This window comes from Triplophysa rosa, unplaced genomic scaffold, assembly GCF_024868665.1.
Source record: "Triplophysa rosa unplaced genomic scaffold, Trosa_1v2 scaffold122_ERROPOS1645957, whole genome shotgun sequence".
NCBI classification, from domain to species: Eukaryota; Metazoa; Chordata; class Actinopteri; order Cypriniformes; family Nemacheilidae; genus Triplophysa; species Triplophysa rosa.
Window position 1 is genome coordinate 131,906 of NW_026634121.1, and position 51,110 is coordinate 183,015.

Below are 51,110 nucleotides of genomic sequence, written 5' to 3' on the forward strand. Positions count from 1 at the left end.
TAAACATTTGACTATGGTGGCTGGTGCCTCTATGTTAACGTTCCGAACAATAGAATCACCGATAACTAGGGCACTTTCAGCAGGTTTCTCAGTCGGTGCGTCACTGAGCGGGGCAAACCTGTTCGAGACTGTAATCGGAACGGTCGAGTGATGTTTTGTCCTGCGACTACGCCGTCTCACAGTCACGAAGTTTCCCAGCTGCGGAGGATTTTCAACCGGAACCGAGCTGTGTGCGCTAATGTTGCTCGCATCCAAAGTGTTTTCTATCGTCGTTAAACTCTTACTATCCTCAGATAAAGATTGGATGCGAGACTCTAATTCTAAGATCTTCTCTGTCAGCCTAACTATTTCCCTGCATTTATCGCATATAAAACCCTCGCAGCTGACAGAGAAGGCTAAGCTAAACATATGACATGAGGTGCAAGTAACAATAATAGGAATAGAAGCCATAACTCACCGGATTTGAAGTGCAATTCCAACTTACCAAGGTTGCTCGATGGATCGTAGTATACTCGCTTAAAAAGAGAAACAGTTAGCACACAAGACAAACCAGAGGCAAGATGATATTCCACAGTGTGAACAGAAAGCAAGCTAACACGCTATTGCTATGCTAACGGCGTTAAGTTAACTATCACTTTTGGTTTAGACTCTTCCAAGTAAATAACAGGAACAGGGTTATTGAGATATCAGGATAAGTTAGCAACGACAATAATAATTAACGATAATAAAATACACTAATATTAGAGCGAAGTGGTAAGCGCACTGATACAAACAAGCCCGGCAGCGAAGCATACACTCTCACACACCCACACACTAACTACACTCTCACACACACACCTAACTACACTCACACACCCACACACTACACTACACTCTCACACACCCACACACTACATACATCTCACACACCCACACACTACACTACACTCTCACACACACACACACACTACACTCACACACCCACACACTACACTACATCTCACACACCCACACACTACACTACACTCTACACACCCACACACTACACTACACCTACACACCCACACACTACCACACACCCACACACTACACTCACTCTCAACACCCACACACTACACTACACTCTCACACACCCACACACACTACACTAGTAGTTGAAGTGTTCCTACATGGAAGTTCCATCTCCCATTATTCGCATAAACCTTTTTCGCAAAAATGAAAAACCACCTCAAGCGAGCATAAAAACTTTTTTTGCGAATTAAGCGTTTTTAATTCGAAATTTGGCGTTTCCATCACTTTTGTGAATTATTTTATATTGATATAATGTTGATCAGTAACTGCCTTAAATTACCAATATTTAGCCTTCATTATTAGATAATCCACAGTGCTTTTACATACATTGCAAAATGTTTAAAAAATATATATGATGATGTCATAATATATATGCTAAAGAAGTATACTTATAATACTTGTTAATGTCGTTTACTGTAACACATTACACGCTTACATAATAACGCGAGTCGCGAGGTGCTTGTTACACAAATAAAGTTTAACAAATGGACAAATTACTCTTGTAGTATAATCATTGACAAAGACTGCCCTGCCCGTTTAGTCTTTGAAAAAATGAAGATGGAAATATTTTAGAATTGCATTTAAGAATATTTTTAAGAACTTTCTGTAATTTATCTGAAGAAAGTTCTTATATTTTCTCTTAAGAACAGTTTTGTGAATCTGGCATGTTTGTGTTGAATTATGGAAGAATCTGATAGAACTGAATTAAAAGGCTGAGGTGTGGTAGTGTGTGCTTGAATATGCCAGTGAGTTACAGTATTCAGGGAAAGGTCTTAATATTGTTGTTGCTGGTCCAGGAAGGCCTTGTTGCAATCATGTGGTGTAAATCCTGTATGATGGAGGATGTGTACAGGTGTTGATATTGTCCTTCAGGTTGTGATCATAGTTTGTAACTTGTCAATGTAATCCTGTAATCCTGAAACATAGAGGTGTTTTATACACATAGTACCCTAGGCTAATTTAAAACTTAATTGTGCGCATGTGTGTGTATGGGGGCTCCATAAGACACTTGTGCCCAGGGGCCTCTGAGTTCTTAAGCCGGGCCTGACTGTGATAATAGTTGCGTAGGCCGTAAACAATACAGAGATAAGCTGATGGGCCGCGTTGGCCATGGAGAGTGAAATAAAATGGGTTAGAAAGTATGATGAAAGATTATTATGCAATGAGGCATAAACACCAGTGAATGAAAACTACTGTAAATAGAGAAGCGGATTCCCCCCCAAAAAACAAACAGAGTGTACCACCACGGTGAATAATCCTATAATACACAATGCACATAATGTTCGATAAGATGAAATAAAAGAACTAATTAAGTTAACTACAGTAAAGTTGAAAGTTAGTCAAAGAAACATACATGAATAATAAGAAATAATAAGGGGGCATGAATAGACACCACCACCACCAGTAGATGCATAAAGGCGTACCTTAAAGACATATAGAATAGCCTGCTGAGCATTCCGGATGGTTTGTAAATCGGGTCTTATGTATGATTCAAATGGTGAAGAAGACCATCTGCCCAGTACCATGAAGTCAGGATCCCACATTCCACTGCAGTTGTAGATGCACCAATTCTAAAAGAATGTCCAGTGTATGGTGTGGGATGATAAACCGCAATTCTCTAGGACTGCAGCTAGATGAGTTCTGAACCACTCTTTAGATATCGGAGAACCAGGAAGTATGAATAAAGGAGAGTATTTATGAGTACAAGGTCGTGCTTTACCATAATTTACCATAGAACTGAAAGGGCTGTAGTTATTATTAAACCTTGATAGCGTGATCAAAACACCTGAGCCTAAAGAGTCCGTCTTAGAATTTTTGAGGGAAATAGTAAAAAAAATGCGGTGAGAATCTAAGATCAGAAAGAGTTAAATCTCTAGAGGGGTTGAAACTTTGAGAGTCCATAGTTAATTCTCCTGGCCGTAGAAAGCGATTAAAAACACTGCTTCCAATATAAATTGTAACAGGGAGGCGTTTATCTGAGTTTTTTCCTGAGGTTTTGGAAATACAGTACCTTTAAGCAACACACGTATCAATGGAACAGAAAGTAAATTGGGATAATAGTACAGATTTTAAGATTACCGGATTCATAATTGTAAGATAAGAAAGCACAAACGGTCGTAACTAAGATCAGAAATAAAGTAATTTGATATGAAAAGCAAAACATAAACAACGACCAAGCCGAATTATAAGCTTTAAGGGTGAAAGATGTTACGCCTCTAGATACAATATGTAGTATCTGGCAGAATTTAGCAGATCATTATAAGAGGTATTTTATCTAGAAAGATTTCTGATGGGTTCGGGGAGAGAGTGCATCAGCAATTGCTTTAAAGTTTCTGGGAATGTGTTCAGCTTTATATAAGAAAACTGTGAATAACCAATTGCCAGATAATCCTTCTCAATAAAGACATGATAGCCTTACAGCGAGATCTACCTTTGTTAATTATAGCTACGACTGCTTTGTTGTCACATAATATAGTAATGCTTTTGCGAGACCAAGAGCACACTGAACCCCAGAGAACACTAGCTAACGCTATGGGGTAGAGCTCGTAGAGAGCGGAAGAGGCTGAATCAGAAGTTAACATAGGGAATTGCACTGGCCATTTATCTGCGAACCACTTTCCTTGAAAAACCGCCCCAAAACCTTTAGAAGGAGCGGCATCGGTGAAAAGTTCTAAAGCTGCAGACGATTCTGGAACATCACTGTAGAGCAGAGAAAGCATTTCTCGCTTAGTAACCAAGCGCAAAGAGATAAAAGCATCCATAAAGGAACGAATTCTCGCAAGTTTCTTGTTGGGGAGAGAAGCTTGCATTTTTTCTGTATCGAGTAGAATACCAAGAAACTCCAGGGAATTTTATGGGCCTACAGTTTTCTCTGTTGAGAGGAACTCCTACATCACTGAAAATTTGTTTAAGCGAATCTAGGATAGGGGTTTGATGAGACGGAGAGTCGATGAACAAAAAATCGTCCCGCAAATGCAAAACGTATATAAGCTTTCAGACGTTCAGCAGGATCCAACACAACGTTTCAGATAAACTGTTAAATATATGCGGACTACTCCTGCACCCGAATGTACAGTAAGTCTAACGGCGAAGTAAAACTTGGAGTGCCATTTAACGCCGAACAGAGCACAATCAGCGGGATGAATCGGAATAATTTTGAAAGCGTCTGTAATGTCTGCTTTGGTTAGCCAGGTACCTTGACCAGCCAATTTGATTAACTGAATAGCGTTATCCAGTGTGACGTAATACAGGGAAAAGGGTTCCAAAGAGATGCATTCGTTAACACTAGCTGTTAGATTGAGGCGAAGACATGTAAAAAATCTGACGCTTTTTGCTAGAAGATTTTCGAGTAGCTACCCTGAGAGAGTTAACGCGAAAATGAAAAAGGAGGAGAACTAAAGAGGCCAATAACGTAGCCTTTATTAATTTCCTTTTCAAGGAGGGCAGAGACTGCTTCTGGTTCGGCTAGAGCAGACTGGAGATTTTAGCTACATAAGAGGAAGATAAAGGCTCAAAAACACAGACCCGAAACCTTTGAGAAAGCCCAGTAATTAGATCATCTACAAAAGAAGAATCCGGGTGGGATGACAGAAAACTCGAGAGCTTTGGAACATTAATATGGGTTGGTGGATGGGTGGTTTTTTAGAACTTTTTGTGTAGCCAACATGTGAAAATTTACATTTAGAGAACGTATAGACAGATTCATTGAAATTTTTACAGAGAGGAATGCCATTAAAAGCAATAATAGGACGGCATTTAACGTCAACATTTGTTCTTACTGGTTCAGCACCAAGGACAGCGGTGAATCATGGCTCACGAGAGAATCAGTATTGGTAACTGACCAATCCAACCAAGAGTTACACAGTGTAATAAATAAAGCAGATTTAGCTGAGAATGATTTGTGATATTTGTAGAAAAGGGTTCCCCCGTATCTTTGGTTAAAGTCAGCCATCATTGTGAAATATAAGTCTACTACTTCCCGGCGATCAGGAAAGACCTGGCAGAGTATGTCTCGATAAATTCCAAAGGCAATAACAAACTTGCTTTGCAGTTTGGAATCGGATGTTTTAAGAAAAATTTGATTATTAATGATAATCTTAAAACTATAATTTACCTTATTAGTAAGTTTATTTATTTTTATTTAGCCTTGTTGTGCAAGCACTGTCGAGCTTGTGCAGAGGCAGCAGCTTTTGCCAGAGGGGAACTGGAATCCCCTGGTTGGGCCTGGGTTCTCCTGAGTTTTTTTTTTCTCGATTAGTTTTGGGTTCCTCGCCACCGTTTGCATACTGTTTTTTGCACTATTTCCCTTTCCAGGGGGGTGATTTAGAAATAGAATTTTAAAGTTTTACTTAATATTGCATATAGGAATTAATAGTCTGTTATATTTGATCTGTGCTTCTCTCTCCTTTATCTTAAATGTGTGCTCTCACTGTGCATGCATGCGTGCGTGTCTGTGTGTGTGCGTACTTGTCTGTGTAAGTGTGTGCGTGCGCGTCTGTGTGTGTGTCTATGTCTATGTCTATGTGTGTTAGTACGTGTGCATATTGTGTGTGTGGAGTGTTTTGTAAGTGGGTATGTCTGTCTTCTGTTTTCACCTTTTTCTTGTTTTTACAGGTACAACTTTAATTGTTTTGCTTATAGTCCATATGTCTCATGTACAGCTGCTTTGTAACAATGAAAACTGTAAAAAAGCGCTATACAGTGTAAAAAATTATTTGTTGATCCAACTTGACTTTAGGTGTTAAGTTCTCTTGACTTATATGTAGTAGTTGAAATTTTTGTTAGGTCAACTGAAAAACATATTATTTGAACTTAATTTTTCATGTTCACACAACCACGAACCAAGTCTAATTGACATAAAATAGTAATTTGTCTTCAACACCATAACTTAACTATTTGAGTTTACTGGACTTTATTGCTTTGACAAGAAGTTCAGGATATTTATCTGGAACCAGATTTTTTAAAGAAATCAACACAACAGCAAAATTGAAACTCTCCGCATTTATTTTTTAAACAAGATACATTTTATCCAAAGATATAAAAACAAGAGACACATGCAATCTTCTCTATGCACAGATCCCTCTTAGAGCCAAAACAGCTCAAACAAACACATGTAAACTTCTCCATGCATGCACAAAGCCATCTTAATGACAATGAGTCTTAATGCCTTTATCAGACATTTTTAGTACATGAAGAACTCACAATAAGCTGTTAAAATTGGACATTAAACTGTGTCTTCAATTCCGAGTCGTTGAAACATGACAATGAAAGATGAAGCAGGAAAGAAAAATAATCAGTAGTTCACCTTTAAAATGAAAAACATTTTTCTGTCATCATTTACTCTTGTCATTTCAAACCTGTATGACTTGCTTTCTTCTGCAGAACACAAAATATATTTTGAAAAATGTAGTGGACAGCCCCCCATTCTCTTGCATTGGTTACATTAGAAGTGACCCCCAATAGAAGGGACAGCTCTCCATTCACTTCTATTGTAACCAATGCAAGAGAATGGGGGGCTGTAAACAACATTCTTTAAAATATCTTCTTTTGTGTTCTGCGGAAGAAGTCATACAGGTTTAAAATGACAAGAGGGTGAGTAAATGATGACAAATTTAATTTTAAAGGTGAACTATTCCTTTAAAACAACAATGATCTTAAAACTTTAAAACAGTACAACCGAAGATTTTGTTTTCTGCCTTATTGCAGCAACTTGCTCTTCAAAGAGTGAACTCTTGCTGTGCATGAGTCTGACCCAAGTCCAATAAACAGGTGCTGTATCACTTCACAAGTGAATTTTAGTTCCTTTGGGTAGTCAAGGTTTAATGCATACACCAGGCCCATCAGGTTCAGAAAAGCATTGGGTATATCACTCAGGTGACGCATTACCACTTCTTCCTCAATCACCAGGGCAACGTCATTGTAGAACGATGGGAGAGGTTCCATCACATTTTCCACAACTACTAGGATTTCAATCACCACGCCCTTGATCACATCCTCTTCACGGTCACTGAGCTTTATAGAATGTAAACAAAACAAGGTACAATTACTTACAAGCAATTACACAAATATGGTTCTCAGACCCCTGCAAATTAAGAGATCTAATGTCCAATTTTCCCTTATATATTTCAGCTTACCTCGCAAATCTTCATGAATTTTGAAGGAGTTTCTCGCACGTACCATGGCAGGCCCAGCAATGCTGCTGTCCTCATCCTTTGGTTTGTTTTCTGTCAAATATAGAATGGTTGAAGTACCAGCTTTATTCCTTCAATCAGATTTTTATTTGTTTTTATTTTTTCCAAAAGGCATAAATTTCAAATTTGCACATTTACACTTATATACTTTTGTTGTAAATAAATAACCAGTGATGTGATGCAACAACAGTTGTTTGTTACCTTTTTTGTTCAGCACCAAAATAAGATTTAATAGTGGATCTAACATGATTATACCACCTAAATAAAAGATGTCTAATCCTGCTTCTGGAGGGCCAATAACGTATTGCAGAGTTTAACTCCAACCTGGTTCAACACATTGCCTGGAAGTTTATAGTGATCCTGAACACCTTGATTAGCTGGTTTAGGTGTGTTTAACTGGGGTTAAAGCAAATCTCTGCAGGATCTTGGATCTGTTATTGTATGAAAATATGTCACTATCACTAGTTTTATGATCCATAGAATAAAAAGGGTCATAGAGGTTTGGACAAACATGAAAGTGAGTAAATGATCACAGAATTGTCATTTTGAGGGGAGAAAGACTGCTTTAAAATAAATTGACTCACATCCTTATCAAGGCTCTCCAGTATTGAAGTCATTTCTGGAATGTCCTCATAACGCTTTGACCTGAATAACTGTTATCAGCTTTGAGAGATCTCAAAGACCCCATCTAGGCCAGGGGTCACTAACTAGCGGACTCCGGTCCGGATGCGGACCGCGAGATGCGTCCGTCCGGACCTCAAAGCCTTTTGACATAATAAATAAATGAACGCCTAACATTATTTTATAATGCAATCAAATTTATACCAGGCACATCAAGGTCTGCTCAGTAGCAGTTTGGGTCCTACGGCGCCACGGACAGTTAACATATGCGCACTGTTGCCACGTTCAGACGTCGACGTCTCGACGAGAGCCGGGACAGACTCGCTGCACAGCGCGCAGACAGATGTAACTGTCAGTGACTGAAAAACAATGTCCTTTTCAAAAGTTAGAAAAGTTGACGCTGAAAACCATGTTTTCCGAGATGAATGGGTCGAGAGATTTGCATTTATTCTTCCTGCATCGAGATGCACGAGACCGGTTTGTCTCATTTGCTCGGAGTCTGTCGCGGTTGTCAAAAGTGGAAACTTAAACGGCATTATGAAATTAGACAGAGACACTTTGAAGAAACTTACAAGCAGCAGTCCGAGGTAAGGACACGGAAAATATATTAGCTCAAAGCCCAGTAGTAGCGATCTACAGGGTCCTCCCTCACTCACTTACCCCCAACAACGAGCGAATGTTCGGCTAAGAATACAGTGGATCTTAGGAAAACATAACAAGCCCTTTACTGATGGAATAGTAAAAGAGTGAATGGAGCTGCGTGTGAAACACTTTTAGAAGGAAAATAAAGACATGAACTAAAAGAAAATATTAAACAAACCCCCTTTCAGCTGCAACAGCCACAAGAAGAGCTGAAATGTTATCAGATGATGATCAGTCGCAACTTGATGTTGCTATTTGTTCATCTCAGTTCAGCAGAAAACAACACTTTAGTTTTCTTTTAAAGTTGATATGTTGAAATGAATGTATGTTCAATGCAGGTTTAGAGATTATGGCATTTTGCACATTTTCCTTATTATATTGTTGTCAGACATTGTTATGCCGTTGATAGATATGAAAAGACATGTTTATTTCTTTGGTCTGCCAAAAACCATCAATTCATGATTTTAGGTATTTAATTGTCCGGACCTCGACTGGCAAGAGGGTTTGTTTACTGGACCTCAAGCAATTTTAGTTGAAGACTCCTGATCTAGGCCTTCAAAAAAGGACTTGCTCAGGTCCTTTGACACAAGCCTGGTGAATTCTTTGCTGATCTATAAAAACATTTATAAATTTAACAAAGACGCCAGGGTTTCAATGACAGTCTTCAACAGTACTAAATTAAAACATCGTGCAGGAAGTTAAAACATTTTCATTTCAATCAACATGACAGAACTGGTGATATAATCTAAGGATATTAAGTTTTCCCATATCTTGTAATAGAACAGCACAACTTTCATAGCCCAACACTTTCTGATAAATTCAAAGCACAATGAAACAAATCAACACAATTTACCTCTCTCTCTGTGAAAAGTGCTGGCCATCGGACTTTCATTTGTGACACTGGTGGCTCCTCCTCAATGACTTCTTGTCTTCTCAAAAAATACGTGCTGCTCATAGCAGCATCAACAAAGATGATGTCTGGAGTCCTCTTCGTCATTTCCACAGCTATTTGGTCTCTTTCCTTGTCTAGACCTTCCCGGTCTTTGCCCTGAGGTAGATCTGGAAGAAAATTGGTTTCACACCGTCTAGGTTTCTTAACTTTGTTTCGCTTTCCTCTTGTCTCCCCAAGACCTCTCTTTTCAGAATTTACTTTCAGTTCCTGACAACCTGCATCTCTCAGCTTTTGTCTGTAGTTGCCCATTTTGAACTTGATACTTATTTTCCACCCATACCATCCAGATGTGGAGCTTGGCTCTTTGAGACAGGGGTGTTTTTCAATTAAGGCAGATGCTACACTTTCAATCTCTTCATTCCCAGGATAGGCTTTGTATGAGTATATAGTTTCTGCAAGTTTCTCAAGAATTTCAATCTTCATGTCTCTGGGAATTGACAGAAGTGTTCCATCCTTTTGAAATGCCTCATTACCTTGTCTTAGCCTCAGCTCTGCATCATATGCAAAAAGTGGAATGGGAAAGGCTGTTGGCCATGGCTGCGAACGGGCGGCATATGTCTCTGAATGGATGCTGGCTTAAGAAGTTGATGGAGATGACGATTCACTTAAAATTGCAGTGTCTAAACTGGAGTCTGACTATGTATCTGTACAGGGGGTGGAAAGAACCTTCAGTGTCTCCTTGTCTTTAGGCAGATCAGCTTAACATGTAAGATTACAGAAATCATGGAAGTCTTCATCTTCATATTGTAGGTCAAAAGGGTCTTTCAGCTGGAGCCTGCTTTTAAGTTCAAACTTGAGGCCATCAACAGAATCTGGAACAGGATCAAGTCTAACTTTTTTAATGTTCTGTGGGGAGATGATTACACGAAACAGCATTTTGTTGTGGGAATACAAAATTCAAGGGTTTCTCTGCAACTGGGGAAAAAGTAAAAAGAGTACATTGATTGACGATTACATACATCATACATCATAATGTGAACACCTAAAAAAATCATGTGCATTTCAACAAATGTACCTTAGTGAAGCAAGAAGGTTTTTGGTGTGACGTATAGCTTGCCAGCGCTTACATATGGATAAAGTGGATGGTATCCATTGAGTTCCCGGGGTTCCACAACCTGCAGTTCAGAAGTGCAATTACTCGTCAGCTCAAAACTTCGCAAATGCTCTATGTACCAGGCTTTGAAAGGTTTAAAGATGAATGACAATTTATTGTTCACAATTATCATTTTAACAATCTCGCCAAAGTCAGGCAGTCCACCGGTGTGCCCTACAGACAAAAACATTCCCACAGAGTACTTTGTACCATAGATGCATGCATGGGTTGAAAGAAAAACTGTGTTTATGTTTCCATATTTATGCTCAATGGCCTGCCTCACTGAACATGCAAGTGTGTCAGGTGAAACGACAGCAGCGCCTCCTACTTCTAGATCAGGTTTAAAAACACTTGGCAAGTCAAGGAAGTAAGCCAAAGCAAGCTGATGCTTTTTGGCCTGAGTGAGCAAGACATTCTTGAAGTTTTTACCATCATGTACAACTCTCTTAAAGAAGTTGTGCTTCGCCTCAAAGCGAATAGTCCAAAAATCAGTCAGAGGTCCAAATCGACGAATCATTTCAGGATAGTGTTCCAAGAAGTGATGCTTGGGGAGAATGTGGAAATCTGGGAAACACTCTTTCATCAAGCACCTGTGTTCTGAGATTTTGGACTCCAAGTATCACAATGTCACATCAGAAAATTGTCCAGTAGCTAGGAGCTCAATAATATCTTTTATATCTAGTAAGATTTGCCAAGTTTTGTCTCCTTCTGGTACTCTGTGACCCATCATCAATGGCAATAGCCTTATCAGAGTCCAGTTTTCATGGCAGTTTCTACCAATGGAATTTTTTGACACAAATGTCTTTGAAATTTGTTGTGGTTTGTTAGTTTTATCAGTAAACTTGAAAGGAAAAGACTTGATGTCAGCATTAAGGTCATCTAATGTGAAGTACCTTTTGGAAATAAGGGACTTTAGGCAAAGACTTAACTCTCTTGTTACTATACCTTCAAACAGGTCATGCATAAAATCTGTAGGAAACCCTTGAACTGTGTGGAAATATTTAAGTTTTTCAAGAACACAGTCTCTCTTTACTCCATCCAGGGAAACCAGTGAATTCGTCTTCAATTCCTCAAGGGTCTGTTTGTGAGTTTCAATCGTCCTGAGTGGAAACACACCCTCTCTGACCTCATGCAAGTCAATATCCTTGCGACTAGCTAGGCAAAATCTGCAGAATTTATCAACATTGAAACTTTCTTGGAAGCCAGCTAGCGAGTGGGCCCCCAAGTTGTCCGCTGACACATACAACACAGATCCTTGACACTTGTTCCCAATTTTTGAACATATAATCCTTCCTCTTCAAGGACTTGAATGTCCCTAATCAGTGGTTGAAAAATGGCATCATATCCAAAATTCTTTACATCATTGCTATTGCCCAGACAAGCCAGATAAATTGATTGTACCGAAGACCTATACTGTGCTGGCAAGTTTGATATTATTACCCAGTACACTGCACAGACCTTATGCTTTTTTTCTTGATGTTCCCAGTGGGTTACATACCTCATAGTCATCAATATACATCCCAAGTGCAATGCTTAAACTCTCTGAGGAAAGCAAAGGATTCTCTTTGCAGTAAAGTCCATCTCTGTATGTTTTAATCTGACCAGACTGGTTAGCAGTTCCTTGCAAGATTTTATCCAAAATGTCATCTCGGTTCAACAACTCTGTCAAAACTTTCAAAATCGGAATATAAACAAATTTGTTTGGGGAGCACGATTCCAAAAAATATTCAACTGGCTCAATTACTTTGAAGTTGTCCTTGTAATAAGTTGATCTTTTGTATTCGGTTGCAAAAGGGCCACTCTTTGAAAGGGACGTTAGGGGATTTGTTTTTTCAACTCAGCTAAGGCAGCAGTCAATTCGTTGGTTAACACACAATTGTGCTTAACCAATACACTTTCTATTATTCTTGGAGTGAACTCTTGCACAACGGAATAAACACTGCAAAGCTCATTTACAATTTCCTGTGTGGTGTCCTTTGAGACATGTAGAGTTGTTTGCATGCGAAGTAACAGTGATGCTACTTTGTGTTTAATCAAATCCTGTAAGTCTTGAACATCTATGTCACTTTCTACTGTTGAGCAATCCAGGCTGAATGAATCTGCTTCAGAGTCTGCACTTTCAGGGTTTGAATCACCAGGATTGCAAGTTTTATACAAGTCTGTTCGAAGATCTTCTAAAGTGCTGTGGCGATGACTCCTACTTTTATGAGCACGGAAAGTGCTGGACACACTGGTCTGGAAACTACAGTCTTGAAAGGGGCACCTCACTAACTCTTTCTTTTTGAATGTGTGTTTTCAGATGTGCATAATACTGTGAAACACTGCAAGCCTCTGAAAAATTACACAGGTCACAGTTCACATTTGATGTTGCTTTAAGCAATTTTGAGGAGGCTTGAACATGACTATGGTCACGAGTTAAATGCTTCTTCAGAGACAGTTCACTCCTAAATGTGCATACACAATCTTTATAGATGCATGGGAGTGGACAGTGACTTGCCTGATGGCAGTGTTTCAGCTTGTAGTGTGTGATTAGGGCACGCTGGTTGGGAGAGGAAAATCTGCAAATCTTGCAACACCACCTCATTGCCATGGAGTTGTGCTTCCACTCTGCTTGCACTGTACTGATCCTGCAACTAAAAAACAAAAAAGTCAACCTCCAGCCAAGTACACATGCACATGTTACATACAGAAATATTCACTTAACATCTTATCTCCCAAATACAATGAGGAAAAAATATCAACATTACTTTTATGGCTGGGTGATACATTGATTATTATAGTGATGATGTTGCTGGCAATATAAAATTGAGCAACGCTGTAAATATAGGTTTTATTAAGGGCTTCACAGTTTACACAAATGCCAAAAAAGTGTAATCATGTGATTATTAAACTACAGAATGTTCTGGCATTACATTACAAGATCAGCGCGCAAGTTAGCAATACAAGACACACCATTTGCACGTGCTCAAAACATCCCTAATGTTAGCATACATCTGGTAGCTTTATGTGTTCATTTAAAAGACTAACAACTGAGCGTTTAAGACACACAAGTCACTCAAACATTTGTATAATATAACAAATTAGAACTAAATGTTATTGCAATCACGTATAAATAAAAGTGCATATTTCTCATATTAAACACAAATATGGACTGGCGGCGGTGCTTCGGATATTACTGGTAATTCTGTGTTTCTATGATAAAAACTAACGATAAGATCCGATTAAGAACATGCTAAAAAGTCACTTAACGTTACATGAACACTGTTTTATATATCCACATTACGTTAACTTAGTTGCAAACTTACAAAGACGACTTCGCTTTCTGCTCACGACTCGACAGCCGCTCGGTGTCTAGCAAGCAATATTTTAGTGATCCACAATTTTAGGTGATTATTCACATTCACACGTTCCTGACAGTCCCCGAGACTCGAAATAATTCGATATTTCGGAGTATATGGTACGCAAGTAACATTAACTTAAAAAGTTCACTGAATTGAGACGTGCTGAGAGAACTGATGAATACGAACAGCTGATACTGAGCATGAATGTAAATTAACATTAAAGAAAGCACAAATACTTACTTATTTTGTTATTTGCAGTCCACAAAGTCCACATCTAACCGTTCAATTGCGGGCTCTTCATCTTTTCTTGCATTTTTGGAAACTTCTCGACTCGTGTGCAGAAAATGGCGGATGGCGCGTCTGTCTCAACGTCTTCGTTACAATAGTACGTCATCATGACGGAGTTTGTGGCACATGCGCATTACACAGAAAATTAATAGAACTTTTGTTGTTATATGAACACGTAATTTTAAGTTTTCCATTTCCCTTCAAGTTGAGGTTGTTACGACTCATCGTGTTGTGTAGTGACACTGCAATTTGACAGGACATGATTTTACTTGTCCACCAGACTAAAACTCAGATTCATTTTTACAGTGTATAAATAAAGTTGTGTTGAGTGAGTTGAGTTGAGAAAAACTGCCACATCACCACAGTCAACCATTTTGTGATCGGTCGCTGGTGAAAAGTCAAAGTCTGCTTTATTGTCAATTCTGCCACATGCACATGTAGCCGAGTCAGTAGGGGGTGCTGTTGGACTGTCACTGTATGCGATAGCAGTTGTAGAAGGAGCGTTGGACCTGTTATATACGCTGCCTCTGTGGCCGTAAGTCATACCATAGTTAAATTGGTTGGCGTGCTGGTGGTGGTTGGTCTCTGGAAGAAGTTGGCGGCGTTATCGAGCCGATCTGGGTGTGTGTATGCTACAAGTGGTGGACTGCTTATACAGCCATTGGAAAAGCAGTGGACATTAAATCCACGATTTCGTCTGCTTAGACTATCGGATCGACGAGTGATATTGAGAGTGGCGCAGCGTGTGGCGAGGAACGCCAGACCGCTGTACTTTCCCTCTTCAGAATGGCGCATGCCCTTAAGAGCATGAAGAGTTATGTGTGCTTTTGAAGTGTTGATCACTGTTTTCCCTACCTAAGTTTTGGTTATGTTTACTTTTATATATTTGTTTATTGTATTAGTTTGATATTTTGTTTCTTTTGTTTGATTGTCGGCCCATGACCACTTTATTATACTGCTTCTTTATTGGATGTGTCCGTGCACTGACTGAGCCATAATTTATATCTGCCCTGCATATAGTGACTGAGAGAAACACACTTATTCTTATTTTGGGCATGATGTGGCAGTGATATGTATACACTGATTTGTGTTTGGGTATTGGTGTGACGTGAGATATTGTATTTGGTTTCTTTTGCTTTATTATTCTCTGAAGATACTATATTTGCCTAGGCGACTGTGGCTGGAGTTTGTGCAAGGTCAGACCAACCTGATACCAGTGAATAAAGATTTATGTCTGACTATAATACTCTGCTATATCCATTCATTTATTTGAGTGACTGTGTGGGGAACTCCTACCCGAATCTAAATTGGAGTGGCGTAGTCTTGGGTGGTTGTGTATAATAACCCGCTCTGTTACATTTGGCGTAGTCGGCAGGACTTTGTTAATTTTTTTGGCTTTGTTATTATAGTTCTAAGGTAGTCTGGGCCTTATTATTATTATTATTTTTAAATTCTTATAAGGGTGGGAAAACAGTGGTCAAGGACTCCTGTCGACGATCATCGTGGTCAGCCTGAACATCACAATTATTAAAGTTAGTTATAAATTAAGTTTGTTTTTATTTTTTTATTTCTCTTTCTCCCCCCTTTTGGGTCTCGTGTGTGTGTGTGTGTGTGTGTGTGTGTGTGTGTGTGTGTGTGTGTGTGTGTGTGTGTGTGTGTGTGTGTACACAATGGCAGATGAAGATATGGCAGCCCAGCTTAGGGCACTTACTGAGATGGTACAACAACTTCAAGTAGAAAATGCTAAACTTAGGACAGAGATAAGTCAGAGCTTACCCTCTGGATCTACGAGCGTCCCCTTAAGAGAATCTCAGCCTTCTATAGTAGGGGATACTGGTAGGAGTGGTGTTACATCCCATTCCTTGGGAGTAGTAGAGCGTTATGTTTATGTACCGCGTGAGCGTAAGGGTCCTAGATTTTCAGGGAAATTATCCCAAGACTCATTGACGGTAGAGGATTGAGTTGAAGAAGCCCGGCGTCACCTGTCTATGTGTTCAAGGTCGGGTTCTGAGCAGGCTTTGGCCATTTTTGATTTGTTGGATGGGGAGGCCAGGACAGAGGTTAGGTTCTGCCCAATCTCCGAAAGAGATGATCCTGAAAAGATATTTAACATACTTGTCAGCGCTTACGGTTGCTCCCAGTCCTACATTAGTCTCCAGAAGCAGTTCTTCCAGCGACGACAATTATAGGGTGAGTCATTGAGAGAGTATTCTCACGCCCTTATGGTTCTGATGGATGTGATTGAACGTAAGGACCCAACATGTTTCGCTAATTCCGATATTGCTCTGAGAGACCAGTTCATCGAATTTGTGAGAGATAATATGCTTCGCCGTGATTTACGTTGCCAGGTGAGGCTGGACTCGTCCTTGAGTTTTTTGGATGCCCGTCAAGAGGCATTGCGTTGGGTAGAAGAAGGTGAGAATCTTTGCATACAGCGACCCCGAGCCCAGTCCTGCAGTATTTCTAGTGCAGTAGAGGTATCCGTCCCTTCTAATACCATTTCTAGGATGCCCTTGGATGAGTTGATTGGAGTTAAAGAGAGTCTTCGTAAACAGCAGATGCAGCTAGATGCCATTCTGAAGCCTTTAGAGTTGTCTGTTCCGCAAGTTGTTCAGGGACCTCCTTGTCCAACAGCACCCCTGACCTCAAAGGTTTTGCAGCCCATAGCTCCCAGTATCTTTATCACTCAGACTGTAGACCGATATGCTTGCGTTGTGACCAACCTGGTCATATTGCAAGATTTTGTAAAGCGGATCCCGGAACCATACGCAGGTTAGCTACTGGGCCTATGCCTTCCAGACTGCCGTCGGAAAACTAATGCCCCCTGACAGTATTGGCCCTGCGTCGGGTGGGGTATTTTTGGGCAGCTCTTTGTCAAATGAGCCCAAGCTTCTAGGTAGGTGCCCAGTAGTAGAGATTAACATCAGTGGCGTGACGCTGCCATGTTTGTTAGATACAGGATCGATGGTGACTACAGTCACACAGCAATTTTTTGAACAGTACTTACAACCTCAGTTTCAGTTACAACCCTGTCAGTGGCTTAAGCTCAAGGCAGCTAATGGCCTTGATATCCCTTATTTGGGGTATTTGGAGACAACTATAGGGATATTGGGAAAGACATTGCCCCAGATGGGCATTCTAGTGGTGAAAAATTCGGCAGACCCTGCTATTAAAGTAAGGAGAGAACAGGTCCCTGGTCTTTTAGGAATGAATGTCATTAGTAGTTGTTACCATGAACTATTTCTGGAACATGGGATGAGGTTTTTTAGTGCCCCCTCTATCCAGCAGGTAGGAAAAGCATGGCAGAGGGCATTTTCAGAGTGCCAAATGTGGGAAAAGACACTAGACACTGGGCATGTGGGGTTTGCGCGGGTACAGAAAGGTCCATCAGTGTGTGTTCCAGCCGGCTCTATGAAATTAATTCCGGCAACCTGCCATCAGGGGTCAGGGAGGACACACAATACCTGTTTTTTGGAACCAGTATCATTTGTTGAAGGCCGGTTGCCGGGGGACCTTCTCGTTCCCTCGGTTTGTTTATCTGTGACCAATGGGGTGGTGAGAGTACCAGTGGTTAATGTGGGAAGTCAGGATCGTTGGCTCGGGCCAAAGACCATATTGGGAGAATTACACATTGTTCAGTCGCCGGGGCTGTCTTCTCAGGTTCAGATTCGGGTACAGCAGGAACATTCGGAGGTAGTAGCCCTCATTCAGTCGGCTGAGGTAGAGAGTATCCCCGATTGTGATATGTCCCAAGTCACCTGGCCTACATTGTCGGGTCGAGAACAGCAGCAAGCTCAGGCATTATTGGAAAAATATGCCAATGTTTTTAGTCATGACGACGGAGATTTGGGTTGTACTGATTTACTCCAACATACTATCCCATTGTCGGATGATGCACCCGTATGCCAGCGTTATCGTCGTCTCCCTGCTTCGCAGTATGACTTGGTTAAGAGCCATATCCAAGAATTGGTAGAGCGAGATGTTGCTAAACCTAGCTGTAGCCCGTACGCTTCGCCCATCGTTGTGGTCCAAAAGAAAGATGGTTCTATTCGGTTATGTGTAGATTATCGTCAGCTCAATGCGAAAACGCGTAAAGATGCTTTCCCTTTACCTCGGATAGAGGAGACCTTAGACTCGCTTAGTGGGGCTAAGTGGTTTAGTACATTAGACCTGGCTAGTGGGTATAACCAGGTTTCAGTGGCCCCGCAGGATCGGGAAAAAATGGCGTTTTGCACCCCGTTTGGGCTATTTGAGTTCAATCGAATGCCGTTCGGGTTGTGCAACGCGCCAAGCACTTTCCAACGATTAATGGAGCGTATTTTTGGTGATCAGAGCCTTCATGCGCTGTTGCTATACTTGGATGACATAGTCATTTTCTCTAACACTTTTGACCAACACCTGGATAGGCTGGAGATGGTACTAAGTCGCCTTCAGACTCATAATTTGAAGGCGAAGTTGAAGAAGTGCTGTTTCTTTCAAACGGAAGTTGGGTACTTAGGACATGTGATATCAGCAGCTGGAGTGGCCACGGATCCCGAGAAGATTCGGGCTGTGGCTGAATGGGGCAGGCCCAATTCGGTTAGGGAGCTGCGTTCATTTCTAGGATTTGCATCGTACTATCGTCGGTTTGTGCAAGGGTTTGCTAAATTGGCGGCCCCGTTGCACAGGTTGGTGGGTGGTCTGCAAAGTAGTCGGAAAAGAGCTGCAGCTGGTAAGCAGGGCCCATTTGTACAACATTGGGACGATACCTGTGAACGGTCATTTAGGGACCTAAAGGAACGGCTTACCCAGACCCCCGTGTTGGGTTACGCTGATTTCACTTGTCCATTTATCTTGGAGACAGATGCGAGTCATTTAGGATTACGGGCCGTACTGTCACAAGACCAAGAGGGGATGAGAAGGCCTATTGCATTTGCCTAGTCGGGGGCTTAGGCCCAGTGAGAGGAACATGACGAATTATAGTGCAATGAAGTTGGAATTGTTGGCCCTTAAGTGGGCCATGACAGAAAAGTTTAGAGAATATCTTTTGGGTAACAAAGTCACGGTCTATACCGATAACAACCCATTGCGCTATCTTGAGTCTGCAAAGCTGGGGGCTGTGGAGCAGCGCTGGGTTTCCCAGCTCGCGTTGTTCAATTATGAGATTAAGTACTGGCCAGGTGCGGCAAACCGGAATGCAGATGCACTTTCAAGACTCCCTGTACATCCGGGAGATCAGGTAACAACGGTGGTAACAGGGGTTACTGTTCCTGACCCAATTCTAGAGCAGGAAAAAGTGGAGCCCCAAGGGGCGGAGGTGGCAACAGTAGATGCTGTTCCAGTTAGGAGTAGTGTTGTCACGGTACCAAAATTTCAGTAGTCGGTACCAATACCAGTAAAATTCCACGGTTCTCGGTACCAATTTCGGTACCAAAGCAAAACACAAGTACATGCTAATTGAAACACAATTTTATTAATAAAGCTCATTGTTAATATAAATGTATAGAAAGCAATGCCATTTTGTATACATGAAGTATAAGTTAATTGTTGCTGAAACTGTTGTGTGCTCACTGGGGTCTTTCATGCTGATGAACATCCTCCTCAGTCTGCTGCTGTAGAAGACAAATAGAATAAACTTCAGTAAGTCAACTGACTGAACAAACATGCATATGCAATATTAAAACAAACCTCAGTTTTTATACTGCATTTACACAAGATTACTTGCATTAAGGTAGCTGTATATTAAAATAATAAATGCAACAGCAATATTTTTCTTTAGTTTAAATGTTGTTTTTTTAAACCTAATAGAGTTATCTATCCAAGACATACACATTGCTAGTCATGCAGTTAGTATGATAGTTTTCTAGCACATAGATTGCAGATAGGCCTAAATAAAATACTAGGTACTGTAAACCCCACCCTGTCCTCCCATTAATTTTACTCCATTACAGTTATAAAAGCATTAAATGGTTAATAAGGACACTTGACTGAATTAGCATTGGTGCTAACAAATTAACACGCAAACAGGGATGTTTATTTTGACGTAACCTTTAACTTAACATATGCTACAACATTCATAATGCAAACGCGAACATAATTTGAAACTTACCGCTTGAACTTGTTAACTTAAATCCGGATGCTTCCTCGTTTCACCACAAAACTCTGTTCGTTTTCTTCGTGATATGACTTTAATCTGAAGTATTTCTGTTCGCATCTCTTGTGGATCGGAGCCGAGCTTATCCGCTCATCACGTCTTATTGCGTCTATAAAAAGTTTCCTAGAAAAAGTCATAGACAAAGCGAGTAATGGACAGGAAAATGTGTTAGTGGTGACAGATGTTTTCTCTAAGTTTACCCAGGCATATCCTACTCCTGATCAAAGGGCGAGTACAGTGGCGAATATCTTGACGGAGAAGTGGTTTTATGTCTATGGGGTGCCGAAAAGGATTCATTCGGACCAGGGCCGTAGCTTTGAGGGATAGTTGTTGAAGCGGTTGTGTGAGCTGTATGGGATAGCAAAGAGTAGGACGACTCCATACCATCCTGAGGGTAATGGTCAATGCGAAAGATTTAATCGAACGTTGCACGACTTACTTCATACCCTATGGCCCGAACAGAAGCGAAAGTGGCCCCAATTGCTTCCTCAACTCCTTTTTGCGTATAATACCACAGTACATCAGTCAACCCAACACTCTCCTTATGAGTTAATGTTTGGACAGAAGCCCAAATTGCCTGTGGATCAGCTTTTAGGTAATAGCAATGAACTGGAAGGGGATCGCACCCCGGCAGATTGGGTTGCTCAGCATCAGGAGCATTTGACTTCCATTTATGCTAGTGCTCGAAGGCAGCTGGAGGTGGCAGCTGAGCGCCGTAAAGGTGACTGTCCGGAGCTGGTATCATGGTATTGCCCCCTGGTACGTTAGTGTATTGTAAAAATCATTATCAGGGCCGCCATAAGATACAGGATGTGTGGAGCTCTATAGCATATGAAGTGGTGACTTGTTGTGATGAGGTGGGGACATTATATAAGATAAGACCCTGAGAGACTGAGGGCCCTATCAAAGTCATGCATCGCTCAGAGCTTAAGTTAGTTCCGTTGGGTAGAGCTGTGCCCTGTCAACCTAATGGCAGTACACCTGTAGCTTCCCGTTGTTCTGGGGACAAGTCAAGTCCTGAGGTAGACAGCCTCCCACCAGAGGCTGTGATTTTTAGAAGAACAGGGGCCCAAGTTAACTGCAGCCCCCAGCCTGATGGTCAGGATAGTGATTCGTCAGGGATCATAGAAGAAACCCACCCTGGGGGAAATACAGTAGTACCCATGAGGGTACAACCGGAAGTTATACCAGAGCCTGCTGTAGTAGTTACTTTAGATCAGTCAAGTGATGAGGCAGCTGCGTCTGATATTGCACTTAGACGCTCCATACGTAGAACAGCAGGGCAACACCCTAACCCATTGCTGCTGACCAACTTCATGGCGATGCAGATTTCATTTTCCAACAGGACTTGGCACCTGCACACAGTGCCAAAGCTACCAGTACCTGGTTTAAGGACCATGGTATCCCTGTTCTTAATTGGCCAGCAAACTCGCCTGACCTTAACCCCATAGAAAATCTATGGGGTATTATAAAGAGGAAGATGCGACATGCCAGACCCAACAATGCAGAAGAGCTGAAGGCCACTATCAGAGCAACCTGGCCTCTCATAACACCTGAGCAGTGCCACAGACTGATCGACTCCATGCCACGCCGCATTACTGCAGTAATTCAGGCAAAAGGAGCCCCAACTAAGTATTGAGTGCTGTACGTGCTCATACTTTTCATGTTCATACTTTTCAGTTGGCCAAGATTTCTAAAAATCCTTTCTTTGTATTGGTCTTAAGTAATATTCTAATTTTCTGAGATACTGAATTTGGGATTTTCATTAGTTGTCAGTTATAATCATCAAATTAAAAGAAATAAACATTTGAAATATATCAGTCTGTGTGTAATGAATTAATATAATATACAAGTTTCACTTTTTGAATGGAATTAGTGAAATAAATCAACTTTTTGATGATATTCTACTTATATGACCGGCACCTGTATATATGTAAATACAACTTCATAAGCAGGGATATTTAAAAAAAGAAAAAGAAGATAGGTAATGGCAGATAGAGTGCAAACCAGTGAAATATACAACAGTGCAGATGTGAGGTAGTGCAAAGAGCTTATCAGTCTGTTTAAAGTGACAAAGAGAGCAGGCTTTGTTTAACCTGTTTAAAGAGGTAGTTGAAGCCCTAGGGGCATACCAATGCTGAATGAGGTAGTGAGCAGTCCAATGCTGCACAAAGTGACTAGTGTGGATCAGTGTATGTTGTACAGTATGTACCAAAAACTCACACTCGCCATTCTTAAACTGTTTAATATCATCCTTAGTAAAGGTATATTTCCCAGAATCTGGAACCAAGGTCTCATAACTCCAATCCATAAAAGCGGAGACAAATTCGACCCTAATAATTACTGTGGAATATGTGTAAACGGCAACCTAGGTAAACTCTTCTGTAACATTCTTAACAACAGACTTCTCCATTATCTAAACGACCGAAACATCCTGAGAAAATGCCAAATCGGTTTCCAACCAAAATACCGCACATCAGATCATATATACACTCTTCGTACTTTAATTGACAAAGAAACCAACCAAAATCTCTTCTCATGCTTTGTTGACTTCAAAAAAGCTTTTGACTCAATCTGGCATGATGGGCTTTTTCTTCAGCTGATTCAATGCTTGTATACTCCAAGTGTTAAGTGAAGATTGTCTACGTAAAAGGTAAAGTGTGTCAATAATATATGACTCCTAAAAGGTTAAAGTGCATGGTTTCAATGAGCAAATACTGGCAAATGAGCTTAATTATTTCTATTGCAGGTTTGATGTTGATTCTTATGACTGTAGTGATACGTTGGGGGCCATGTGTATTGATGACTCTGTATCTAAACCTCAAATGACTTTGTCTGTTGTGATTAAGATTATTAAAGGTCTTGACACAAAATAGGCAACTGGGCCGGATGGTCTTTCTGCTTTTATTTTGAGAACGTTTACAGAAGAGTTAGCCCCTGCATGGGCGAATATTTTTCAGAGGTGTTTTGATCTACACACTATTCCACATATTTGGGAAAAAATCTATTATTACACCAGTTCCAAAAAGACCCAGTCCTCAAGAGTACGATTATCGCCCAGTTGCCTTAACTTGCATTGTTATGAAGTGTTTGGAGAGGATTATGGTGTAGAGGCTTAGGGAGGAGGTTAAAGAACAAATTGACCCTTATCAGTTCGCCTAACAAAGGAACAGGGGCACTGATTATGTGATTCTTACTGTGGTGCATTATGTCTTAAAACATCTGGAAGATCCAAAAGCGTATGTCAGGCTGCTCTTTCTTGATCTGAGCTCTGCTTTTAATACCGTGAAACCACACCTTATGCTCTCCAAACTAAAGAGTATGACTGTTAACAACCCATATATCATTAAATGGTTCCATGTATTCTTGTTGGTAGGACCCAATAAGTAAGATTCTTTCTTTCTTTCTACAAGCAGACTCTTTCTGAGTGTAGATCCATCAGTATTTGTGTCCCCCATGGGTGTGTTTGTTCACCACTCTTATTTACATTGTATACATTTACATTTAGTCATTTAGCAGACACTTTTATCCAAAGCGACTTACAAAGAGTTCAGGGAGCAATAAGCGATATGTCATACAGTATATGTATACAAATGAATATAGGAGCCACCATCAGGGGAATATTGTGGTTAAATTCTCAGACGATACTGCCATTTTAGGTCACCTGTATAAGGATGAGGATATTCTGCATTATACTATAGAGATTGCTAACTTTGTTACATGGAGTAGAGAACATAGTCTTGTAATTAATGTTAGCAAAACGGAGGAAATGATCTTTAATCAGGAATTATTAGGCAACCATTTACCCATCATGATTAACAATGAGCCTGTTGGACAGGTTGTTTCATATAAATACTTGGGTTTGATATTTGATAATAAACTTTCTTGGGAGGGGCATGTGGATAACTTGTGGAGAAGGGTGCAACAAAAATGTTACTTTCTACAAAGGCTCAGACTGTTTGGAGTTGCTCAGGTCAGAGGGTCATGTTATTGTTCTATCATGCCTGTATTCAATCTATTTTACTGTATTAGATTTAGATTAGATTCAATTTATTGTCATTGCACATGTACAAGTACAAGGCAACGGAATGTGACCTCTGCATTTAACCCATCCAGAGAGTAGTGAACACACGCACAGCAAGTGGTGAACACATGTGCCCCCGGAGCAGTGGGCAGCTATCACTGCAGCGCCCGGGGAGCAAGTAGGGGTAAGATGCCTTGCTCAAGGGCACCTCAGTTGTTACCCGCCGGCCCTGGGAATCGAACCGGCAACTTTCTGGTCATGAGTCCGACTCTCTAACCATTAGGCCACAACTGCCTGGCGTAGTATGGCATATAACTGTATGGCGTAGTGGCCTGGTTTGGACATCTGAAAGTTACTGCTAGATCTCAGCTGCATTGTTTGGTGTGTGGTTGAAAATGAAAGTGGTTGGTCTGGGGTTTTTCCGCAATCATCAGTCTATTTTTAACCAGCATGTGCTGAAACAGGCAAAGAAAATGATTCGGGACCCTTTTCATGTGCTCCATCAAGAATTTGAACTACTTCCGTCTGGTAGAGCTACTCATGGGGATGAGGATTAGAATCACACTCACTGCACTGGAAGAGAACCTGAAACCTTCCTGGCCAGAAGATGAGAATGGACAGTAGATTCTGAATGGATCATAAGGATTTCGAAGGAAAAGGTAAATACTCAACTCAACTCAACTTTATTTATATAGCGCTTTTTACAATTTTCATTGTTACAAAGCAGCTGTACATGCGACATATTGACTATAAGCAAAATAATTAAAGTTGTACCAGCAAAAACAAGAAAAAGTTGAAAACACAGAAGACAGACATACCCACATACAAAACACCCCACACACACAATATGCACACGTACTAACACACATAGACATAGAGACACACACACACACACACACACACACGGATGCGCACACACGTGCACACACACACACACACACACACACAGACACACACACACGTACGTACACAGACAAGTACGCACACACACACACGCTCAGTGAGAGCACACATTTAAGATAAAGGAGAGAGAAGCACAGGTCAAATATAACAGACTATAAATTCCTATATGCAATATTAATTAAGTAAAACTTTAAAATTCTAAAGCAGCCCCCCCGGCCAGGCAAATAGTGCAAAAACAGTATGCAAACGGTGGCGAGGAACCCAAAACTCTAATCGAGAAAAAAAACCTCAGGAGAACCCAGGCCCAACCAGGGGATTCCAGTTCCCCTCTGGCAAAAGCTGCTGCCTCTGCACAAGCTCCAGAGAGCTTGCACAACAAGGCTAAATAAAATAAATAAACTTAATAATAAAATAAATTATAGTTTAAGATTATCATTAATAATCTAATAGCATTTGAAATTTTGTGGTGAAGACATGTCAAGAGACCGCGTCCTTCTTTATCCAGCTCTATCATCTCAGCTCTTGTCAGGTCCCCACTTCCCATTCTCCGCTCTACCATCAGGTCAGGCCATGAACTGCATCCTGCTCGCTGTGGTAACCTTGGAACAATGAGACAAGACTGGCTGAGAGTAGAGTACTGTTCTGTACTCTTTGATGCAACAAGTACATCAGTTGTGTTTTTGGTTCCGGTTGATCTAACTAATGCAGCCTAAGCCCTCCGAGGATTTATATTTTGGAAGAGTAGTGTATGCAAGATTAAAAAGATGCATCTTTAGTCTAGATTTAAACTGACAGAGTGTGTCTGCCTCACAGACAGTGCAGGGGTTTACGCATTATTTTATGTTTGCTAATCCGGAGGACAGACACAGTCTCTATTTTGTGATGTTTGGGAGAACGGATTACTACATGTTGTACATTTTGTGTATTCTGCGACGTGAGACGGCAAGCAGACAGTTGGTTAAGCCATACTGTCTGCTCCCTGACCTGGGCCCCAGCGAGTCAAGTTTTAGCATTAGCATTAAGACTTTTTGCCATATTTCTAGACAGGATGGAAGTCCCAGCCCAGGAGGGATGGAGACCATCTCGTTTCAACAGGTCAGGTCTGCCCTCAAAACTCTTCCAGTTATTTATAAAAACTATATCATTCTGCAGGCACCACTCAGACAACCAGCCATTTAGTGATGATAATCTGCTATAAATCTCATCACCACGATAAGCAGTGAGGGGGCCAGAGAATATTACAGTGTCTGACATCGTGCTTGCGAGCTCACACACCTCTTTAATGTTATCTTTTGTGATCTCCGATTGACGGAGTCGAACATCATTTGTGCCGACGTGAATAACAATCTTACTGAATTTACGATTAGCCTTAGCCAGCACATTTAAATTTGACTTGATGTCAGGCGCTCTGGCTCCCGGTAAACATTGGAATATGGTGGCTGGCGCCTCTATGTTAACGTTCCGAACAATAGAATCACCGATAACTAGGGCACTTTCAGCAGACAGAATAGAAACAGGATAAACCCATCTTGGCACAAAATCCACCTATAGAGCTTGTTAATCGACATCACACCGCGTTGAATCTTGCGCCATCTTAGGAGGATGGCTGCTAGTACGTTCAATGCAGTGTTTTGTTTTTCTAGTTTAATTAGGAAATATAACAATGGTAGGTCGGTCTTGCTGTGTTAAAAACTGCAATAGCATTATGCAGAGTTGTTCAGGAAAAGACCATGGTTCTTTCACTTTCGATCTCACCATATATCAAACAAAACAAGTAACGGTACATATAAAAACATTAATAGCAGTGGCGTATTATCCTCCCAAGATGGCGGCGGCACTGCAACATAGGGCGGGATATCAGCTTCACGATCTCTATTTACAGTAGACACATACTGACCTTTCAGACGCCATCCCATCAGGGCATAAACAGCAGTCACAGTTAACCACAATAACCCACTCATGGAATGTGTAAGCCTGTGCAGACTAAATTTACAAAAAAGGTTAATGCTCTTTATACTACGTTGAAAATGTTGAATATGGGCACAGTGTGACATGAGTCATGCTGCTGGAAGAGTTTAAAACGTGCAGACTTATTTTATGACGGGTCGAGGGTTTGCATGTGGATGTCAAAGAGTGGACTCAAACGCTTATTGGGAGTTTGCTCACTGTAACAATACCTTAAAAATGGCACCCCAGCGACACAACACCCAATAAACACACAACTAACAAAAAAACGTTGTTAAATGTTAATCCATTCACTTGTGGAAAAATTAATGTGCACAAATAAAATGAAGTACAGTTGCCTCCTTGAAATAACCACAGATTTTGTAAAAAAAAAAAAAAGTATTTAAATGCTTTGACTTTTTAAATATTAACTGTGAATAAATGTTTTTAATGGCCTCGATTTGTGATCTCAGCAGTTTCACATGAAATCATGTTGATCATGATATCGATCAATTGAGCCAAACCAGAAAACTGAATAGACACAACAGCATACGTAACAAATCTGCAAAGTTTATTTGTTAAAGTTAAACATAAAACAAAGGGACCAAAAAATGTTTCTTCATTTTTCTGAGTCATGTGAATTAGAAAAAGTAGTACAAGGACGCATTACATACAAGTTCAACAATCCAAGGAAAATCAACAGGTATAAACAACAAGATTTCATTCAAGGCAGTCCATGATACTCAAGTCTCTGATTTGAGAACATTTAAAGGAGTCATATGACACGGCTAAAACAAATATTATGGTTTGTTTTAGATGTAATGCAATGTGTATACACGATTTAAGGTTCAAAAACATTGTAGCTCATAGCTTACTTGTATTTTTTACATAACGTGCATGTTTGTATCTCCGCTTTTCCCCGCCTCTCTTCAGAGCGATGAGCTTTGTAAAAAATCTGTGAGTTTCAAAGCGAGGTGTGCTATGATTGGCCAGTTAACCAGTGCGTAGTGATTGGTCGAATACTGCAAGCATGTGACCAAAATGGAACGCCTCTTACCATAACATCAGGTTCCAAAGCAATTGTACTGACAGGTACAGTACGCCCACCTTACTTGCGTATACATTTGGGCGGTCTTAGTCAAATCATACCACCAACTGACGTAGATTTGTGGGGGTGTGGTTACACGAGGCGTTTCAGGCAGGTCAGGGTGAGCATTTGCTTTTAGATAGAATGCATCTTTTGTTCCGACACTTTCATCTCTGCAATTTTAAGTGTCTAATACATGCATGAGCAACTTATAACACACCAAAGACACAGAAAAACACGTATTCGCACCATTTGACCGCTTTAAAACAATTTCCTTCACTCCTGGAAGAAAAAGGAAGGGATTCATTTCTGTGGGTACTATGATGATCCAACAAAAAAATCCAGACAGAAGAGATATTTGGCATCAGTGCTTGAAGTACATCTTTGGTTGTCAACTTTCAATCTGGGTCTTCGTGACTGTTTAAGTCGACTAGGAGCTCACACAAACCCTGGATGAGTTCCTCAAAGAAGGCCTAAAACCCTATAAGAAAAGAAACTCAATGACCACATATGTAGAACTACCTACTGCTTACCTTTTTACAATTTTAATATAGTGGGTGAATGTGTACCTAGTAACACACAGTTCACGAAGTTCTAATGTTACTGGAGCAAATGAAACAGTAAAAACTGTTACATACTGGTCATGACAAATGGAAATACTTAGAATGATTTCTTTGACCAATTTCTATTTTATTTTTATTAGTAAATGCCTTTTATCATCCTGGATGTGCTGTTAAAACGAAAACGCATCATATTGTGTCCAAAACGACAATAGCATGCATCGCAAAGAGTCCTGAAGATTTTCACTGTCACAAAAGGATAATCACTCCTCCCTGATCATTTATAAGTACAGAATTTTTTTTTAAATCATGGGGAAACAACAGGTTCCTCAAGCCGTCTTTGAGCCGCTGTGGGCATGCTGTTGTCTCACGCACAGCTCTTCCTTGACCTACGGTGAAGAGCCTCGGCTTGGCCTTTCAAACTGCAGAATTCTTCCTGAATGAAGTCTGTCACTGCTTTCCGCATTTCCATCTGAAGATCACAGTACTTTTTTCACTCAGATTTGAGAGTTTAAAAAATCTAATTGACTCATGGTAGCTTACCGGGCTGGGGTTTTCCGCTTTCAGTGTGTTTACCAGGTCTTTGACTGAGAACGGTTTTCCCACTAGGACGGTTACTCTCTGCAGAAAAGAAAAAAATGCAGTCAAAACTCTTGTATATAAGTGTATAAAAGAAAAAGAGGTGATATGACATCATTAACCTGTCCGACTCGAGGGATGTATGGAGTTTTATTAGGCAGGACATCGTTCATACCTGAAAAACACGAATAGCTCAAATATAAATCTACAAACAAGGCTTTGTGCCATACTAACCTTTTCTGATTTTTTTGGTAAACAATATAGTATAACAATTTATACAACAGTTTTTATTAGATCTCGAATCTGCGCAACAACCCATCACGTTCTTTACGATCACAAAACTCTGGACTTCTCATAGTACCTGGGATAACTAAATCATGCCGAGGTAATTACAGATTACACCTAGGGCTGCAACGATTAGTCGACATTATCGATAACGTCGACAATAAAAGATTGTCGACAAATAATTGCCAATGCAAGCTGAACTAGCAGAGCGGTCTGTGACGATTGCCACAGAAAGATTTTTGCATCTTACGCCTATTTCGCCTAGCATATAAACACATTAACCCACGTTCAGTCGGTTTTTTGAAACGCATGTGTGTATTGTAATGTGACAGGAGTGCATCCTTACTGTGAATTTAAAATGCATCCAGTCACAGATAAAAGTGACCAATCAAAAGATCGGAAGAGTCTGCCATTGTCCCGCCTCCAAAGTCTCAGAAGTCAACTCGACGAGCGAGCAAGTGTTTAGCAGTTGCGAGAGCATAGAGAGAATTGTGCGCTCGCTCGTCAAAGCTTCTGATCGTGGACTGCGTTTTTGCACGCGGAGCAGAAATGCGCTCTCGCAAGGATTCTTTTCCATGCTGTTCTGCGCGCTTGCGGGGAATAAATGCGCTCTCAAGAGGGTGTGTTTACACTCGTGGAACTGTTTTGCGTGCGAGTTTTGGGTCTGAATAAACGCTATACACAGAGCAAGCGTTTTGCAGTGAGGGAGGAGGAAATACACTGCAAACTCTTTCTTGACCCCCCAAAAACATGTTCTCTTAGAAGCTGAAGTGTATCATTTAAACTGCTCCATCTGTACCGGCATAAAAGGATTAAACGTCCTGGCTGAATAAAAAACAGAACCCTGCCCAAAATACCATAGAAAATGTCATGGATTATGGTAATTGAATTGGTTTTAATGGAAACTATAATATAATAATGTGTATTGGTACGTGATGAATTCTACTGGTGGGAATAATGCCCAAAACAAACTAGGTTTTAATGAAAAAAGTGTATTGTTTAGAAAAGTATTTCAATGGAAACCATTTGAATTTCTTTGATGGGTTCTGTTGGGTTTCTATTGTTTCTTTCCAGCTGGGGTAGCCTATATCTCTCTTAAATAAATCATGTAATTGATCAGTCTTTGGAATCATTAGTTATTACTAGAACATAATTATTTTAAAATCTACAGTATATGCAGTTGTATACAAATAAATTGTACAATTTTAACGTTTAATGGTATGGTGATGTACTGACTTGGTTCCATGTATAGTTTTTACATCAGTTTTCCTTAAGAAAAAAACTTTTTTTACATTTACATTTATGCATTTAGCAAACACTTCTATCCAAAGTGACTTACAGTACATTCAAGCTATACATTTTTAATCAGTATATACTCTAAGAACCTACTTTACATGTATATATCCAATAAATTGATATTGAATCAAACTGAATTTTGGAAAAAAAATTGCAAGCTTAGAAATCAAACTGTGAAATGTGCCAATGCCCTGCCTTATTTAAAACACAGTAGCAGTAGTTTGACTATTGATGACTATTGATGGAAAACAGAAACCTGAAGGAAATTTCTCCATTCAGCTGGCTCGAAGTTCACTCAGCTAGTTTCAAAAGCTGAAATAATGTCCTTGTTTTATTTATTAGTTTAAATAGGTCAAACTCAATATTTTAATGAATTGCAAAAACTGAATAATCGATCAAAACCTTTTGATTAAACTGCGAACTAATCAATGATTAGTCGAATAATCGTTAGATTAATTGATTATCAAAATAATAGTTTGCTGCAACCCTAATCACACCAGCTCCCGCTGATCGTCACGTGTCAAAAAAGCCTGTGGTCTTCACATGCCACCCCCCTGTGAGAGCCTGTGTGGATTTCACTGATCATCCCAGCTCAGGCAATCTCTATCAACAACCAAGAGCAAAGATGGCCCGCTTGTTATTTTAATACTAATACTAACTTTTTTGTTTGTTTCATCTTTCTTCCCATAAAGCTGCTTTGAAACAATGTAACATTGTAAACAGCGCTATATAAATAAAATTTAATTGAATAAACAACTGTGCACATCAGCAACCAGAGTGAAATGAGGCACGGTGGCCTATTAAAGGGGTCATATGGCACGAATAGGTGCTTTTCTGTGTCTTTGGTGTGTTATAAGTTGCCCATGCATGTATTGAGTTTTTTCATTGGTTTCCGGTTCCTGTCTGCATCGCTGCCGGCGGTTTTTTTGTATCCCTGCACTTGCACTTCGTTTTAATATTAGTGTATTTTATTATCGTTACATATCACTGTCGTTGCTAACGTATCCTGATATCTCAATAACCCTGTTCTTGTTATTTACTTGAAGATTCTAAACCAAAATTTATAGTTAACAACGCCGTTAGCATAGCATTAGCGTGTTAGCTTGCTTTCTGTTTACACTGTGGAATATCATCTTGCCTTCTAGTTTGTCTTGTGTGCTAACTGTTTCTCTTTTTAAGTGTATATACTACGATTCATCGAGCAACCTTGATAAGTCGGAATTGCTCTTCAAACCCGGTGAGTTATGGCTTCTATTCCTATTATTGTTACTTGCACCTCATGTCATATGTTTAGCTTAGCCTTCTCTGTCAGCTGCGAGGGTATTATATGCGATAAATGCAGGGAAATAGTTAGGCTGACAGAGAAGATCTTAGAATTAGAGTCTCGCATCCAATGTTTATCTGAGGATAGTAAGAGTTTAACGACGATAGAAAACACTTTGGATGCGAGCAACATTAGCGCACACAGCTCGGTTCCGGTTGAAAATCCTCCGCAGCTGGGAAACTTTGTGACTGTGAGACGGCGTAGTCACAGGACAAAACATCACTCAACCGTTCCGATTACAGTCTCGAACAGGTTTGCCCCGCTCAGTGACACACCGACTGAGAAACCTGCTGAAAGCGCCCTATTTATCGGTGATTCTATTGTTCAGAACGTTAACATAGAGGCACCAGCAACCATAGTCAAATGTTTACCGGGAGCCAGAGCGCCTGACATCAAGTCAAATTTAAATGTGCTGGCTAAGGCTAATCATAAATTCAGTAAGATTGCTATTCACGTCGGCACAAATGATGTTCGACTCCGTCAATCAGAGATCACAAAAGATAACATTAAAGAGGTGTGTGAGCTCACAAGCACGATGTCAGACACTGTAATATTCTCTGGCCCCCTCACTGCTTATCGTGGTGATGTGATTTATAGCAGATTATCATCACTAAATGGCTGGTTGTCTGAGTGGTGCCTGCAGAATGATATAGTTTTTATAAATAACTGGAAGAGGTTTGAGGGCAGACCTGACCTGTTGAAACGAGATGGTCTCCATCCCTCCTGGGCTGGGGCTTCCCTCCTGTCTAGAAATATGGCAAAAAGTCTTAATAATGCTAAAGCTTGACTCACCGGGGCCCAGGTCAGGGAGCAGACAGAATGGCTTAACCAACTGTCTGCTTGCCGTCTCACGTCGCAGAATACACAAAATGTATGTGTAATAATCCTAATAATACCAAACATCATAAAATAGTGTATGTCCCCCGGATTAGCAAACATAAAATAATGCGTAAACCTCTTGAAAGTAATTTAATAAACGTTGAACAAAATACAGATAATCAACTGTTACGACTCCGATTGCAAAATATTAGATCTCTCTCTAATAAAGCACTTTTTGTTAATGATATGATAACAGATCATAAAATAGACATGCTCTGTTTGACAAAAACATGGCTAAAACCAGATGATTATATTACTTTAAATGAATCTGTCCCCCAAGATTATTATTATAAACATGAGCCTCGTCTAAAAGGCAGAGGGGGAGGTGTCGCAGCCCTTTACAATAACTCTTTTAGCATTTCCCAGAAGTCTAACTCTAAATACAATTCTTTTGAAGTCATGGTACTTCATGTTTCAACACCTAATACTAAGGATAAAACATTTTTTAAATTTATTCTGGCTATTGTATATAGGCCTCCAGGGCACCACACAGATTTTATTAAAGAATTTGGTGGGTTCTTATCAGAACTAGTACTGGCCGCAGAGTCCTCGTCGTTGGTGACTTTAACATCCATGTAGATAACGATACAGATGCCTTAGGAATGGCTTTCAAAGACACTCTTAACTCCATGGGCTTTAGTCAACATGTGTCAGGACCCAGTCACCTTCATAATCATACTTTAGATTTAATACTGTCTTACAGTATAAATGTGGATGACGTTAAAATCCTTCAGCAGAGTGAAGACATTTCGGATCATTATCTGGTATTATGTTTGCTTCACTGGCCTACGGCTGCAAAAAGCTCCTTGTTACAAATATGGTAGAACAATAACTTCAACTACCAAAGATGCATTTCTCGATAATCTGCCTGAATTGTCTCAAATCGCTAGCATGAGAAATAACATTGAAGATCTTGACATTACCATTCGAAAATACAGGAAAGCCCTAAAAAACATCTAGATCCGCCTACTTTTCATCACTAATAGAAGAAAACCAGCACAACCCTAGATTTTTTATTTAACACAGTGGCTAAATTAACAAAAACATAAATCGTCAGCGACTTCAGATTCTGGATATCAGCATAACAGTGATGAATTTATGAACTACTTCACAAATAAAATCCAAGATATTAGAGAAAAAATTATAACAATGCAACCAGAAGTGAAACCCGCTGAACAAACTAACTGCAGCCCCAAAGGAGAAATTGCAATTATTTTCTACCGTAGATCACAATGAACTGTCTAAAATCATTAGATCATCTAAATCAACAACATGCATGCTAGACCCTATACCTACAAATCTACTGAAAGAGATGCTCCCAGAAATTATAGATCCTCTTCTTAGTATTATTAACTCATCTCTAACATTAGGACATGTGCCTAAAGCATATAAGGTGGCTGTTATAAGGCCCCTTGTCAAAAAACCCCATCTCGACCCTAGAGAACTAGGGAACTACAGGCCTATATCGAATCTACCTTTCATATCTAAAGTTCTGGAAAAAGTAGTTTCAACTCAATTATGCTCTTTCCTCCAAAGGAATGACATCAATGATGAATTCCAGTCTGGATTTAGAGCATGTCACAGTACAGAGACTGCTTTGATCAGAGTTACAAATGATCTGCTATTGGCGTCTGACCGAGGTTGTATCTTGTTATTTTTTGCTGCTAGACCTTAGTGCTGCATTCGACACCATTGACCACAGCACACTCCAACATAGACTCGAAAATTACGTCTGCATTAAGGGAATAGCTTTGAAATGGTTTAAATCTTATTTATCCGACAGTTTTCAATTTGTAGCAATAAACAATGAGGTGTCACACTAATCGCAAGTCCAGTACGGTGTACCACAGGGCTCAGTCTTAGGGCCTCTGCTCTTCGAATTATACATGCTACCTCTCTAGGAGATATAATAAAGCGACACGGAGTTAGCTTTCACTGTTAGGCTTATGATACTCAACTTTATATTTCCTCGAAGCCTGATGAAATACAGAAGTTCCATCGAATAATGGAATGCATAGGCGATATAAAAAACTGGATGAGTAACAACTTGTTATTACTGAACTCGGACAAAACAGAAGTGTTACTTATTGGACCGAAAACTGTTATACGTAACAACCAAGAATACTTCTTAACTATTGACGGATGTTCCATAAAACCCTCTTCGTCAGCTAAGAATCTTGGCGTTCTATTCTATAGTAATCTGTCATTTGAGAGCCACGTCGCCAACACCTGTAAAATTGCATTTTTCCATTTTAAGAATATATCTAAACTATGTCATATGCTGTCAATGTCAGATGCAGAGAAGTTAATTCATGCATTCATCACATCAAGACTAGATTACTGTAATGCACTAGGTGTAGTGTTGTCACGATACCAAACTTCGGTACCAGTCGGTACTAAAGGTGAAGATACTTGCATTTCCCGCTATCATTTTGAGCGCTGTTGAACAGATTATGAAAGACCTCTGATTGGCTATTGTGTTTCTAAGGTCATCGGATATGTCTTTGAATGGCTCCTTATTGAGCGCTTGCGCAACCAAACCCGGAAGCCCATGAAATGATCGTTGCATCGCACTCTCTACCTAGCGCTTACACAGATACACACGGAAGCGTTTGAAAGTCTATCAAAGTAAAAATCAAATGCTTCCGTGTGTATCTGTGTAAGCGCTCGGTAGAGAGTGCGATGCAATGATCATTCACGCCCTTCCGGGTGAAAAAGCAAAGATTTGAATTCTGCCGTTAATGTCGTCACTCAACGGCAAAGCCTGCCCAGCAGTGGTGACGATCTGCCCTATTTGCTTAGACACAGTCCCGTGTGGGAAGTACAACAGTCGCCATTGTTAGATCGTCACTGGAGCTACACAATGTCTGCGCCACGGAGGCACTACAGTTGTTCTGTATTAGGATGTACCGACCAGCATAACTGTCTCCATAGACTCCTGCAAGCTGAGTTACAGAGAACAGCATTGTTAAATTTAATTTATGAAGGCAATGTCCCGCTGAGAATCTGTAAAGTATTTCACGTTTCCGCCAATCATTTCACGCCGGACTGCTTCACGAATGAGGGCCAGTACAACGCTGGACTTTCAACGAGGTTGCTACTGAAACCGGGAGCAATACCAACACTTCGTGCCCAGTCCCTCATATCCAACACAAGCAGTAACGTTAAGTATCACACCTCATATGGTCTTTCAAAATTGGGGCAAAACTCTTAATGGGCTTGTTATCGTGCTATATTGGTAATGTTGCTAACAATAGAAGGACAGCGTCTAACTGTATTTATTGACGCTGCCCTCACATGCTGTCGGGCATATCGTAAACAATACGTAAAGTAAGTGTGACAGTACATGATAGAACAACGTTGAAAGCGTAGTATAACTGTAGTAACGTTAAACTATACCTGCTCGACCTCCATGCAGCATTTATTATCTGGCTCTGTAGTCATTGTACTGCAATTCCCACACGAGCACCTGCACAGCGATTTATACATTATCATGACGGACCATGCTAATGCTTATCGATCACTTGAAGAACGTTAATTTCACAATAACTGCAAAATCACAACTAACCACTCGGAAACGTCCTGTTCAATTCTTAAGGTTGTCACTTCTTGTGTCTCTCTGTCAGTGTCAGACTCCGGTTCGTACATATAGGGCTGAACACCACTAACAATTACTGACATTTTGTTGTTTTCTTTTGGCCGGCATCAGCACGAGTTGATGAAAACTCCGCCCTCCTCTGGAGAGGGGGCTGGGACGAAAAGCTCATTAACATTTAAAGAGATACAAGCAAAATCGGTGCGTTTTTACATACACTCAAAAACGGGCAACTTCAACATTCTATAATAAATGATCCGCTGGGTATTTTGAGCTAAAACTTCACATACACACTCTGGGGACACCAGAGACTTACATCACATCTAGTAAAACCATTCAAACAACCTCTCCTTTAAGCAAAATATGTTCCAGACATTTCACGAAGACCCTAATAAATCATACCAACTTGTTGTGCTCATCCGATGAGTCCTTTAAGAACCCAAAACGTAGTAACCCCGACCAGAGAGAGAGGTGGAAACTTACCCACGGGTCGATGCATATCAACTGGGGGTAAAGGGGAACGAAGGCTCATGACAGTCGAAAAATAGGGAAGAAGATTAAAGGGAGTGAGTAACCAAAAAAGTCCAGGGAAAAAATCATAATAATCCACAGATGCAGAGCGCAGGAATCACAATGTCCAAGCTGATCGCACTATCCAGAAAGACAAAACAGTGAGCAGTGTTCACTCGTCGGCTAAAAAACTAAAATCAGGAAAGTCCAAGACTCCCCTAAGAGCGTGTAGAACGTAATCCTTTATTGAAGGGGTTTTAAAGGAACACAATATCCAAAAAGGTACGTATATAATCCAATGCAGCAAAAAAATTACAAAAATTACAAAAAAAATTACAAAACAAACAAAAATACCGGAGAGCAGCGGCAGACAGACACGCCAGTGTACACTCGAACCGGAAGTCAATTTCATTTGACAGAGTTAGAATACTTTTGCTTTTGTTAGACCATGCACATTATTTTGATGAAATAGATGATTGTAGAGCTTAGAATAGATGCAAACTCCTCGATACTATTTAAAAAGCTTGCGTGTACTTTACTTGCCTATATGCCACATGGGTAAAATGATTGGGTGAAGAGAGCACTCAGCTATCAAACGTCCAATTCCTGTTGAGAAAAAAATACTGTTACCTAGAACAGAACAAAGTATTCATAATAATGACGCATCAATCTTACCCCACTTCAGCCTTATGAACTCCCCAGTCATGTTGACTCGACCTTAAAAGAGAACATATTTTGTTGACGTTCTACCACATATTGAGAAACATTAAGGGTTAAAAGAGGAACGCTCTGCTGTCTGTACCCTCTGGAAATATGTGCACCCACTCCCCATGATTCAGTCTGTCCAGTAGAAAATCCATTCCTTTCTGATACACCCCATCTCCTGAAACCCAGAGACAAATGCAAGAAATTTAAAACGGTTTAGTACTTGGTACGATCAGCATTAGGGATGGACATGTTTCAATACTACTGATGTTTAAACACAACAAGTATAGGGTAAACTTACACACAGTTTTAAGCTCACCAAAATCTACATCAAGACATTTTTTTACTGCACAGGATTTGATTTCAGTACAAAATTTTGCTTTATTTTAAATGACGAAAGCATTTTATTTAAGAAATACATAATTAAACGCAAAAAGTCTGGCTGTGCTTAATGGGTACATTTATGTAATGTACCCATGTTATATTTCTCCCAAATTGTTGTTGTTTCTATTTGCAGAAAACGATCTATTCATAGAAACCTCACCCCTTGATGCCGCTAATTTTTTATTGACTGGTACTTTAGGTTTTACATACTTTATTATGAACAACTAATATTGAAATTATACTTTTTCATGTCGATGTCACTCTGAAGAGCTCTGTGATTCTCATAGTAGGGACCCTTTTAAGCTCACTTGACAATAATATGAAATCTTTAAAAATTACAGCTGTGTAACACCACAGACTGTCAATAAACTGTAAATTTAATAACAGGGCTCAACACAAGGATTTTTTCTACTGGCCCGGTCGGGCAAGTGGTTCAAATTTTTACTGGCCCTGCCAACATTTTCACAGGCCCACCACAAAAACTAATAATGTCTAGTTGTTTGTTTTCTATCTTAAGAAATAAGGTTATGATAAAATAAATACTATTAGCCTAACTCATAGAAATGTCAAATATTGTTGAAGACAACTAATCAGTAAGTAATAAAATAAGAACAAGTGATCAAAATATGTGCAATAGCACAATATAATAAAGAAAACACACAAATAAAATGATTATAGTGCTTTTCAGGTGTTTCAGTTTGGTCTAACTAAATGAAAATTCTGTCATCATTTACTCACCTTGGAGTTGTTCGAAAAGTGTATAAATGTCTTTGTTCTGATGAACACAGAGAAAGATATTTGGAAGAATGCTTATAACCAAACAGATCTCAACACCCATTGACTACCATAGTAGGAAAAAAACAATTGTAGTCAAAAGTGCCCCAGAACTGTTTGCTGTCCTACATTCTTCAAAATGGCAGCATGTCTTTCTGGCAGCATGTCTTTCTGTCTGTGCGTGACAGTGATTCATGTTTGTTTGTTTGTTCATAGAATATTTGCCAACTGATAATTTTGTGAGGTTTCGTACAATATAACTACAATGAAGATTCAGTATTTGTCATACTCGATGGTTGTTTTATGACCCAAATCTGTATAGTTTAAGTCAAGACTGACATCCTCAGTGAACTGGCACTGCGCTAGATCTACAGTAGCAGTGCATTATAAAAACGCACGCTGGTACGGATATTTACCTGGAGCCGTGACTTGCTTTGTCACCATTTCTGGAGGAACTGTTTCGTGCTGGCTGGTCGGTGCCTGGAGCCTGCTTGCCGGCTTGATCTCGAGTCGCGGACGTGTCGCTGAGTTTGTTGGGCCTGATCTCTTCATGATGAAGGAAAGTGCTTTTTTCCTCGTTCTTACTGCTGGTTTTTAAGACGTGGCCTGATGTTTTAGAGGCGGCTGGCCTTGATTTTAACTTTTTTACCCACAGCATTGCTTCACTCGCCGGGCTTCCTGTTTACGTGTGACGACACACAATAACATCGGTCGCCGCGGAGAAACGGATAACCCGTACTGGATTTTTCCGTCACTGACCTGGACTTTGTTATCATACCCTGGCCTGTTTATTGGGTGCCCAGGTCCTACGTAATATTCTGTCTTTCCACGTCTGGGTGGTGCGATAGGCATGGAGAGAAAGAAGTGGTTGCTGCTTGCCTCTCTCTGTTTTATTTTTTCTTTGTCTTTATTTATCTCTGGGGACACCTACTTCTGGAATGGCTATTCCAGTCCAGTGCCCCCAATACCGTGTGAATCATATAAAGGCACGTGCGCATTTGGCTGTTCACTTAATATCGCATTATTCCCTCTGCCCCTATTTTTCACCTCTAACATTGTTGACTTGATCTGTCTGTCTAGTATCGTGACGTTATATGACAACTTTACCACTATCTCTTGTGTGCTCCTAGACTCCAATTTTGATCAGAGAAGCAATGAATCGTACAAGAAATCACTTAAGCTAAAATGTTTAATTGCTTTATTACTGTTGATGTCAGGAAATGTGCAGCCAAACCCAGGCCCAGACACCCCTATAGACTTTCATACACCAGCAGATTTTAAAGAAAGGTCTGGTCTTGGTTTCTTTCATTTGAATGCACGCAGTCTTGTTCCTAAAATTGACATGTTGCATATCTGGGCTCACTCTACAGATACTGATGTAATTGTCTTGTCTGAAACCTGGTTAAGTAAATCGGTTTCAGATAAAGAAATCAATATAAGTGGTTATAATGTTTTTAGGACTGACCGCCCTAATAGAGGTGGGGTGTAGCAATCTACATTAAAAACCAGTATCAAGTTAATGTACTGCTATCAATATCGTTAGTTAAACAGTTTGAATTTTTGGCCTTGGAGCTCAAAGTCTCTAAATCACTTTGTATAACAGTCGTTGGTTGTTATAGGACACCTTCAGCTGTTAGCGGTGCTCTGCCTTCTTTAATGCAACTCCTTTCTGATCTTAACTCTAAGGAATTAGTAGCCTTTGGAGACCTAAACTGGAACTGGTTACAACCAGTATCTGATGATTTCAGAGCTTATTGTGATTCATTAAATCTCTTTCAGATTGTTGACAGTCCCACACGGCCAAACTTTAAAAACCCAGAAAAATCATCGCTAATAGATGTGATTCTAACTAACGTTCCTTGTAAGTACTCAACTACTTCCATATTTGCAAATCAGTGACCACTGTGTAGTAGCAACAGTTAGAAATACTAAAATACCTAAAATCAAACCACGCATTATAGTCAATCGTAATATGAAGCACTTCTCAGAACAAAAATTCCTTCACGATTTATCTAATTATGACTGGGAAAAAATTAATATTAGTGCAGATGTAGATGTAGATAGTGCCTGGAACCTCTTTCATGAGGGGTTTACCAATATAATTAATAAGTATGCTCCACTAAAGAAATACAGATTTAAAGGCCGAAACAATACTTGGTTTTCTCCTGATTTAGCAAATATCCTCCATGAGCGCAATGTAGCATGGGCAAAAGCCAGAAAATCAAATCAGAACTCTGACTGGCTGGTTTTCAGGAAACTGCGTAATGCATGTACTCTAAAAATTAGAAAAGCCAAAGCTGATTATTTTCTTTCTCAAACCACTCACAACCAATAATCCATCAAAATTTTGGAAAACTATCAAATCATTATCAGAAAACAGTAAAGGCCAGGAGCTACCTTCAAGCACTGTGATAGACTCTCAAAAACTTACTGATAGGACTAAAATACTTGACTGTTTTAATGAACATTTCATAGCCTCAGGATTTTTATTTGAGTCACTCAATGCTCATAATGAGTGTTCCCCTATAGTGGAGACTGTTGGTTTGGACTCTTCTAGTCAGTCTTTTAGTTTCAGTCCTATTACAGTTTCAGACATAATTAAAGCTCTCAAGCATTTGGACACTACAAAATCTGCAGGCCCTGATAAATTGGATCCCTACTTTTTAAAGATAGCAGCTAATCTTATTGCCTTGCCTTTAACTAATATTTTTAATCTGTGCTTGAACACAAATGTCATTCCTTCCATCTGGAAATCAGCCTTTGTGATTCCCCTGTTAAAAGGCACTGGACCCTTCTATCTTAAATAACTACAGACAGATTTCTAAATTGTCTGTTCTGGTCAAGGTTTTAGAGTCCCTTGGCAGTGATCAATTAAAGGATTTTTAATAAAAACAATAAAAATGTTTTATCGGACTTCCAATCTGGTTTTAGAAAAAGGCTTAGTACAACATCGGCAGCTCTTAAGGTTTTAAATGATTTAATTGAATCTATAGATAACAAGCAGTATTGTGCAGCAATTTTTATTGACCTCTCTAAGGCATTTGATACAGTGGACCACACAGTGCTTAAGCACAGACTGTGTAGGGCTGGACTTTCTGAACAAACTGTCAGCCGGTTTGATAATTGTCTTACAGACAGAACTCAGTGTGTGCAGGCGGAGGGCAACACCTATCTCAAAATAACAAAAGGCATGCCTCAGGGGTCAGTCTTGGGGCCACTGCTTTTTATCCTCTATATAAATAACATTGATAGTCACGTGTCTAAAGGAAAATTTCATTTTTATGCAGATGACACTGTACTGTATTGTTCAGCACCCACCGCAGACCAGGCCCTCTCCCAATTACAACTCAATTTTAACACGCTTCAACAGAATCTTTATGATTTAAAACTTGTTTTAAATGCTGAAAAAACAAAAGTCATGCTTTTTTCAAATTTGAAATCCAAATCAAATCTGCTTTCAATCCTCACTTCCCAGGGTACGAAGATTGAATGCGTTTCTAAATACAGATATCTTGGTATTTTAATAGATGAATCTCTTTCTTTTACCTTTCATATTCAGCAGCTAGAAAAAAGATTGAAACTTAAACTAGGATTTTATTTCAGAATCAAATCCTGCCTTTCGTTTGAATCTAGAAAGAGGCTGGTTGCTGCCACTTTTATGTCTATACTTGATTATGGTTATGTTTTATACATGCATGCTTCGTCTCAAAGTTTACATGCACTGGACACTGTATACCATCGAGCTCTAAGGTTCATCACTGGTTTTAAAGTCCTCACTCACCATTGTGAACTATATGAACGTGTTGGATGGCCTTCTCTATCAATGCAGAGACTTCAACACTGGTATCTTCATATACAAGGCTATTTTAGGTCTACTTCCATCCTACCTTCTGACCTACATCAGTGTAAAAAATATCGGGACTTACAATCTTTGTTCCCAGGATCTTTTCCTTCTGTCTGTTCCAAAGGTTAGAACTGAATTTGGAAAAAAGGCGTTTAAGTATGCTGCTCCCTTTACATGGAACAAGTTACAGAAATCCATGAAACTAAATAAGCTGATCTCATTGGAAGCTTTTAAGAGGATGTTAACTGACTTCGAGGCACCCACATCTGACTGTAGATGTTTTGCCTGATGTGTTATGGATTGTGGTTGACTTTAAAGGATTGCTATTTTTCAGTTGGTTTATGTTATTATTATTTTAGTGTATTTTATGTCTGTATGTATGTATAGTTGTACTGCTGCCTATCTTGGCCAGGACACTCTTGAAAAAGAGATTTTTAATCTTAATGAGTCTCTTCCTGGTTAAATAAAGGGGAAAAAAAGTTCAACAGAACATAAAAAAGATAAAGTATTTTCCCTTTCTGTCGGTCTCCCGACATTGTGTCGAACCGACAGATGGGGTTCGTCCCTGAGAACCAATCGCTTCCGACTACTTAGAAAAGGCCAATGAAAATTGGCAAATGAAATTTGCATGCCGGACTCCGCCCCGGAAATCCGGGTATAAAAGGGAGACGGCGTGCATCATTCATTCACCTTTTGTTCTTCGGAGCCTTCGCTGATGAAGATCGACTCTTGCTACTTAGCAAAAAATCTACATTGCCGGTTCTACGACGTGGTGCAGCGGACTGTCCCTTCCTGCAGCGACTTCCCCTGGGCGTCTCGGCGGTTCCAGAGGTGTTCGAGCCAGCAGACGGTGCTTCACCGTCTGCATTCTAAAAGAGCTAATTTCTCCAGCGTGGCATGTCCCGCTGTTCTCGTGGGTGCGGTGTCCTCATCGAGGAAGGGGACAAGCACGATGTCTGTCTCAAGTGTTTGGGGGTCCAGCACGCTGAGGCAGCCTTCGTGGACTCATCTTGCCCGCATTGCGGGCAGATGGTCATAGAGACGTTGCGGTCACAGGTGGCTGTCTTCTCCCGAGAACCAGCCACCACCTCGCATGCTTCCCGGGCTGTGACGAGGATAGCTAAGGCCATTCCGTCCGCCAAGGCGAGCAGCGAGGGTGATATGGGGGTTTCTGCGAGCGCTAATCCGTCAGCCAAGTGCTCGCAAACCGCTCGCACCCCGTCTCGCTCGCCTCACCGTTCCCTAGCAGGCGGTGCCACACCGTCAGCGTCCTCCTTCACGTATTCGGACACGATGCTTGATGATGATGAGATGTCTATCGCAGCATCGGAGAGCGAATTGCTGGCATCCGATCCCGATGACTCTCTGCAGCTCCCCCCCAAGGGGGGACGAGCTCAGGAGGAAGCGGATGTCGGCCATGCTTTCCCGGGCCGCCGTGTGCATTGGGTTAGAGCAGGGGTGCCCAATAGGTCGATCGCAATCGACCAGTCGATCGCACAGGCAATGCTGGTAGATCGCAATAAATTAACCTGCCTAATATTCTTTTGTTAAATTTTAGTAAAACATTTCATATCGTTACCTCTTTTAATTTCTGTCTGACTTGCACTTGACCAATACATTTTGACAAAATAAATAAAAAAGCCACTTACGCAGGCTGCTCGCGCCTTCCAAGAGCTTCTGAGCACTGAGCGCGAAATCGCGCAGCTAGCAGTAGCCTACATGCTTGTTCGCAAAACAATCTAAAATTCAAACCAATTTTTAAAATGAGTGCGGTACCTAACCAGTGTTAATTTCGTTACGAAAACTATGACGAAAAGTATTCGTTAACGACATGTTTTCACTGACGAAAACGAGACGATAACTAAATAAAAATGAATGCATTATAACGAAAACTGTAATAAAAATATACTGACATTTTCGTCAACTAATAAAAACGAGAGAAAATATTCTTGTCCCACCTGGCGGACATCAGTTTGCGCGCATGTGCTGCTATCTCATATAAACGGCAGAGAGAAGTCTCTGGGAGAAGGGGAAGCACACACATACACTCACCTAAAGGATTATTAGGAACACCATACTAATACGGTGTTTGACCCCCTTTCGCCTTCAGAACTGCCTTAATTCTACGTGGCATTGATTCAACAAGGTGCTGAAAGCATTCTTTAGAAATGTTGGCCCATATTGATAGGATAGCATCTTGCAGTTGATGGAGATTTGTGGGATGCACATCCAGGGCACGAAGCTCCCGTTCCACCACATCCCAAAGATGTTCTATCGGGTTGAGATCTGGTGACTGTGGGGGCCATTCTAGTACAGTGAACTCATTGTCATGTTCAAGAAACCAATTTGAAATGATTCGAGCTTTGTGACATGGTGCATTATCCTGCTGGAAGTAGCCATTAGAGGATGGGTACATGGTGGTCATAAAGGGATGGACATGGTCAGAAACAATGCTCAGGTAGGCCGTGGCATTTAAACGATGCCCAATTGGCACTAAGGGGCCTAAAGTGTGCCAAGAAAACATCCCCCACACCATTACACCACCACCACCAGCCTGCACAGTGGTAACAAGGCATGATGGATCCATGTTCTCATTCTGTTTACGCCAAATTCTGACTCTACCATTTGAATGTCTCAACAGAAATCGAGACTCATCAGACCAGGCAACATTTTTCCAGTCTTCAACTGTCCAATTTTGGTGAGCTCGTGCAAATTGTAGCCTCTTTTTCCTATTTGTAGTGGAGATGAGTGGTACCCGGTGGGGTCTTCTGCTGTTGTAGCCCATCTGCCTCAAGGTTGTGCGTGTTGTGGCTTCACAAATGCTTTGCTGCATACCTCGGTTGTAACGAGTGGTTATTTCAGTCAAAGTTGCTCTTCTATCAGCTTGAATCAGTCGGCCCATTCTCCTCTGACCTCTAGCATCAACAAGGCATTTTCGCCCACAGGACTGCCGCATACTGGATGTTTTTCCCTTTTCACACCATTCTTTGTAAACCCTAGAAATGGTTGTGCGTGAAAATCCCAGTAACTGAGCAGATTGTGAAATACTCAGACCGGCCCGTCTGGCACCAACAACCATGCCACGCTCAAAATTGCTTAAATCACCTTTCTTTCCCATTCTGACATTCAGTTTGGAGTTCAGGAGATTGTCTTGACCAGGACCACACCCCTAAATGCATTGAAGCAACTGCCATGTGATTGGTTGATTAGATAATTGCATTAATGAGAAATTGAACAGGTGTTCCTAATAATCCTTTAGGTGAGTGTTATACTAGTATCTGTGTCTCCACGCGGTTTACAAAGCGTCTATTTTCCTTCACGATCGCCGGTAAAACGCCACAAACTTGAAGCGCGACTGCAGGGAGTCACCCCGAAACACATTACGAAGGCAGCATCAAAGGTTTTTATATGCCTATGTTAACTTAACACGAGCTGCTGCATAACGTGAAATGCAACATAGAGTCAGCAAAAAGAAACCAGCGCTGTCCTCTACTGATTTAGAAGTGATGAAGTGAGTCAAACTGTACATTCCAACCAAATATGTAACATGTTTGCATGACTAAAGAAATGTAATACAATTTATATAATATGTCATTTTGAAAGCTATTTCTCATTCATTGCTGTTCAAGCAAAGACAGTGCAGCTCTTACTTCAAAGAGGCATGCCATGAGCCAATAGCCTTTGATGTGAGCCCTTCAGAGCGTTTCATTGGTTGAATGAACTGAATGAATGCACGCCCTACTTAACGAGTCATTTGAGTCAAATGGGATTGAATGAACTGGAACATGTCGTTCATGGTCTAATATTCTGTTGTTCCAACAATGCAAATCTAGTTACTGAACTTTTCTGAAAATAAAGGTAATGACCTGGTTTAATTTCATTCTAAGGTGAAGTAAATGATGTCAAAACAGTTGAATCTTTGTATGGAACATTTAATTACACCAAGTAAATGATTTAAACCATTTAGATTTTAGTAGACTAAATATAATGTATATTTATTCGACTAAAATGTTTTTCATATTTCATCGACTAAAACTAGACTAAAACTAAAATGATGGGGTTCGACTAAAATGTGATAAAGACTAAATTGCATTTTCGTCAAAAGACTATGACTAAAACTAAATCAAAATTCTCTGTCAAAATTTAACACTAGGATACCGAACCAAAAAGTCAAAAACATACCATTTCCATTCGGAGTGGGAGGAAGATTTTTTCTTCACTATGTCTTTTTCTAAATGCATTTGTCTGATCTGCCAGACAAGTATTGCTATTCCAAAGAAAGGAAACGTGGAGAGACATTTTCGGACACTTCATAAAAATTATGACAACGATTTTCCTGCAAAAAGCGAGCTTAGAAGAGCAAAGGTAAAAGAACTGAAATCTCAATTATCTGGTCAGCAGTCACTCTTTACTCGTCCAGGCCAAAAAGCAAAAGCAGCCACGGAGGCATCATTCCGGGTGAGTCACACCATCGTCAAACATAAAAAATCATTCCAAGAAGGAGAAATGATAAAAGACGCTTTTGTCGAGGCAGCAGACTCATTGTTTCGGGATTTTAAAAACAAATCTGAGATTGTGTCCGCCATCAAAGCTGTTCAGCTATCAAGATCTACAGTTACGCGTCGTTGTGAATTAATGGCCGATGACTTGACACAGCAACTGAGAAAGGACATAACTGATTGTGAATGTTTTTCATTGCAATTAGATGAGAGCACGGACATTAGTGATACTGCGCAATTGTGCGTTTTCATACGGATGGTGTTTAAAGACATGACAGCGAGAGAGGAACTGCTGACACTTCTGCATATGAAAGAACACACTCGGGGCGAAGACATTTTTCGGGCATTTAAGGACTTTGTCGACAAAACACAGCTTCCGATGTCTAAATTAGTGTCAATCACCACTGACGGAGCACCTGCGATGGTCGGCCGTTCTAACGGTTTTATTGCCAAGTGCAAGGAGGATGATGCTTTTCCGGACTTCCTTAATTACCATTGCATAATACACCAACAATCTCTATGTGCGAAAATGCTGAACATGAAAGAAATCATGGATGTATGCATGAAAATAGTCTGTTCAATTCGTGCACGTTCACTTCAGAGACGGCTCTTCCGCACTTTTTTGGAGGAAGCGGACTGCAACCACACAGATCTCCTGCTGCATACAGATGTCAGGTGGTTAAGCAGGGGCAAATTCTTGGAAAGATTTCGAGGGCTGCTGCCTGAGATAAAGGAGTTTCTCCTGTCTACACATAATACAGAATTCAAACAACTTGAGAACGAGCAGTGGCTTTTAGATTTGGCGTTTTTGACTGACCTGACTAATATGCTGAATGAGCTAAATTTAGAGCTGCAAGGTAAAGAGAAGATGGTGGTCAACATGATCAGCTCAGTTAATGCTTTCAAAAGAAAACTACAGTTACTCACATCTAAGCTGCAGCGCCACGAATTAGGCAACTTCCAAAACATTGCATCTGAACTTCACAAGCAAGGAAAGGAGCCAGCACAACTTGACAGTGAGCGCTACATTGAGCAAATTGAAAAGGTCAGATCAGACTTTGACAAACGTTTTCAAGACTTTGCTTTACTTGAGCCAGTTGCTACATTCATGTGCTTTCCATTTAGAGATGAGCATGAGGTTGAGTCCCTGGCCACAGACATGGGAAAGCTGTTTCAGATGAACCCATCCGCATTGGAAAATGAGATTTTAGCACTGCAGACTGACATTGAGGTGAAGGCAAGGGCCAGTGGACAGTTTTGGGACCTTCTTGCAGAAGAGAAGTATCCAAATATCAGAAAATGTGCCACCTCACTGACCGCACTGTTTGGCTCAACTTATCTATGTGAGTCAGCCTTTTCTCACATGAAGATTATTAAGTCAAAACACCGGTCCACCATGACTAATGACAATTTGGAGGCCTGTTTGAGACTAGCTACCAGCAGCTACTGCCCAAATTATGCAAAACTGTCTGATTCAATTCAGTGCAAGTCATCAGAATAAGGTACACATGGCCTGGCTATTGTAATCTGTTGTGCTGTAGATGTTTTGAGTTTAGTGTTAAAATTAATGATATCAGCACTTAACATTGTTTTGCATTGTTGAATTCCATGTAGAGAATACACATTGGAAGTGTAATTAAAAAATAAATAAATGTGTTGAATGTGTTATAATGTGTTTTTTAGTTGGTAGATCTTATCAGGTTTACCATTTTAAAAGTAGATCATCACGCAAAAAAGTCTGGGCACCCCTGGGTTAGAGTGTACTCCGGTGCCTCTCCCCCAGCGCTCACGGTTGGACACATGGTTCTTGGGCTCTGAGCGAGACTCCAAGCCGCGCTCAACCCCAGTTCCGTTCTTCCCGGAGGTGCATGAGGAACTGATGAAGACGTGGAACGCCCCTTTCTCGGCGCGTACACGTCAAACCGGCTCCGTCGCTCTCTCTTCCCTCGATGGTGGGGCAGCTAAGGGTTACGTCAACGTGCCCCAGGTGGAACGTGCAGTCGCGGTGCACCTGTGCCCACAGGCGACGTCCACTATTGTGAATAATTCTATATATTGTGCATAATTCTGATCATTTTGTTGATTGTTGTATTTGCACATTGCACTTTTGGGCTCTGTTGTACATCCCACTTATAAGAAGTATTCATAGGAATGATATTACCATAGATGTGTTAATAATCAGACCAATGATTGAGTGTTACAACTGAATATATGAAGATGATTTGATGTTTTAATGATATAATCAGCATACTTAAGCAATGATTGAGTGTTGTTTGAACTATAAGTATATTTTTAATCATTTTAACCAAGTATAGAACAGATTTCAGCAATACAAAATTCAGTGATGTCTTTGGGATCTGTTTAAGGCCTGACCTAGATAAAGTTCATAAGGTTGAACATGTAGTTCACTTTGTGGCCTGAAAACTGGTACCAACAGGAAAACTTATTAAAAAAAAACCAAGTAAAGGTCGACATTCCACCATTAGATACAAACCTTGTTGCCTAGAAAATAATAGTGGCAGACGAGAATGATTGGATAATAAAAAATAAAAGGTAAAGGGAATTTCCTGATTGGTTTAGGAAAGAACCTCCTTTCCTAAGTTTCACTATAACTGTAGGTTGGAAAACACTTGGTTTTCAGATGACTTGGGACATCTCACATTGTTTGGCCTGATCAAATAAAGTTAACTCCTTGACACCTGAACCTTCTTTGTCTGAGAGATTTTTTGAACTTCAAGATCGACTTTTACCACATCACCACCTGGAGAGGTCGACCGAAACTCCCGTCCAAGGCGTGTAGGACTTCGGCATCGCTGGTGTCGATGGCCTACACTGCTGCGGGCCAAGCTGCCTCCTCTCTCCACGCCATGGCCATCCTGCAGGTCCACCAGGCCAAGGCGTTGAAAGAGATCCACGAGGGTAAGACCGACCCGGGGTTAATGCAGGAACTCCGCACCGCCACCGACCTCGCTCTAAGGGCGACCAAGGTGACCGCGCGGGCCCTGGGTCGGGCGATGTCCACCCTGGTGGTCCAGGAGAGGCACCTCTGGCTCAATCTTACGCAGATGAGCGACGCCGAGAAAGTCCGCTTTCTCGACGCGCCCATTGCGCAGGGTGGGCTGTTTGGTGACACTGTCGAGGACTTCGCTCAGCAGTTCTCGACAGTGAAGAAGCAGACGGAGGCGATTAGCCACATCCTACCCCGCCAGGACTCGGCCACCCACAGGCCTTCGAGATCCCGTGCGGCCTCTGCTCCCCAGCAGCCCCGGCCCTCTTCGAAGCCAGCTCCAGTTCCAGAGCTCCCTACCCAGGCGGCACCCCGGAAAAGGGCGTCGAAGGGGAGACCACCACCCTGTCAGCAACCTTCGAGGAAGAAGCGACCCTGACAGGAAGACCCCAGGGAGGTTAACACCATCGGGCCCAATCCCAGCCATATCATCGCTAGACGGTCGATCCGGGACGGTTCCTGCCACGTTCCAACATCAGCTAGCATCAGCCCCTACGGGGGCCTAGCGCCCACTTTTTCACAAAAAGAGCCAATCTCCCTGGGTGTTCTTCACAGCCGCTCTCACCCTCTGTCAGACGGTGTTCGGCCACTCGACGTTGC

At 40.8% G+C, this 51,110-nt stretch overlaps 2 protein-coding genes across 6 annotated transcripts; both read right to left on the reverse strand.

The window, feature by feature from the left end:
* Positions 1 to 8,933: 8,933 nt before the first annotated feature.
* Positions 8,934 to 10,011, reverse strand: LOC130549484 (sterile alpha motif domain-containing protein 3-like). Its single transcript, XM_057326705.1, has 2 exons — positions 9,358 to 10,011; positions 8,934 to 9,115 (listed from the first exon to the last, which is right to left on the reverse strand). The coding sequence occupies exons 1-2, from the start codon at positions 9,877 to 9,879 to the stop codon at positions 9,023 to 9,025; spliced, it is 615 nt and encodes a 204-aa protein (XP_057182688.1). The 5' UTR covers positions 9,880 to 10,011; the 3' UTR covers positions 8,934 to 9,022.
* A 17,635-nt stretch (positions 10,012 to 27,646) lies between these two features.
* Positions 27,647 to 44,749, reverse strand: LOC130549482 (tafazzin-like). 5 transcript variants are annotated; one of them, XM_057326700.1, is made up of 7 exons: positions 38,100 to 44,735; positions 37,973 to 38,014; positions 37,841 to 37,903; positions 29,531 to 29,583; positions 29,373 to 29,450; positions 29,205 to 29,301; positions 27,671 to 28,750 (listed from the first exon to the last, which is right to left on the reverse strand). In XM_057326700.1, exons 1-7 carry the CDS (start codon positions 38,155 to 38,157, stop codon positions 28,743 to 28,745), a joined length of 399 nt encoding a protein of 132 aa, XP_057182683.1. In that variant the 5' UTR covers positions 38,158 to 44,735; the 3' UTR covers positions 27,671 to 28,742. The 5 variants fall into 5 exon arrangements, with proteins under 5 accessions (XP_057182687.1, XP_057182686.1, XP_057182683.1 ...); XM_057326701.1 differs by having other exon boundaries at positions 27,672 to 28,750; positions 29,223 to 29,301; XM_057326704.1 differs by lacking the exon at positions 29,531 to 29,583 and having other exon boundaries at positions 27,647 to 28,750; positions 29,223 to 29,282; positions 38,100 to 44,749.
* Between the last annotated feature and the right edge of the window lie 6,361 nt (positions 44,750 to 51,110).

Coding starts and splice junctions, on each gene's coding strand:
- LOC130549482 (XM_057326700.1), bottom strand. CDS start 38,157: ATGGATTTTCTACTGGACAGACTGAATCATGGGGAGTGGGTGCACATA. Junction 37,904..37,972: donor GTTCATAAGGCTGAAGTGGG/GTAAGATTGATG, acceptor TTTTCTCAACAG/GAATTGGACGTTTGATAGCT. Junction 29,451..29,530: donor ACATCCCTCGAGTCGGACAG/GTTAATGATGTC, acceptor TCTTTTCTGCAG/AGAGTAACCGTCCTAGTGGG.
- LOC130549484 (XM_057326705.1), bottom strand. CDS start 9,879: ATGAAGATTGAAATTCTTGAGAAACTTGCAGAAACTATATACTCATAC. Junction 9,116..9,357: donor CACTTTTCACAGAGAGAGAG/GTAAATTGTGTT, acceptor ATGTTTTTATAG/ATCAGCAAAGAATTCACCAG.